Genomic DNA, 71,657 nt, shown 5'->3' with positions numbered 1-71,657 from the left:
TGTCCGGCGCCCTCATCCTGCAAGTGCAGCGCTACGTCTCCTGGTCGTCGGGGATATGGTGCTCCAATGAAGACTTAACGCGGATCGAGTCCAGGGCATGGAGGCGTGGAGCAGCGACGGTGGACGTCGGTAGCCGTGTCTCTGCTTCCTCCGTCGCGTCGCAGTAGCCGTTTGGACCGCAATAGGCGTAGATGTTGCACCCCGGAAATGGCCACTTCCAGAGGATGGACCACTCTGATGTCTTGCTGCTCCAGCTTTGGAGTTGATACTCGCCGAAGTATGTTAGGTGTGCGGGGCGCCGTCGGAGGGGAGCTTTTTTACGGTACCCTATACTGCTCTGGGCGAGGTGGGCCAGTATAACTAAATCTCACCGTTGATTTTGTGTGGGCAATATGGACAATTTTTCAGTACGCGAAAGCCTAAACGTGGATGTTGTTGGGGCAAGATGCCAGCCTATTTCGGAGTAATAGCTGGGACTTGACATAGCTTGCTCGCTCCCATGGCCGCCATGCTCTAGCTGACCTTGCTGCCGCCTGCCGTGTACTGCGACCCGACGCGCTAGTCTACCTTGGGGTCACGTCACTATTTCTCGGTGGGAGCAAGACATGGTGGCCACGGCTCCGTCAGCGCCCTCCTCCGTCCTGCCCGGACAGCATGGCCAGACCACGAACTTCTGTACACGGCATGCTTCTGCATCAACGGACAACGACACAAAGTGGTTTGGTTGCCACCGTTGTGAACCAGGACAAAATGAGCATGGTCTGGGAGGGGCGCAGGCCAACACCTCATGGCCTATTGGAGAAGAAGAGCACGGTCCGAGCCGAGGCCTACGCCAAGTTGTCGAGTGCTGGATCCACGCACGGGGAAAGAACAGGATTCAGGCTTGTCGAGGGAGGGAAGACAGGATGGAGAAGAGGACGATGCACTGCGATGGCCGCCGGAACTCTACCAGCATAGGTGGATGAAAACAACGCGCGGGGTGGGTTGGGGACTTGGGGGGCGGCTGAATTGAAGAAGTCCAAAAATGCCCTCAGAACATATATAATGTTGGTCGAGAAGGACCGGTGCTACCTATACTGCTCGTGATGCTGTTGGTCTGCTCGCAGCGGTACAGATCGGTCATGGGCGTTGGATTTCGCGGATTAACGGTCCATATTCACTACAGGGTACCATAAAAGAGCTCGTCGGAGAAAGTGTAGGTGAAATAGATCTCCTCTTTGTTGTCCACAACGGCCAGGTAGGTGATGACATCTGCGCTGGCATTATTCCCCAGCTGGTATTGAGGTTCGCTTGTCACCTAGTACCCCATCCATGGAGGGGTACGGACTACCGGCCGTGCCCCGTCCCAGATGAATACCTGGAGGAGTGTGCTTGTATCACCTCCAAAGGAGAATCTCCCCGGCGAGGGGTCACTTGGACCCTTCCAGGATACTTGCCGCTGACTGGATCCCGTATTGTATCAGATCCGAACCTTCATGCCCGGGAGCAACGTGTCGGTGAGGTGGTTGAAGCTTTGCCACAACGTGGTGGCATTTGACGACCGGATGATGAGGTTGCATGTGTTTCGAAGCACCGCAGACAGGGGAGACGAGCCAGGGGAAGCCGCCATGTTGGTGGTCATCCAAAGGGCACGGCCGTCACCATCAGACAGAACAAGATTGGAGCTGTTGGTGAGGGAGAGCGTCAGTTTTGAGTGGTTGGTGGCCGGGTTTTCTCGGTTGGCGACCCACACCATGCCGGGGAGAGTGGTACGGCAACTCTGTCTTGGAAATCATGTTGTTAGACAACAGTGAACATTCGAACTATGAGGAAGCGATGGCGGGCCCAGTTTCCAACAAATGGCTAGAAGCCATGAAATCCGAGATAGGATCCATGTATGAAAACAAAGTATGGACTTTGACTGACTTGCCCGATGATCAGCGAGCCATAGAAAATAAATGGATCTTTAAAAGGAAGACAGACGCAGATGGTAATGTGACCATCTACAAGGCTCGACTCGTTGCTAAGGGTTATCGACAAGTTCAAGGGGTTGACTACGATGAGACTTTCTCACCCATAGCGAAGCTCAAGTCCGTCCGAATCATGTTAGCAATTGCCGCATTCTATGATTATGAGATATGGCAAATGGACGTCAAAACGGCATTCCTTAACGGCTTTCTTAAAGAAGAATTGTATATGATGCAGCTGGAAGGTTTTGTCGATCCTAAGAATGCTAACAAGGTGTGCAAGCTCCAACGCTCAATCTATGGGCTGGTGCAAGCATCTCGGAGTTGGAACATTCGATTTGATGAGATGATCAAAGCGTTTGGATTTACACAGACTTATGGAGAAGCCTGTGTTTACAAGAAAGTGAGTGGGAGCTCCGTAGCATTTCTCATATTATATGTGGATGACATACTATTGATGGGAAATGATATAGAATTCTTGGAAAGCATAAAGGCCTACTTGAACAAGTGTTTTTCAATAAAGGACCTTGGAGAAGCTGCTTATATATTAGGCATCAAAATCTATAGAGATAGATCGAGACACCTCATTGGTCTTTCACAGAGTACGTACCTTGACAAGATATTGAAGAAGTTCAATATGGAGCAGTCAAAGAAAGGCTTCTTGCCTATGTTGCAAGGTACGAGATTGAGCACGGCTCAATGCCCGACCACGGCAGAAGATAGAGAAAAGATGAGTGTCGTCCCCTATGCCTCGGCCATACGGTCTATCATGTATGCTATGCTGTGTACCAGACCTGATGTAAACCTTGTCGTAAGTTTGCTAGGAAGCTACCAAAGTAATCCCGGCATGGAACACTAGACAGCGGTCAAAAATATCTTGAAGTACCTGAAGAGGACTAAGGATATGTTTTTCGTTTATGGAGGTGACGAAGAGCTCGTCGTAAAGGGTTACGTCAATGCTAGCTTCGACACAGATCTAGATGACTCTAAGTCACAAACCGGATACGTGTACATTTTAAATAGTGGGGCAGTAAGCTGGTGCAGTTGCAAGCAAAGCGTTGTGGCGGGATCTACATGTGAAGCGGAGTACATGGCAGCCTCGGAGGCAGCACAAGAAGCAATCTGGGTGAAGGAGTTCATTACCGACCTAGGAGTCATTCCCAATGCATCGGACCCGATGACTCTCTTCTGTGACAACACTGGAGCTATTGCCCTTGCCAAGGAGCCCAGGTTTCACAGGAAGACCAGGCATATCAAGCGTCGCTTCAATTCCATTCGTGAAAGTGTTCAAAATTGAGACATAGATATTTGCAAAGTACATATGGACCTGAATATAGCAGATTCGTTGACTAAACCTCTCCCTAGAGCAAAACATGATCAACACCAGAACTCTATGGGTGTTCGATTCATCACAATGTAACTAGATTATTGACTCTAGTGCAAGTGGGAGACTGTTGGAAATATGCCCTAGAGGCAATAATAAAATGGTTATTATTATATTTCCTTGTTCATGATAATTGTCTATTGTTCATGCTATAATTGTGTTATCCGGAAATCGTAATACATGTGTGAATACATAGACCACATCACGTCCCTAGTGAGCCTCTAGTTGACTAGCTTGTTGATCAAAAGATAGTCATGGTTTCCTGACTATGGACATTAGATGTCATTGATAACGGGATCACATCATTAGGAGAATGATGTGATGGACAAGACCCAATCCTAAGCATAGCTCAAAGATCGTGTAGTTCGTTTGCTAGAGCTTTTCCGAATGTCAAGTATCATTTCCGTAGGCCATGAGATTGTGCAACTCCCAGATACCGTAGGAGTGCTTTGGGTGTGCCAAATGTCACAACGTAACTGGGTGACTATAAAGGTGCACTACGGGTATCTCCAAAAGTGTCTGTTGGGTTGGCACGAATCGAGACTGGGATTTGTCACTCCGTATGACGGAGAGGTATCTCTGGGCCCACTCGATAATGCATCATCATAATGAGCTCAATGTGACCAAGTGGTTAATCACGGGATCATGCATTACAGTACGAGTAAAGTGACTTGCTGGTAACAAGATTGAACGAGGTATTGGGATACCGACGATCGAGTCTCGGGCGAGTAACATACCGATTGACAAAGGGAATTGTATACGGGATTGATTGAATCCTCGACATCTTGGTTCATCCGATGAGATCATCGAGGATCATGTGGGAGCCAACATGGGTATCCATATCCCGCTGTTGGTTATTGACCGGAGAGTCGTCTCGGTCATGTCTGCGTGTCTCCCGAACCCGTAGGGTCTACACACTTAAGGTTCGGTGACGCTAGGGTTGTAGAGATATTAGTATGCGGTAACCCAAAACTTGTTCGGAGTCCGGGATGAGATCCCGGACGTCATGAGGAGTTCCGGAATGGTCTGGAGGTGAAGAATTATATATAGGAAGTCAAGTTTCGGCCATCGGGAAAGTTTCGGGGGTCACCTGTATTGTACCGGGACCATCGGAAGGGTCCCGGGGGTCCACCGGGTGGGGCAACCTATCCCAGAGGGCCCCATGGGCTGAAGTGGGGAAGGGATCCAGGCCCTGGTGGGCTGGTGCGCCCACCTTGGGCCTCCCCCTGCACCTAGGGTTGGAAACCCTAGGGGTGGGGGGCGCCCCACTTGGCTTGGGGGCAAACCACCCCCCTTGGCCGCCCCCCCCCCCCTTGAGATTCAATCGATAGGGCCGGCGCCCCCCCTAGGGGCCCTATATATAGTGGGGGAGGGAGGGCAGCCGCACCCTAGCCCCTGGCGCCTCCCTCTCCCTCCTGTGGCACCTCTCCCTCTCGCTGAGCTTGGCGAAGCTCTGCCGTGATCACCGTTGCTTCCACCACCACGCCGTTGTGCTGCTGGATCTCCATCAACCTCTCCTTTCCCTTGCTGGGTTAAGAATGAGGAGACGTCTTCCCAACCGTACATGTGTTGAACGCGAGGTGCCGTCCGTTCGGCGCTAGGTCATCGGTGATTTGGATCACAACGAGTACGACTCCATCAACCTCGTTCTCTTGAATGCTTCCGCTCGCGATCTACAAGGATATGTAGATGCACTCCCCTCTCCCTCGTTGCTAGATGACTCCATAGATTGATCTTGGTGATGCGTAAAAAAATTTAAAATTCTGCTACGTTCCCCAACAGTGGCATCATGAGCTAGGTCTATGCGTAGTTTCTATGCACGAGTAGAACACAAAGCAGTTGTGGGCGTCGATATTGTCAATTTACTTGCCGTTACTAGTCTTATCTTGATTCGGCGGCATCGTGGGATGAAGCGGCCTGGATCGACCTTACACGTACGCTTACGTGAGACTGGTTCCACAGACTGACATGCACTAGTTGCATAAGGTGGCTAGCGGGTGTATGTCTCTCCCACTTTAGTCGGATCAGATTCGATGAAAAAGGGTCTTATGAAGGGTAAATAGATATTGGCATATCACGTTGTGGTTTTTGGCATAGGTAAGAAACGTTCTTGCTAAGAAACCTATAACAGCCACGTAAAAACTTGCAACAACAATTAGAGGACGTCTAACTTGTTTTTGCAGCATATGCCATGTGATGTGATATGGCCAAAAGGATGTGACGAATGATATATGTGATGTATGAGATTGATCATGTTCTTGTAATAGGAATCATGACTTGCATGTCGATGAGTATGACAACCAGTAGGAGCCATAGGAGTTGTCTTAATTTATTTATGACCTGCGTGTCAACATATAACATCATGTAATTACTTTACTTTATTGCTAAACCGTTAGCCATAGTAGTAGAAGTAATAGATGACGAGACAACTTCATGAAGACACGATGATGGAGATCATGGTGTCATGCCGGTGACGATGATGATCATGGCGCCCCGAAAATGGAGATCATAAGGAGCTAAATGATATTGGCCATATCATGTCACTATTTGATTGCATGTGATGTTTATCATGTTTTACATCTTATTTGCTTAGAACGACGGTAGCTTAAATAAGATGATCCCTCGCAATAATTTCAAGAAAGTGTTCCCCCTAACTGTGCACCGTTGCGAAGGTTCGTTGTTTCGAAGCACCACGTGATGATCGGGTGTGATAGATTCTAACGTTCGAATACAACGGGTGTAAGCCAGATTTACACACGCAATACACTTAGGTTGACTTGACGAGCCTAGCATGTACAGACATGGCCTCGGAACACGGAAGACCGAAAGGTCGAGCATGAGTCGTATAGAAGATACGATCAACATAAAGATGTTCACTGATGTTGACTAGTCCGTCTCACGTGATGATCGGACACGGCCTAGTTGACTCGGATCATGGTTCACTTAGATGACTAGAGGGATGTTTATCTGAGTGGGAGTTCATTGAATAATTTGATTAGATGAACTTAATTATCATGAACTTGGTCTAAAATCTTTACATTATGTCTTGTAGATCAAATGGCCTACGCTAATGTTGCCCTCAACTTCAACGTGTTCCTAGAGAAAACCAAGCTGAAAGATGATGGCAGCAACTATACGGACTGTGTCCGGAACCTGAGGATCATCCTCATAGCTGCCAAGAAACACTACAACAGGACAGAGCTTTTGTAACACGGTGTTATGTTACTACATGCCCAAAACAGTGTTACTAGCCCTAGTAGTAACACATTTTGAAATGTGTTCCATTAGACCGTGTTACTAAGAGGTGTCCGTTGTCACATATAGTAGGTGTTACAATAGATTATAAATTGTGTTACATTTATGTTATAGTAACATGCATATTATGTGTTACCAACCGTATCCGTAACACATTTTTGCAACTATAGTAACACTCGTAGTAACATATTTTTTTAAATATAGAACATTGTGGTAACATGTTTTTGTAACTATAGTAACACACTTGTAACACAATATCAAAATATCATAACACTATAATCTATAGTTGTCAATCACCTAGTAACATATCTATAGCTATAGTAACACCATCAGTAACACTACTATATTAGTATGGTGACATAATTAATGTATTTCTTTTTTAGTTATTAACCACAAAATTAGGTAACCATTTATGTAATATACATTTATTTAATATAAAATCAATGCAATTGCTCAAACAGGTAATTATTAGTATTTATTATTATGTTGCTTGGCACCATAAAAAAGATAGAGAAATTGAAGGACAACACATGCACAAATTAAAAATATCAATATATTTATTATATATAAGAGTGTAGGATACATATGCATTACAATAAACAAATACCAATATTATTGGTGCAACAGAATATCATTCATATCAATTTGACTATAGAGAACACAACTATGTAGAATATTACACCATAGCAGATGCATCAATTCGACCAAAGAAAAAGATCTTGGGAATGATATTACATTTTTCAATCTATCAATGTAAACTACATGTATTGCTAAGTAAAATCTTCTTTGCTGCTTGATCCAGCCGAAGAATTTAGCTGCAACTCAATTATCCTTCTTTTGAATCTGTAAAAGAAAATTAAACCTTACAGTTATATGTGATTAAACGTATACAAATATAAATTCGAAATATAAAAGAAAAAATACTTTAACTTACAAAAGCTCAAGGCCATGCAATTAAGTATCCTGAAGCAAAAGCATCACCAATTCTCTGCAATAAGAAACTCCCCTTGCTAACTCCTCATTATCCAGAATAGGTTCATCCATGGCAAAGTTATAAAGAATATAAACATTCTATATGAATTATCAATGAGCGCGTCCATATGACTACATAAACATATACCTGGAAACCAGTAGCCAGCATTACAATGCCTTTAAGCAACATGGAACTGTTATTCATAAACCCTTGAGGCATCGACACTAACCGAGCTCCCCGCAAACATTCTGCAAGAGTAGAATGATAAATAACTCGACATAGAAATAGATGTACAACCACAAGCTACAAACTATAAGCATGCAGTATAAACAAATATTCAACAGATTTGGAATTTAATGTATAACCTATTTTGCACATAATGTAATGACAGGTACTCCCACCGTTCCAAAATAGATGACTCAACTTTGTACTAACTTTAGTATAAAGCCGGGTCATCTATTTTGGAACGGAGGGAGTACTTGGTAAAAGGTCATGGTATCTTACATTTTACCTAAATAACAAAGTAACCAGGATGGGTACTTGGTAAACTGTGATGCTATCACCCATTGGATTATATCAAACTAGCAGATGAGATTGAGATACGAGAAATATAAGAATTAATGTGGAAATGGACAGACAAGCATCTGCTGTATTTTCATAGTGATAATTGGGATATACTACACCAAAATGATCTTACATCTACTGTTGTACGGCCTGCAGAACCCTTACCAGGAAAAGCACTATGTATTACACCTAAATTCCCTGTCAGTAAAGTAGATATGCATATTGTTGTACGGCCTGCAGAACCCTTACCAGAAAAAGCACTATGTATTACACCTAAATTCCCTGTCAGCAAAGTAGATATCCATAGTGCTCTGCACAATCTCTGTTATGTGATCTGGGACACCATCTTCTCCAACATTGCCTCTGCATTAATTCATGGAATGACATGAGCACATAAGTATATTGAGTAGAAGAGTAAACTCATCAAAGGAACTCAAAGTAATGATACAAACTTTCTACAAGATACTTATATTCCTGAAAGGCATGCACCGGGCTAGCCTGAATCTGTGATACTTGCTTACTTGAATAATATGTGCTGGCTACGCTGAATCTGTGATACTTACTTTCCTGAAATATATGTGCTAGGCTAGACCGAATCTGTACCAGATTATTATCACTAGACGATCTAGAAATACACATATATACAACATTGATTGCGCTAAATCAATTGCATGCCCAATTAATTTAATTCTGAAATTGCTAATTGACTGGGAACAACAAGCAGCCAAGCAGCAATTATTCATGGGTATTGGGTAGAAAGCCGCAACAGCGCAAGTATTCAGTCAAATGAGCAGCCGGACACAAGATCTGTGAGCCACCCACAACAGACTCATTGTAAATCTGGGGAGAGCTTGCAAAAACTGAGTACAGTACATCTAGTAAATTTCCACGAGATTACACAAAAGCATGCACCCACTGTTTGATGTTCCAGGAGATGTCACAATATTCAGTCAGCTATCTTCAGGTAATGACAATGTCCACCGCAGGCCTTTCGGGCTTTTGACATTATTCACTCGGGTCCTGCTTAACAGGGATAAGTAGTAGTGTTAGTAACAGAACAATAAGTTGAGAAATGCATAGCTAGGTGAGGTGCACGCCTGCCTGTAATTCTAATTCTAAGTTGTGTCACTGGATAGTCTGGCCAGGTGAGGTGCACGCCTGCCTGTACATACACGGATCATGAATGGCATGCAGAACCTAGAAACAGATTTCCACTAGGCGTCGAGATAGCAACGACAGTGTATCTTACGCCTTACGCCCTAAATTAGCTGCCATCGTAGTTAGCTGCCAATATTCAAATCATGTGTTCCTGGTTAGATAATCAGGCGCCTGTTTACAGAACAGGGCGTCGTATAAGTACAGGGCACCTAAAACCAGATGAACACAATCTAATTCATCAGTATAAGCACTTGTTTACGAAACATGGCGTCTTTAAAATTTATAGAATAATTCCACTTGATCCAGTGCATACAATATTATTGTGATGCGGTCCACTAAGTTCACACCTGACGCACAAGAAACTAGTACTGTACATAGTAGAACACAGACACCCCAGAGTACCACTTAATCTCCAAATCACAAAACAATAACATACAGCTCTTGACCAGTTCCACTGCACAAGCCGATGGCTCCCTCACAAGCATTCAATCAAACGAGTAGCCGAGGGCAGCAGCCGGCAACTCGATGGATGAACTCCAATTCACAGAGATGAAGACATGAGAGGATGGTGGGTTTGAGGTTACCTGCCGTCTGGAGGAGAGGATGCTGGAGACTGAGGTCGCCAGTCCAGTCCAGGAGGCGGAGGTGGTGTCGAGTCCAGCGGCAGTGACGGCATTGAGCCCAGGCGGCGGCGGCGGCGGAGATCTCGGAAGAGGCAGCGCGTTCGCTGCTGCTGGAAGCACCTCCGTTTGTGGAGAGCGTACGTGCGACCCCCTCGGATAGGTTTTCTATATGGGCCGAGGCTGTTTATGGGCTGAGCCGTATCCCTAGCCTATCACGCACGTATGCCAGCCGTGTCCTCGTTTCACCTAAAAAAATGCATTTCTCCAAAAAAAATCCTAAAAAACATGCATTTCTCCAAAAAAAATAAACAAACATGCCGTGTCCTTGTGTTTTTATGTTTTTTTAATTCAAAAAACATGGGATACTATAGGACACGCCTATGACGACGTATCATGGTGTGTCGTTGTATCCCACCTATCAGGACGGCGAGATGGCAGTTTTTGCCATATCAATGCTTTCGTGGCACGCAACATCAAAAACTGCAGCGGACAACAAAAAAAGGGTGCATTTCCTACAAAAAGAAATATATAAGTGCAGCGTAATGGTGTGGCCTACCGCAATGGAGGAGGAGGACGTGGAGTTGCCGGCGGTGGTTTTGTGTACCAGTCTGAGAGGGTGGCGGGGTGGCCGTCGTCGGGGTAGTAGTAGAAGAACTTGCCATTGATGTTCTCCTTCATGCGCAAGACACGGTCGAGGACGAGGTCATTAGAGGCGACGTTGGGTGAATGGAAGGTGGAGGAAGAGGAGGTGCGGCAAGGAAGCCCTCTCCCATATATAGGTACTCTCCGGCATTGTGGCCATGACCAAGAGAGTCAGTGGTTGATGGAGGCTAGCCTACTATCAATGACGATGATCACGACACCATGGTGGCACCACAACGCATGATCATGGTGCGGATCCTAGCAGGAACCCAATGGACCGAAACTACGGCTCCGCGTGCACGCCGACATCAGCAAGGTTCTCCTCTCCGACGACACAAGGCGATGCCGTGAAGGAGAATGCGAAGTGGGGATAGGCCAATTGGATTATGGATTGGACTTTATTTCATTTTTATTTAGTTTATATTGCTAAAAATATATTTAGTTAGAACTTATGCTGTTGGAAATGCCCTCAAGATTATCTTAAATAAAAATGTCACTAAGATCGAGGTTGTTTGTATGGTCAATAGGAATCTTTTGTATCATTTCAATCAAATTTAGTATGCAAATTATACAATACAATTACAAAATTAGTGGCATGTACTCATGAATAGCTTTGAATTACTTGTAAATACTAAGAACGTGTATGTACTCATGAATAGTGTACAACATGCAAGTGTGAGCACCCCTCCCATCGTGTGATCTAATCAAGCTAGCCATGACCAAAAACTATACCTTATTAGTCCATACTAATTGTTTACATGTCTATGAGTAAGGGACCTATCTATGCGAGAGATTCATCAATTATGAAAGATAGGTTTTCCATAATTGAAGAATCATCTGATCGTATCACATCCCCCATAAATAGCTATGAAACTACCAAGCATTGCATCTATATAAAAGAACGCGCGAAAGCTCCATCAAAGCGGGGACATTCTAGAGAATCTATGCCCGTACTCTAGCTCAAAGTAGATCGACGCAACATTATTTACAACCCTCGTCAAATGGTAGGACCAGGGGCTACTGACGGTGTCACGGGAAACCGGGTGCCCCGAGCACACTATAATTCTGTACCCTACCTAGCATGCAAGGGATCAAACCATAAATTTACTTGTGATGTGGTATGGTAATGTGGATTTACTATAAGCGTGAGATTATGATCTACTAGTTGATATAAAAAAACATTAAGGTTGAAGACGACTAGCTAGAACCATATGCATCCTTGGTCTGCTATCCCGGCAGCCAAATGGAGCATGCTTCTCTGCCCCGAGACAGTTAGCGGCACCCAGAACATCGGTGAAGGTTGTACTAACAACAGATGATTGTGAACATTGGTAGCGATGGTCGGAGTAGACCCTGACGAAGCTATCATAGATGGTCTCGTCATTGTTGTGTCGACATAGCTCTCACCGGGATGAACACATATCAGTAAGTTCCCATGAAACCAACTTCCAACAAGAGGAGCCAATTTTGTTGTGCGCGAAGAACTGCTTGGTGGCATAGGATTGAATAATGAACATCTAAAGAAACCTTCAAAACCCTTGGAACGACAGATGCGAAAGGTTTGCACATCGGTCCAGTCTCCACCTTTGCTTGCACCTCCATGACGATAGAGAATAAGGGAGACGAGGCCAGGTACACCCATAGTTTAAGAAATCGACCATACCAGTAGTCGGATCTAAAATAGAATGCGGGACTAACGTCTCTCCATGACGGGACTGTCAGTTAGGCCCTTTCACGAGACGTGTGATGCGTATGATAGACAAAGACAAGATGACCAATTTCGTGAACATAAACCTTTGTACATTGGGACATGATCCAACGTCCCAAGAGGTAGACGATTGACCTTGCATCGATCGACCACCCCTAGCAACGGCCTTGATTAAATGCTCTAAACCATCAATGCTACTAAACCAGGAGAAACTAGTGACGTAGAAAAAAACAAGGAAAAACTAGTTGACCGGACTATTTTTATTTTTATCTGATGAAACTGGCGAACCAAGCGATTTGCACTACTTCAAAGTTCAAATACATATGTTCAAAAAAAAAGTTCTAATACATTTTTTTGAGACAAAAAGTTCTAATACATGATACAATTATGCTAAAAATATATATGAAAACCCCTATTTGGTAGGGTTCACGGCCCAATTGGAGTCCCTTTTCCCCCACGAAGCAGCCCTATCGGGCGCTGCCGCCCCTTCCGCCGCCGCCCCTGCCTCGCCGCCAGGACCGCCCCTCCCTCGCCGACTCGCCGCCCGCGCAGCCGCACAACCGCACCTCCCCGTGTTGCCACTCCCGCATCCAGCTGTCCCGCGCAACCTCTGCTGGCGCCTGGGGGGAGGGTACGCCGCCGCCTGGTTCAAATCTGACCACCCTGCTCTAGTACAGCGCCTGCCAGACCTCCCTCCGCTTGGCCAGTCCAGGTGCAGCCAACCAGGACGACCAGGACACCCGACGGCACCTCTAGACCTCCCTCCGCTCCAGATCAGGACGCTCGGCCGACGCTGGCAAGATCTCTCTCTGCTCTTCTGTGCCTCCCCATTCTTCTATCAATGATCAATCTATCCTAGCATAAAGCATCCATATGTGATTTTTTTGAAGTACAGAATCAAACTGTGTTGTTTTTGCTGTCCTGATGAAAATTGTTGATAAATAATGAGAGGTATTGGAGAAAAGAATTAGATATTGGTATTGGTATTTGGTAATTACCATTTGTTTGATTCTTATCATATTTGCTATCCAGTACATGAAAACACGGTCATGAGAAATCATACACATAATTTACTATATCCAGTACATGAACAGTTGACCAGTGACATGATAACGATTTGTGTGATTGTTTGCCATTCTAACAAGTTACTCTAACAGTGCCACTCTACCAAAGTAACAAGGCCACATAGTCTTCTTTGAACTTCTAAAGGTATTAATTATGTACAGTTCTCTTATGCAAAATTGATAATTTTAGTATGCATGTAAGACCATATTGATCTATTTGTATGTGCTATTGTTAAATTAATCAGAACGTTGGCATGTCATATATGTTGCCACTTTTTTTGGTGGACTGCCCTGTTTTGAAATCCACCACTGCATTCTTGTCAGATATGTTATTTTTGCCCCCTGTCACTCAACGCAGTTACTATATTTATTTTTGTTACACAGTGTATCAATGGATTTAGAATCTATAAAGGAGCTATTGCTTTCTCCTAGACCAAGTGAGGAATGCTTGGCTGGTGTAGCTGGTTTTCTTGACTTTGCGTACATAGAGGGCAAGTCAAAGAATAATTTTAAGGCACGACTTGACCTGCAGGACATGAAAATCAGGCCAGAGCTACATCCTAAAAATAAACCTACCGACGAGTATTTTCTTCTAGCTGCTTCTTATACCATGTCAAAGAAAGAGAAGCATCAGTTTTTCAAAGTACTTCATGATATAAAAGTTCCAGATAGTTACTTGGGGAACTCAAAAAAACAGAAGGAACAGTTTTGCAAAGTACTTCGTGATATAAAAGTTCCAGACGGGTATTTGGAGGAATGAGGTCAGCCATTAAACATATAAACCCAACCTTTGCTTTTCTTTATTGCTTTAGAAGTTTCTCGTTTATATTTTCCATTGATGCTGCCACTGTGGATTAGATAACTTTGAGTACTTCATCCTTACAGTCCTGACAGTTACTTGGTTGAGGATATTATGCAAAATTTCATCCACGACTAAAATAATTCATTGTTAAGATATGTAGCAGTAGCTCTGTGCTTGGCCTCGTGCCTTTTACTTGCTTTCTAAAGCTCTGCAAGATGTTATGTTCTACTTGTTTTCTGAAGCTATATGAGATGGGATTCCCCTCTTAATAAAGATACATTTTTTCCTTGAGCTTCCGTTTCCTAGATATAAATGTTGTTTTGCTGGTATATTTCACTCTGTCATGATGCACAATACTATTTTTGCTGGCCCTCTTGTGTTTCTGTCTAGTTTGTACGGTTAAGCATGTATGTGCCGGATCATACATGTTATCTGTACCTACAAATATGAACTTAGCGTTAACTAGGAAATCTCATGTTCTACCATAAAGCACTGAGTTAACAGTATATTATAATTACAGACCATATATGTATTGAATTTATCTTGACTCTTCTGACTTGTAATGAACTTCTGCTCAAGCACTTCATTGAATCTTATTTTTTAGGAAATTTTGCCAGCGGAGATTAGAAGGATTGTTCTAAAAGGGTGCATGAAGCTATGCGCTCTTTTAGGACATTTTTATGTCTGCATAGTTTTTGCTCTTCAAACATGAAGCTTGAAAAAAATACGAAACTTTGTACTGAGTTAAGCTTTATGTAAGACGGATTGTCATTGGAAATAGATAGACACATTTTTGTCAAAGAACTATTATGTCAAATTTACCATCTTTCAAACTAAGCTTATGTCTGTTTGAAATTGATGTTTTGGTTTATGTGGGATGTTTGTTTGGTGTCAGACCCTCGACGTCTGATTCAATGTTTTCTTCTTTGCTGTTGTGAACCATCCTTTGCGTGTGTGACTTCTGTGGCTTGCACTCGTATTTTTTTTGGTACGGACGATTCTTGTGCTGTACTAGCTGGAGTGTGTGGGTGTTCTGAAAAATATATGTTTACTAGCACACGAACAACTTTCTTTTCTAGGTTTCATTCTAGTGCTACACTGGTCTACTAGATTGCTGATTAGTACTAAATTGTTTTCTTCTTATACAAACCACGTTCAGTCAAGGTATGGAGTCGTGCCTTATTAGTTAAGGATGTGATTAGCATATTTTTAAGAGAAAAATGACTATATTCCAAGATTTTTTTTGAAAAATGGGCGTGATTAGCAAGTCATCCGACGCCTGTACAATAAAAATGATTACTTAGTATAGTTGTTTGCCTCAAGAAATATAAATATACTTTTTTACTTCACTTTATTTGGTGAGCGTTCAGTTTTTCGTCATATACCGTAACAACGAAAACTGAAAAAGGTATAGAAGTTCATACCATACCGAAACCAGAGACTATAAAAATCGTAAAATTTGTTTGGTTTGGTTTGTTTTTATTGATTTGGTTTTTAAATGCGCGGAATGATTCAATAGTGACAATAAAAGAATGTTTAAGTTACTTTTCTAAAAACATGAGCTCTTGCCAAATGAACCACTCATTATTGGTTCTAATTCATTCTGAAATCACAAATTGCACCTAGCCTTGTTGGTATTGGGCCGTTGGGCTTGCCTTGGCTCAAGGACAATGGTTCAATTCCTAGTTTACACATGATTTTCTTGATACTCACTGGTTTTTCGCTAAAAGACCGACTTACCTGAAAAATTGGACGAGGCCTCGGTTTCGGTTTTCCCCCTCTGACCGTTGGTTCAGCCATGTTTTGGAAACTATGTTCAAAAGTTAAGCTCGCATCTGTTGTTGGTCTTCCACTCCTTCGCGAGTATTGTCGTCAAATACTTAATTTTATAAGGTCATTTTAAAGTGTGCATTTGGCATTTATGATCTTTGAGTCATCATAAAATTCATGTAAAATACGGCTAATAGGATAGTCATTGCAACCATACTCAATAGTTCAGTATTTACAACCAAACTGTATTGTTTCTTCATATGACATTGACCAAAGAATGAAAACTATATTGCCAAAACAAAAACTTATTTATAGAAAAATCACGTTGACACGTGGGAACTATGTGTCAAGGTATTCATGATCTACGTATGCGGTTGATTTTAATTTTTCTATTTCCCCAATGTTAGAGCTTGTAACACAATATCAACACATGATTATATGTTACTACACTACATTTGTAACATATACGCACCAACACATACTTATGTGTTACTCTGTGAATACTAAGTAACACATTCTTACCAACACGAACTTATATGTTACTATGTCATTATCTCAGTAACACGTTTGGGGGTCTGGTACACTATGTGTTACTGCTTGTCGTGCAACACACAATGATGTGTTACTGTTATTTTCCTTGTCACACATTTTTCTATCTGTTACAAGATTGTGTTACTTAAAGTCTGTTTTGTTGTAGTGAAAGATTATGTCCTAGAAACACCGCTAGGTGACGCACCCATCCTAGAGAACCAAGACGTTATGAACGCTTGGCAGTCACATGTTGATGATTACTCCCTCGTTCAGTGCGACATGCTTTACAGCTTAGAACCGGGGCTCCAAAAGCGTTTTGAGCAACACGGAGCATATGAGATGTTCGAAGAGCTGAAAATGGTTTTCCAAACTCATGCCCGGGTCGAGAGATATGAAGTTTCCGACAAGTTCTTCAGTTGTAAGATGGAGGAAAATAGTTCTGTCAGTGAGCACATACTCAAAATGTTTGGGTTGCACAACCGCTTGACTCAGCTGGGAGTTAATCTCCCGGATGACGCAGTCATTGACAGAATTCTTCAGTCGCTTCCACCGAGCTACAAGAGCTTTGTGATGAACTTCACTATGCAGGGGATGAAAAGACCATTCCTGAGGTATATTCAATGCTGAAATCAGCGGAGGTGGAGATCAAAAAGGAACATCAAGTGTTGATGGTGAATAAAACCACTAAGTTTAAGAAAGGCAATGGTAAGAAGAACTTCAAGAAGGACGGCAAGGGGGTTGCCACGCCCGGTAAGCAAGCTGCCAGGGAGAAGCCAAAGAATGGACCCAAGTCCGAGACTGAGTGTTTTTATTGCAAGGGAAGTGGTCACTGAAAGCGGAACTGCCCCAAATACTTAGCGGACAAGAAGACCGGCAACACTAAAGGTATATATGATATACATGTAATTGATGTGTACCTTACCAGTGTTGGAAATATGCCCTAGAGGCAATAATAAATTGATTATTATTATATTTCCTTGTTCATGATAATCGTTTATTATCCATGCTAGAATTGTATTGATAGGAAACTCAGATACATGTGTGGATACATAGACAACACCATGTCCCTAGTAAGCCTCTAGTTGACTAGCTCGTTAATCAATAGATGGTTACGGTTTCCTGACCATGGACATTGGATGTCGTTGATAACGGGATCACATCATTAGGAGAATGATGTGATGGACAAGACCCAATCCTAAGCCTAGCACAAGATCATGTAGTTCGTATGCTAAAGCTTTTCTAATGTCAAGTATCATTTCCTTAGACCATGAGATTGTGCAACTCCCGGATACCGTAGGAGTGCTTTGGGTGTGCCAAACGTCAGAACATAACTGGGTGGCTATAAAGGTACACTACGGGTATCTCTGAAAGTGTCTGTTGGGTTGGCACGAATCGAGATTGGGATTTTGTCACTCCGTGTAAACGGAGAGGTATCTCTGGGCCCACTCGGTAGGACATCATCATAATGAGCACAATGTGACCAAGGGGTTGATCACGGGATGATGTGTTACGGAACGAGTAAAGAGACTTGCCGGTAACGAGATTGAACAAGGTATCGGTATACCGACGATGGAATCTCGGGCAAGTACCATACCGCTAGACAAAGGGAATTGTATACGGGATTGATTGAGTCCTTGACATCGTGGTTCATCCGATGAGATCATCGTGGAACATGTGGGAGCCAACATGGGTATCCAGATCCCGCTGTTGGTTATTGACCGGAGAACATCTTGGTCATGACTACATGTCTCCCGAACCCGTAGGGTCTACACACTTAAGGTTCGATGACGCTAGGGTTATAAAGGAAGTTTGTATGTGGTTACCGAATGTTGTTCGGAGTCCCGGATGAGATCCTGGACGTCACGAGGAGTTCCGGAATGGTTCGGAGGTAAAGATTTATATATAGGAACTCCTGTTTCGGCCATCGGGACAAGTTCCAGGTCATCGGTATTGTACCGGGACCACCGGAAGGGTCCCGGGGGCCCACCGGGTGGGGCCACCTGCCCCGGGGGGCCACATGGGCTGTAGGGGGTGCGCCTTGGCCTACATGGGCCAAGGGCACCAGCCCCAAGAGGCCCATGCGCCAAGATATAGGAAAAAGGGGAGAGTCCTAAAAGGGGAAGGCACCTCCGAGGTGCCTTGGGGAGGATGGACTCCTCCCCCCCTCTTAGCCGCACCCCTTCCTTGGAGGAAGGGGCAAGGCTGCGCCTCCCCCCTCTCCCCTGCCCCTATATATAGTGGAGGGGAGGGAGGGCATCCATACCTGAGCCCTTGGCACCTCCCTCCCTCCCGTGACACCTCCTCCTCTCCCGTAGGTGCTTGGCGAAGCCCTGCAGGATTTCCACGCTCCTCCATCACCACCACGCTGTTGTGCTGCTGCTGGATGGAGTCTTCCTCAACCTCTCCCTCTCTCCTTGCTGGATCAAGGCGTGGGAGACATCGTCGAGCTGTACGTGTGTTGAACGCGGAGGTGCCGTCCGTTCGGCACTGGGATCATCGGTGATCTGAATCACGACGAGTACGACTCCATCAACCCCGTTCACTTGAACGCTTCCGCTTAGCGATCTACAAGGCTATGTAGATGCACTCTCTTTCTACTCGTTGCTGGTTTCTCCATAGATAGATCTTGGTGACACGTAGGAAAATTTTGAATTTCTGCTACGTTCCCCAACAGTGGCATCATGAGCTAGGTCTATTGCGTAGATTCTATGCACGAGTAGAACACAAAGTAGTTGTGGGCGTCGATATTGTTCAATATGCTTGCCGTTACTAGTCTTATCTTGATTCGGCGGCATCGTGGGATGAAGCGGCCCGGACCAACCTTACACGTACGCTTACGTGAGACCGGTTCCACTGACAAACATGCACTAGTTGCATAAGGTGGCTGGCGGGTGTCTGTCTCTCCCACTTTAGTCAGATCGGATTCGATGAAAAGGGTCCTTATGAAGGGTAAATAGCAATTGGCATATCACGTTGTGGTCTTTGCGTAGGTAAGAAACGTTCTTGCTAGAAACCCATAGCAGCCACGTAAAACATGCAAAATAACAATTAGAGGACGTCTAACTTGTTTTTGCAGGGTATGCTATGTGATGTGATATGGCCAAAGGATGTGATGAATGATATATGTGATGTATGAGATTGATCATGTTCTTGTAATAGGAATCACGACTTGCATGTCGATGAGTATGACAACCGGCAGGAGCCATAGGAGTTGTCTTAATTTATTTGTGACCTGCGTGTCAACTTAAACGTCATGTAATTACTTTACTTTATTGCTAACCGTTAGCCATAGTAGTAGAAGTAATAGTTGGCGAGGCATCTTCATGAAGACACGATGATGGAGATCATGATGATGGAGATCATGGTGTCATGCCGGTGACGATGATGATCATGGAGCCCCGAAGATGGAGATCAAAAGGAGCAAAGTGATGATGGCCATATCATGTCACTATTTGATTGCATGTGATGTTTATCATGTTTATACATCTTATTTGCTTAGAACGACGGTAGTAAATAAGATGATCCCTTACAACAATTTCAAGAAGTGTTCTCCCCTAACTGTGCACCGTTGCGACAGTTCGTGTTTCGAAGCACCACGTGATGATCGGGTGTTAGATTCTAACGTTCACATACAACGGGTGTAAGACAGATTTACACACGCGAAACACTTAGGGTTAACTTGACGAGCCTAGCATGTACAGACATGGCCTCGGAACACGGAGACCTAAAGGTCGAACATGAGTCGTATAGAAGATACGATCAACATGAAGATGTTCACCGATGATGACTAGTCCGTCTCACGTGATGATCGGACACGGCCTAGTTTGACTCGGATCATGTAATCACTTAGATGACTAGAGGGATGTCTATCTGAGTGGGAGTTCATAAGATGAACTTAATTATCCTGAACATAGTCAAAAGGTTTTTGCAAATTATGTCGTAGCTCACGCTATAGTTCTACTGTTTAGATATGTTCCTAGAGAAAAAATTAGTTGAAAGTTGATAGTAGCAATTATGCGGACTAGGTCCGTAAACTGAGGATTGTCCTCATTGCTTCATAGAAGACTTATGTCCTTAATGCACCGCTCAGTGTGCTGAACCTCGAACGTTGTCTGTGGTTGTTGCGAACATCTGACATACACGTTTTGATAACTACGTGATAGTTCAGTTAAACGGTTTAGAGTTGAGGCACCAAAGACGTTTTTGAAACATCGCGAAACATATGAGATGTTTTGAGGGCTGAAATTGGGATTTCAGGCTCGTGCCCATGTCAAGAGGTATAAGACCTCCGATGACTTTCTTAACCTGCAAACTAAGGAGAAAAGCTCAATTGTTGAGCTTGTGCTCAGATTGTCTGAGTACAACAATCATTTGAATCGAGTGGGAGTTGATCTTCCAGATAAGACAGTGATGGTTCTCCAAAGTCATTGCCACCAAGCTGTTAGAGCTTCGTGATGAACTATAACATATCAGGGATAGATATGATGATCCTTGAGGTATTCGCGATGTTTGACACCGCGAAAGTAGAAATCAAGAAGGAGCATCAATTGTTGATGGTTGGTGAAACCACTAGTTTCAAGAAGGGCAAGGGCAAGAAGGGATACTTCATGAAACGACAAATCAGCTGCTGCTCTAGTGAAGAAACCCAAGGTAAAACCCAAACCCGAGACTAAGTGCTTCTGTAATAAGGGGAACAGCCACTAGAGCAGAATTACCCTAGATACTTGGTAGATAAGAAGGCTGGCAAGGTCGATAGAAGTATATTGGATATACATTGTGTTAATATGTACTTTGCTAATACTCCTAGTAGCACCAGGGTATTAGATACCGGTTCGGTTGCTAAGTGTTAGTAACTCGAAACAAAAGGCTACGGAATAAACGAAGACTAGCTAAAGGTGAGCTGACGATATGTGTTGGAAGTTTTTCCAAGCTTGATATGATCAAGCATCGCACGCTCCCTCTACCAAAGAGATTGGTGTTGAACCTAAATAATTGTTATTTGGTGTTTGCGTTGAGCATAGACATGATTGGATTACGTCTATCGCAATACGGTTATTCATTTAAGGAGAATAATGATTACTCTGTTTATTTGAATAATACCTTCAATGGTCTTACACCTAAAATGAATGGTTTATTAAATCTTGATCGTAGTGATACACATTTTCATGCCAAAAGATAGTAATGATAGTACCACTTACTGGTGGCACTGCCATGTAAGTCATATTGGTTTAAAACGCATGAAGAAGCTCCATGTTGATGGATCTTTGGACTCACTCATTTTTGAAAAGTTTGAGACATGCGAACCATGTCTATTGGTGTATATAGAAACTCCATGCAAATGGACCGTTTTGACTCACTTGATTTTGAATCACTTGGGACATGCAAATCATACCACATGGGCAAGATGACTGAAAAGCCTCGTTTTCAGTAAGATGGAACAAGATAGCAACTTGTTGGAAGTAACACATTTTGATGTGTGCAGTCCAATGAGTGCTGAGGCATGCAGTAAATATCGTTATGTTCTTACTTCACAGATGATTCGAGTAGATGTTGAGTATATTTACTTGATGAATCACGAGTCTGAATTATTGAAAGGTTCAAGTAATTTCAGTGTGAAGTTGAAAGATCGTCGTGACAAGAGGATAAAAGATCTATGATATGATCATAGAGATGAATATCTGAATCACGAGTTTGGCACAGAATTAAGACATTGTGGAAATTGTTTCACAACTGATACAGCCTGGAACACCATAGTGTGATGGTGTGTCCGAACATCATAACTGCACCCTATTGGATATGGTGCATACCATGATGTCTCTTATCGAGTTACCACTATCGTTCATGGGTTAGGCATTAGAGACAACCACATTCACTTTAAATAGGGCACCACAAAATTCCGATGAGATGACACCGTATGAATTATGGTTTAGAGAAACCTAAGTTGTCGTTTCTTAAAGGTTTGGGGCTACGACGCTTATGTGAAAAAGTTTCAGGATTAAGCTCGAACCCAAAGCGGATAAAGTACATCTTCATAGGACACCCAAAACAGTTGGGTATACCTCCTAATTCAGATCCAAAAGCAATATGAATTGTTTCTAGAATTGGGTCCTTTCTCGAGGAAAGGTTTCTCTCGAAAGAATTGAGTGGGAGGATGGTGGAGACTTGATGAGGTTATTGAACCATCACTTCAACCAGTGTGTAGCAGGGCACAGGAAGTTGTTCATGTGGCACCTACACCAATTGAAGTAGAAGCTTATGATAGTGATCATGAAGTTTCGGATCAAGTCACTGTCGTACCTCGTAGGGTGACAAGGATACGTACTACTTCAGAGTGGTACAGTAATCCTGTCTTGGAAGTCATGTTGCTAGACAACAATGAACCTACGAGCTATGGAGAAGCGATGGTGGGCCCGGATTCCGATAAATTGCTCAAGGCCATAAAACCCGAGAGAGGATCCATGTATGAGAACAAAGTGTAGACTTTGGAAGAACTACTTGATGGTCGTAAGGCTGTTAGGTACATATGGATTTTGAAAGGAAGACAGACAATGATGGTAAGTGTCACCATTGAGAAAGCTCGACTTGTCGTTAAGATGTTTTTCGACAAGTTCAAGGAGTTGACTACGATGAGACTTTCTCACTCGTAGCGATGCTAAGAGTCTGTTGGAATTATATTAGCAATTACTGCATTATTTATGAAATCTTGCAGATAGGATGTCAAAACATTGTTTCCTCGACGATTTTTGAGGAAAGGTTGTATGTGATACAACCGGAAGGTTTTGTCCATCCTAAAATATGCTAATAAGTATGCAAAGCTCCAGCAATCCTTCTGAGGACTGGAGTGAGCATCTCGGAGTTGGAATGTATGCTTTGATGATGATCAAAGATTTTGGGTGTATACAAAGTTTATGAGAAACTTGTATTTCCAAAGAAGTGAGTGGGAGCACTATAGAATTTCTGATGAGTATATGTTGTTGACATATTAATGATCAGAAATGACGTAGAATTTCTGGAAAGCATATAGGGTTATTTGGAAAGTGTTTTCAATGGAAAACCTGGATTAAGCTACTTGAACATTGAGCATCAAGATCTATGAGGATAGATCAAAACGCTTAATAGTACTTTCAAATGAGCACATGCCTTGACGTGATCTTGAAGGTGTTCAAGATGGATCAGTCAAATAAGGAGTTCTTGCCTGAGTTGTAAGGTATGAAGTTAAGACTTAAAGCTCGACCATGGCAGAATAGAAAGAAAGGAACGAAGGTCGTCCCCTATGCTTAAGACATAGGCTCTACAGTATGCTATGCTGTGTACCGCACCTGAAGTGTGCTTTACCATGAGTCAGTCAAGGGGTACAAGAGTGATCCAAGAATGGATCATAGGACAACGGTCAAAGTTATCCTTAGTAACTAGTGGACTAAGGAATTTTCTCAATTATGGAGGTGGTAAAAGAGTTTGTCGTAAAGGGTTATGTCGATGCAAGCTTAACACCTATCCGGATAGCTCTGAGTAGAGATACTGGATACGTATAATGGAGCAACAATTTAGAATAGCTCCAAGTAGAACAGTTATTTGGAATAGCTCCAAATAGAACGTGGTAGCTGCATCTAGGAGATGACATAGAGATTTGTAAAGCACACACGGATCTGAAAGGTTCAGACCCGTTGACTATAACCTCTCTCACAAGCATAACATGATCAAACCCAGAACTCATCGAGTGTTAATCACATGGTAAATGTGAACTAGATTATTGACTCTAGTAAACTCTTTGGGTGTTAGTCACATGGGGATGTGACCTTGAGTGTTAATCACATATCGATGTGAACTAGATTATTGACTCTAGTGCAAGTGGGAGACTGTTGGAAATATGCCCTAGAGGCAATAATAAATTGATTATTATTATATTTCCTTGTTCATGATAATCGTTTATTATCCATGCTAGAATTGTATTGATAGGAAACTCAGATACATGTGTGGATACATAGACAACACCATGTCCCTAGTAAGCCTCTAGTTGACTAGCTCGTTAATCAATAGATGATTACGGTTTCCTGACCATGGACATTGGATGTCGTTGATAACGGGATCACATCATTAGGAGAATGATGTGATGGACAAGACCCAATCCTAAGCCTAGCACAAGATCATGTAGTTCGTATGCTAAAGCTTTTCTAATGTCAAGTATCATTTCCTTAGACCATGAGATTGTGCAACTCCCGGATACCGTAGGAGTGCTTTGGGTGTGCCAAACGTCACAACATAACTGGGTGGCTATAAAGGTACACTACGGGTATCTCTGAAAGTGTCTGTTGGGTTGGCACGAATCGAGATTGGGATTTTGTCACTCCGTGTAAACGGAGAGGTATCTCTGGGCCCACTCGGTAGGACATCATCATAATGTGCACAATGTGACCAAGGGGTTGATCACGGGATGATGTGTTATGGAACAAGTAAAGAGACTTGCCGGTAACGAGATTGAACAAGGTATCGGTATACCGACGATGGAATCTCGGGCAAGTACCATACCGCTAGACAAAGGGAATTGTATACGGGATTGATTGAGTCCTTGACATCGTGGTTCATCCGATGAGATCATCGTGGAACATGTGGGAGCCAACATGGGTATCCAGATCCCGCTGTTGGTTATTGACCGGAGAACATCTTGGTCATGACTACATGTCTCCCGAACCCGTAGGGTCTACACACTTAAGGTTCGATGACGCTAGGGTTATAAAGGAAGTTTGTATGTGGTTACCGAATGTTGTTCGGAGTCCCGGATGAGATCGCGGACGTCACGAGGAGTTCCGGAATGGTCCGGAGGTAAAGATTTATATATAGGAAGTCCTGTTTCGGCCATGGGGACAAGTTTCGGGGTCATCGGTATTGTACTGGGACCACCGAAAGGGTCCCGGGGGCCCACTGGGTGGGGCCACCTGCCCCGGGGGGGCACATGGGCTGTAGGGGGTGCGCCTTGGCCTACATGGGCCAAGGGCACCAGCCCCAAGAGGCCCATGCGCCAAGATATAGGAAAAAGGGGAGAGTCCTAAAAGGGGAAGGCACCTCCGAGGTGCCTTGGGGAGGATGGACTCCTCCCCCCCTCTTAGCCGCACCCCTTCCTTGGAGGAAGGGGCAAGGCTGCGCCTCCCCCCTCTCCCCTGCCCCTATATATAGTGGAGGGGAGGGAGGGCATCCATACCTGAGCCCTTGGCGCCTCCCTCCCTCCCGTGACACCTCCTCCTCTCCCGTAGGTGCTTGGCGAAGCCCTGCAGGATTGCCACGCTCCTCCATCACCACCACGCCGTTGTGCTGCTGCTGGATGGAGTCTTCCTCAACCTCTCCCTCTCTCCTTGCTGGATCAAGGCGTGGGAGACATCGTCGAGCTGTACGTGTGTTGAACGCGGAGGTGCCGTCCGTTCGGCACTGGGATCATCGGTGATCTGAATCACGACGAGTACGACTCCATCAACCCCGTTCACTTGAACGCTTCCGCTTAGCGATCTACAAGGGTATGTAGATGCACTCTCTTTCTACTCGTTGCTAGTTTCTCCATAGATAGATCTTGGTGACACGTAGGAAAATTTTGAATTTCTGCTACGTTCCCCAACAACCAGTACTCGTAGTAGCTCCTGGGTATTTTATACCGGTGCGGTTGCTCACATTTGTAACTCAAAGCAGGAGCTGCGGAATAAGCGGAGACTGGCGTAGGACAATGCACGTCGGGAATGGTTCCAAGGTCGATGTGATCGCCGTCGGCACGCTACCTCTACATTTACCTACGAGATTAGTTTTAAACCTCAATAATTGTTATTTAGTGCCAGCTTTGAGCATGAACATTGTATTAGGATCTCGTTTAATTCGAGATGGCTACTCATTTAAATCCGAGAATAATGGTTGTTCTATTTATATGAGAGATATGTTTTATGGTCATGCCCCGCTAGTGAATGGTTTATTCTTAATGAATCTCGAGCGTAATGTTACACATATTCATAGTGTGAATACCAAAAGATGTAAGGTTGATAATGATAGTCCCACATACTTGTGGCACTGCCGCCTTGGTCACATAGGTGTCAAATGCATGAAGAAGCTCCATTCAGATGGACTTTTGGAGTCTCTTGTTTATGAATCATTTGACACGTGCGAACCATGCCTCATGGGTAAAATGACCAAGACTCCGTTCTCAGGAACAATGGAGCGAGCAACCAACTTATTGGAAATCATGCATACTAATGTGTGCGGTCCAATGAGCGGTGAGGCTCGCGGTGGCTATCGTTATGTTCTCACCCTTATTGATGACTTGAGTAGATATGAGTATGTCTACTTAATGAAGCACAAGTCTGAGACCTTTAAAAAGTTCAAGGAATTTCAGAGTGAGGTTGAGAATCAACGTGAAAGGAAAATCAAGTTCTTGCGATCAGATCATGGGGAGAATACTTGAGTCACGAATTTGGCACGCACTTAAGGAAATATGGAATAGTTTCACAACTCACGTCGCCTGAAACACCTCAGCATAATGGTGTGTCCGAACGTTGTAATCGCACTCTATTTGATATGGTGCGATCTATGATGTCTCTTACCGATCTACCGCTGTCATTTTGGGGCTATACTTTAGAGACTGCCGCATTCACTTTAAATAGGGCTCCGTCGAAATCCGTTGAGACGACACAGTATGAATTATGGTTTGGTAAGAAACCTAAGCTGTCGTTTCAAAAAGTTTGGGGATGCGATGCTTATGTCAAGAAACTTCAACCTAAAAAGCTCAAATCCTTGTCGAAAAAATGCGTCTTCATAGGACACCCTAAAAAAACTATTTGGTATACCTTCTACCTCAGATCCGAAGGCAAGATCTTTGTTGCCAAGAATGGATCGTTTCTAGAGAAAGAGTTTTTCTCAAAAGAAGTAAGTGGGAGGAAAGTAGAACTTGATGAAGTATTGCCTCTTGAACCGGAGAGTGGCGCAGCTCAAGAAAATGTTCCTGAGATGCCTGCACCGACTAGAGAGGAAGTTAATGATGATGATCATGAAACTTCATATCAAGTTTCTACTGAACTTCGTAGGTCCCCAAGGACACGTTCCGCACCAGAGTGGTACGGCAACCCTGTCTTGGAAATCATGTTGTTAGACAACGGTGAACCTTCGAACTATGAGGAAGCGCTGGCGGGCCTAGATTCCGACAAATAGCTAGAAGCCATGAAATCCGAGATAGGATCCATGTATGAAAACGAAGTATGGACTTTGACTGACTTGCCCGATGATCGGCGAGCCATAGAAAATAAATGAATCTTTAAAAGGAAGACAGACGCAGATGGTAATATGACCATCTACAAGGCTCGACTTGTCGTTAAGGGTTATCGACAAGTTCAAGGGGTTGACTACGATGAGACTTTCTCACCCGTAACGAAGCTGAAGTCTGTCCGAATCATGTTAGCAATTGCCGCATTCTATGATTATGAGATATGGCAAATGGACGTCAAAACGGCATTCCTTAACGGCTTTCTTAAGGAAGAATTGTATATGATGCAGCCAGAAGGTTTTGTCGATCCTAAGAATGCTAAGAAGGTGTGCAAGCTCCAACGCTCAATCTATGGGCTGGTGCAAGCATCTCGGAGTTGGAACATTCGATTTGATGAGATGATCAAAGCGTTTGGGTTTACACAGACTTATGGAGAAGCCTGTGTTTACAAGAAAGTGAGTGGGAGCTCAGTAGCATTTCTCATATTATATGTGGATGGCATACTGTTGATGGGAAATGATATAGAATTCTTGGAAAGCATAAATGCCTACTTGAACAAGTGTTTTTCAATGAAGGGCCTTGGAGAAGTTGCTTATATATTAGGCATCAAAATCTATAGAGATAGATCAAGACGCCTCATTGGTCATTCACAGAGTACGTACCTTGACAAGATATTGAAGAAGTTCAATATGGATCAGTCAAAGAAGGGGTTCTTGCCTGTGTTGCAAGGTACGAGATTGAGCACGGCTCAATGCCCGACCACGGTAGAAGATAGAGAAAAGATGAGTGTCGTCCCCTATGCCTCGACCATAGGATCTATCATGAATGCTATGCTGTGTACCAGACCTGATGTAAACCTTGTCGTAAGTTTGGTAGGAAGGTACCAAAATAATCCCGGCATGGAATACTGGACAGCGGTCAAGAATATCTTGAAGTACCTTAAGAGAACTAAGGATACGTTTCTCGTTTATGGAGGTGACGAAGAGCTCGTCGTAAAGGGTTACGTCGATGCTAGCTTCAACACAGATCTAGATGACTCTAAGTCACAAACCGGATACGTGTACATTTTGAATGGTGGGGCAGTAAGCTGGTGCAGTTGCAAGCAAAGCGTTGTGACGGGATCTAGATGTGAAGCGGAGTGCATGGCAGCCTCGGAGGCAGCACAAGAAGCAATCTGGGTGAAGGAGTTCGTTACCGACCTAGGAGTCATTCCCAATGCGTCGGGCCCGATGACTCTATTCTGTGACAATACTGGAGCTCTTGCCCTTGCCAAGGAGCCCAGGTTTCACAGGAAGACCAGGCATATCAAGCGTCCCTTCAATTCCATTCGTGAAAGTGTTCAAAATGGAGACATAGATATTTGTAAAGTACATACGGACCTGAATGTAGCAGATCCGTTGACTAAACATCTCCCTACAGCGAAACATGATCAACACCATAACTCTATGGGTGTTCGATTCATCACAATGTAACTAGATTATTGACTCTAGTGCAAGTGGGAGACTGTTGGAAATATGCCCTAGAGGCAATAATAAAATGGTTATTATTATATTTCCTTGTTCATGATAATTGTCTATTGTTCATGCTATAATTGTGTTATCCGGAAATCGTAATACATGTGTGAATACATAGAGCACAACACGTCCCTAGTGAGCCTCTAGTTGACTAGCTCGTTGATCAAAAGATAGTCATGGTTTCCTGACTATGGACATTATATGTCATTAATAACAGGATCACATCATTAGGACAATGATGTGATGGACAAGACCCAATCCTAAGCATAGCTCAAAGATCGTGTAGTTCATTTGCTAGAGCTTTTCCGAATGTCAAGTGTCATTTCCTTAGACCATGAGATTGTGCAACTCCCGGATACCGTAGGAGTGCTTTGGATGTGCCAAACGTCACAATGTAACTGGGTGACTATAAAGGTGCACTACGGGTATCTCCGAAAGTGTCTTGTTGGGTTGGCACGAATCGAGACTGGGATTTGTCACTCCGTATGACGAAGAGGTATCTCTGGGCCCACTCGGTAATGCATCATCATAATGAGCTCAATGTGACCAAGTGCTTGATCACGGGATCATGCATTACAGTACGAGTAAAGTGACTTGCCGGTAACAAGATTGAACGAGGTATTGGGATACCGACGATCGAGTCTCGGGCGAGTAACGTACCGATTGACAAAGGGAATTGTATACGGGATTGATTGAATCCTCGACATCGTGGTTCATCGGATGAGATCATCGAGGAGCATGTGGGAGCCAACATGGGTATCCAGATCCCGCTGTTGGTTATTGACCGGAGAGTCGTCTCGGTCATGTCTGTGTGTCTCCCGAACCCGTAGGGTCTACACACTTAAGGTTCGGAGACGATAGGGTTGTAGATATATTAGTATGCGGTAACCTGAAATTTGTTCGGAGTCCCAGATGAAATTCCGGACGTCACGAGGAGTTCCGGAATGGTCCGAAGGTGAAGAATTATATATAGGAAGTCCAGTTTCGGCCATCGAGAAAGTTTCCGGGGTCACCGGTATTGTACCGGGACCACCGGAAGGGTCTCGGGGGTCCACCAGGTGGGGCCACCTATCCCAGAGGGGCCCATGGGCTGAAGTGGGGAAGGGAACCTGCCCCGGGTGGGCTGGTGCGCCCACCTTGGGCCTCCCCCTGTGCCTAGGGTTGGAAGCCCTAGGGGTGGGGGGTGCCCCACTTGGCTTGGGGGGCAAGCCACCCCCCTTGGCCGCCGCCTCCCCCTTGAGATTCAATCTCTAGGGCCGGCGCCCCCCTAGGGGCCCTATATATAGTGGGGGGAGGGAGGGCAGCCGCACCCTAGCCCCTGGCGCCTCCCTCTCCCTCCCGTGACACCTCTCCCTCTCGCTGAGCTTGGCGAAGCCCTGCCGAGATCACCGTTGCTTCCACCACCATGACGTCGTGCTGCTGGATCTCCATCAACCTCTCCTTCCCCTTGCTGGATCAAGAAGGAGGAGACGTATTCCCAACCATACGTGTGTTGAACGCGGAGGTGTCGTCCGTTCGGCGCTAAGTCATCGGTGATTTGGATCACGACGAGTACGACTGCATCAACCCTGTTCTCTTGAATGCTTCCGCTTGCGATCTACAAGGATATGTAGATGCACTCCCCTCTCCCTCGTTGCTAGATGACTCCATAGATTGATCTTGGTGATGTGTAGAAAATTTTAAAATTTTGCTACGTTCCCCAACAGGAAGCACTACACTTCCTGCCCCCAAATAGCCCGGCCTATTTTGCGCGACAAGCTGCCCAGATGGAGCAAATAAAAATTGATATTCAAACTTCCATGAATGGTGTTACTATTACCGAGATGGAGGGGAGATGATTTTATTTTCATTTTTAGATAATATATCAAAATGCTCTTGGAAACTGTATGTATAACACATCATTTCTTATTTTGCAACAAAATGTATCACAAATAGTATAAAAAAAAAGAAACAATGCCGGGCTCACCATAATTTCCAGGCATCTTGTGTTGTTTAGAAGTTGTTATCTTTGAATGTGTTCTCTATTCTGTTTCTGACATCGGCAACATAATCTGTAGCAGAAACAAGATACCCCTCTGTAAAGTAGTGATCTAAAAGATCTTATATTTAGTTTACAGAGGGAGTACATATTAAAATACTTTAAGACAATTAGGGATGAGAATAAAAAGCAGGCTCCAAACTGCATCCAGGATATAGCAGCCGGGCTGGTATAACTTATATTTCAGTCGCTAGTCTGACTAGTAAGCAAGTGACGATGGCATCCCAACTCGGACGTGAACAGCTCAGATGTCAACTCCATCCAACGCACATTCAACTACCCCAAGCCAATCTACCAAAATTCCACAAGCTTTGCATTATTCAATCCTCAGCCGAGATGTCTGTTATGACAAGTCGTTCTCTCGTTATTTTTTTGTTTTTTGCTTGTGACTTTGTGAGCAAGGCTCGATGCAAGCCAACCATCTTAGCACCACCAATAGAATGGCCTACTAGCTACCGATGAATTGGCCGGCTCCCCCATGCTGCACCAGCACTACAGTTCTGATCCTTCTCATCCTCTTGCCGTTGAGTGCTTCCGACGACCGGCTTGTCCCCGGTAAGCCGCTCTCCCCAAACTCCACCATCGTCTCCGACGGCGGTGCTTTCGCCTTAGGTTTCTTCTCGCCTTCCAACTCCAGCACTCCAGCCCGACTGTACCTCGGCATATGGTACAATGATGTTCCTGAGCTCACCACCGTGTGGGTCGCCAACCGAGAAACTCCGGCCACCAACACGACTACACTGATGCTCTTCCTCACCAACACCTCCAATCTTGTTCTATCCGACGGTGATGGCAGTGGCCGTGCCGTTTGGATGACGACTAACGTGACTACTCCCATGGGATCGTCTCCCCCTGTGGCAGTGCTTCTGAACAACGGCAACCTCGTCATCCGGTCATCGAACGGCACCACGTTATGGCAGAGCTTTGACCATCCAACCGACACGTTCCTCCCTGGCATGAAGCTCCGGATCCGGTACAACAAGCCTGGCACTAGTGACCGTCTGGTTTCTTGGAAGGGCCCTGGCGACCCTTCGTCGGGGCGCTTCTCCTACGGCGGCGATCCAATCACGTTCCTCCAAGTAATTCTTTGGGATGGGGATCGCCCGATTTCACGCAGCGGGCCATGGACAGGGTACCTGGTGAAGAGCGAGCGTCGATGCCAGCAGGCGAACACCAGCGCGGACATCATCATCTACCTAGCCGTCGTGGACAGCGACGAGGAGATCTACATCACCTACAGCCTCTCCGACGGCGCCCCACACACCAGGTACGTGTTGACCTACTCCGGAGAGTACCTAGTCCAGAGTTGGAATAGCAAAACATTGACGTGGTTAGTCCTCGGGAAGTGGCCATCCCCCGAATGCAACCGGTATGGTTATTGTGGCACATATGGCTACTGCGATGAGACAGCAGCGCCAATCCCGACGTGCAAGTGCTTTGATGGCTTCGAGCCGGCAAACATGATGGACTGGACCAATGGTAGTTTTTCAGCAGGGTGCCGGCGAAAAGAGCCACTGCAAGGGTGCACCGACGGCTTCTTGGCCCTGTCAAGGATGAAGTCGCCTGACAGATTTTCAATTGTCGGCGGGGGCACGAGTACGTTCGAGGAGTGTGCGGCTGAGTGCAAGCGCAACTGCTCGTGTGTGGCGTACGCGTATGCCAACCTTGGCAGCGGCAGGTCCAGGGGAGACGTGACGAGGTGCTTGGTGTGGTCTGGGGAATTGGTTGACACTGGGAAAATAGGCGAAGAGCACGGTAGCGACACACTCTATCTCCGACCTGCAGGCTTGGACGCAACATCATCTGGTGCCAAATCCCTCCCTCTCTACTAGCTATGATTGTTATTTTTTATGCTATGTATGAATTTATGTATTTTGCAGGTAAAGGAACAAAGAGGAATGTTCTGAAGATTGTGCTGCCAGTTTTAGGAAGCAGTTTTCTGCTATTTGTATGCACTTCATTGGCATGGTTAAAACTCAAAGGTAAACTTACTATTCCGCTATGTGATAATCCATATTTACTTACCACAGTTTGGTGTCTACTTCTATATTGTGTCCTTCGACTAAAAATCATTGAACCCACACAAAGTAGAGCGAAAAAACACTTAGGTGAGTTAATGATTGGTTTAACCGACATCCATTGCAAACGATGTGACGGCAATGGACAATATTCAAGCTATTTCCTCCATTCCAGATTAAATGAAGTTCAACTTTTGTGCTCAGTCAAGTCTTTAAATGTGATCAAGTCTGTATGAAAATATGCTAACATCTGCAACATTAAATATGCATAGTATAAAAATAAATTTTATTATGAACTTCAAATTTGGACTAAGGACAAAAATATAACTTCAATAAATATGGAATAGAGGAAGTAGCAACTAGGGGCATGTTATGAGCTAAGTTTTCTAAGCAAATGGTGACTAAGTTTCCTGGTTGCCTCTAAAGGTTTGGCTCCTTCCACCTTGTACAGAATAATATAAAGTGGCCATTGATTTCTTTCCGTCTGCAATTTCCTCAGTTTCTCTGGACTGCTACGACTTCTCATAACTGACATATTGGCCCGTTAGATTATTTTACTCAGCATGGGACTTGAGTCTTCAACTTGAACTGGTTCTAGGATAAAAGCTATAAGACTCCTACCTTCCAACTTGAACGGTTCATAGAAGGGAGGGAGAGAGAGATGGGTGGGGGTTGTGGTAGAGCTAGGAGCCGCCAGAGCTGTGAGGTGAGAGGAGGGGAGGGGAGGGCCGGCGGTGAACTGCGGGAGGAGGGAGGCGGCGAGTTGGGGGCGATGTGTTGGAGACGATGCGGGATTGGGAGGAGGCTGCGGCGGAGGGAGGGGGCGAGGAGGGTGTTAGGGTTAGGTTTTTATACGGGGAACAATTAGCCGGGCTTTAGTGGGCTTCGGCGGGCTTGCGGGGCTGTACCAACTCATTCATGACAGAATCTGAAAATGTCATCAGGAATCCGTCATGAATTAACAGGTTTCTTGTAGTGTTAGGCTCACCTCCACCATAAAAAAGGCTGCCCTTGGAGCATATCCAGGCCTCAAATATCTATATACAACTGTTACTCCCTAAAAACAAATATCTTTAGAGGGTTACACTATCTAAAACTTCCTATAAAATGTGTAACTCCTTCAAATATGACGAGATAAGTTTAGGGAGGAGCAAATTCTGCCTATATTTGAGAAAAAGTTGCTCCCTCCCAATCCTAGCCCTATCCCACCCAAAAGTGAGTTATATTCAGGGAAGGGCTGTGCACAAAAATTGAACCCGTCAACTTTTGAGGAGTTAAGTTTGGAGGTATGGTATATGGAGTTAACTTTTAGGGTAAGGGGTAGTGATATTCTAAGAATCAATTCTTTTACTGTATTAAACAAGAACATGCCATAAGATGGGAGTCCACATGCCAGAAATCATACTCAACATGGACATGGTTCAGAAAACAAGAGGAATGATTGGTCACTATATTATGGATTAAAAAATTAATGCATTTTATTGTGTGCGTACACAAGCATATCGGGCAAAAATGGGGGTAAGGGCAACAACCAGAGAGAAATTGTGTTTCTTCTAGCATGCGTACTTTATCTAAAATGTCAAGTCATGGTCATATTAAGTCTATAGTTTTCCACATTGATAGAAGTGCCCCATGGGTTGTTTGATCTAGTTTTGTGAGTCTGTAAAGTCAATAGTAGACAAACATCAGCAATTTGAGGGGTCAAAACAACTATTTATGAGTACTAGTAAGTATGCACGTGCCACGCACGTCTCGATTAAATATGTTCTACAATGAAACTTATAATAATTATGTCAACATAAATCTACTTTTTGAACAGCTGAAATCTCACGCAAAAAGCATATAATTCCTAACTTGTACAAATGACTGAAAACATTGTGCTTTATAAATGAACATGCCCATGTCCATTGCTTAGCTAATACCATTGATCATTAACTAACCGACAGAAAATTAGTCCATTATGAAAATTTAATTATGGCCTATGGCCATGCATGCACCCCTAGTTAGTGCATCTCGACAACCAACGTCATCACAAACATCTCGCCAGAATCCACAACGTTATGACCAACATCTCACACATCTCGCCAGCATACACAGTGCCATACAGATATTCATGTGTAACGGACAAAATTGTTTCTCATATATCACATCCTTGACCTCTTAAACTGTATAACTAACATAATTCATCAGTTTTTTCAATCTTAATAGTCATTGTTGTATCCAAACTGAATTAAATTTGGGGTGTAATATTTCCAACCAAGAAAAATACATCTTCAATCTTATTTTCTTCTAGGTCATGCCTATGAATGGGCCATTGCCAATAAGCACCAGGAAAAAGGGTATGCAAGTGTGTGTACAGAGGCAATGAAAATTAGTAGTTTCCACATAAGCTGATCAAATGAAACAATTCATCAAGGTTCTGAGATACAAGTTTGTCCGTCTAAGAAACAAAACATTGCTAGTTAGCAAACCAAGCTGCATCAATATAACATCCTCGCCCCTGTGGCTGTTCCAAGCAAAATCAGGTACGTAGAACCAGCCCGAGACAAAACAGATGCCCAAAGCACTGAACGTAGAACCACGCTTATTAATAATCTAGAGGCATTTGTGGTCATTTAGTGTCCATCCATCCATGGCAAGGTCCAAAGCAACGATGGTATTTGCAACCTGATATTTTGAAGCTCGCCATGTATCTGACGCTTTTTTGCGAAAGCAAAGGAATCAATCTCAAGGAGAGTATTAACACATATCAATGATGACGAACATACTCTGCAAAGAAAAAGGAAAAATTGAGAAGGAGATTAACAAATGTAGCTGTACATATGCTACATAAATTTGCATCTAATCTTCTCACCTTGTTCCCAGTCTGCAGTATGTTGTCTTGCTCGTCCAACCTGAACCGATAGAGAAAGTTCCCTGTAGCACTTTATTTGTGAGGATATAACATGAGTCAACAACAAAATTATCACTGTTATTCATGGCAAGATAACAGATCATTCTTAAATATATATTTTGTTGGTTGTTGCAAGATAACAGATAAATTCTTAACAGATCACTGTTATTCATGGAAAGTAATACCAATATGGGCTTACAAGTTTGGGCATGTTTCTTTGCAACAACGACGGAGACACCACAGACTGCTTGGCCTCCTGGTCCCCACGATGCTTTAACTATCTTGGATATGTAAGAAAAATAATGCCAATGAGGGCGTCACTTGCTACAAATTCATGACTTCAAAGAAACGCAATAACACATTAGATGGTTCAGTACAAATCATTTCTTCACTTGCAGTACCATGTAAAACACTGAATAGGTATGCATCACTCATCATTTCAAAAAGACTCTGAACAAAAACATTCAAAACTTCTGACTCCACAAAGACTTAAGAAATTAGGGTGCCTAAATCTTTATGCAGAACCAGGGACATCTTACTTATTAGTTAGAAAATCACTATAATCAAGTGGCCCAATTACATGAATACAATCAGTATCAATTATAAGTATGAAACGTGAAACTTTCTGAAATGATCAGTACTTATTAGGTCTCAGACTATACATATAGTAACTTGAGACTGCAAACATGGACGATTGACTTTGAAACTCCACTCAAACCATCCCATTATGTAAGCATGCTCAGTTAGCAACAGTAAAACAAATTACAGAATCAGAATCCTCACACATTATTTAGAGAGTACCTTATTTTCTGTTCTTGTTACACTGGAAGCAATGTACACTCTGAATGAAAAAGAAACAACACGTGATTGATATGGTCGTCATATATGAAATATGGCAGTATGTGACAAAGTATATAAAGCCGTAGATTTTGATGTAATAGTGATATTCTGTCATCCAAACTCATATAACAGTTGCTCACCTGCAAATCCTTCAGTAGTTGTGCTAACATATACCGTAGGACATCTACAGGCTATGTTTAAAAAGAAAGAGAATCAAAAACACATACAAAGGCTACGCAGAGCTCAATACATCGCCTTGCAGACCTAGCTCAATATCAGTATTTCTTCAGGCCCATTCCTCTTTGCTGATCTCAAATTAGTCATATTAAATGCTACTGAGCAAAGATAGCAAGATAATTTGAGAATTACATAATATTGCCAAGGGGACAACAATGTATGGCAACTTCTCTATCCACATGTGAAATAAAAAGAGATACATGTTGTTGACATGATATGTACTGTATAAAATTTCAGCATTCAAGTAGTTGCTCATAGAAAGCAAACCATCACAATTTGCACAATTCCAACCAGCCATATAAGTACACATACAGATTTCCAGAAAGACTCGTTCAAAGCAAAACATACAAATTGAACACGGTTTCCTTGAGAAGACCATTCAAAGCAAAACCATCAAACTGGCATCGGCGTACAAAATTCAGTGCAGATTGCAAGAGAAATCCCATAAAAAAATTGCTGCGCTGGAATTGATTGTTGAAGCAAATTTACTTTGCCATACCTAATACTACACGTTACTGCTAGTATATATAAGCATCAGAGATTGCTCACAAGGGCAGAACTGCACACCATTCTATTTTCATATTCCAGCGATTATAAAATAATGTCATATGGAGAATACAGAGAAAAACCAATTTTCACATAGCCCAATATGACCAGAAACCACATACGGGGAGCAAATCATCATTTGTCGACATAGAAATTAGTCTGCTACTTCTCTTTGTCGGCTCAACATTACCAATGTTATTATGTGCTATCAGCAGAAAACAAGAACCGAGAGAGATGAAATTCAGTTTGCATCCAAAGCTCACTTCATTCCACACGGCCAAAGGTCTCCCCGTCCCAAAACATGCCTCCACCAGCAGAGCACCCGTGCTCCCCGTTCCTCACTGTCGAAGCTCCCCATTCCCCGCCAGTCCACGGTCACGGGCTCACGGCGACCCCGGCGGGGAAGAGAGAGGGAGGCGGGGAGAGTGGGAAGAGATGTACCTCGATAGCACAGGTGCCCTTGCTTAGCCGTCGCCGCCCAGATCCAAATCGTGCCTCCTCCCCGATCCAGGACAGTAGGACGACCTTCCAAGGCCAGAGTCGCGGTGGCAACCAGGCGCGCCGAAGTGGTGCTCAATGGTGGTGGCCTCTTGTCCAGGAGGCGGCGGAGGTGGTGGCGGCACGGGAGATCGGTGGCGCTGGGATCGCTTGGAGGTGATATGGTGGACGGGACTATGGGGACGACGCAATTTGGGGAATTTGGGAAGATGGAAAGGACTGGGGCAGAGAAAATAGCGGGATAAACATGTCATTAACGCGATTCAGGTGGATTTTATCCGCGTTATGGGCGGGGCCGTGCGGATCGAGAGTGCGGAGCGCTATGAGGATAGGCAGACCACGGGCGTCTGCTGGCAGAACATTTCATCTGAGTCGTCGATCTGGCTAACAAATTACCGGCGTAATATTGACGGTAAGATATGTTTAAGTTGATTTGATCCGAGGGTTCTGGTTACCTTGTGTACAGTTTGCTGTGTGGTTTTAGGAGAACTTAAGTTTGCTCTTTTAATAGTAGTATAGAAGTATAGATTATTTTTGCATCTAAGATACTTATTAGGGGTTATAACATTGTGGAAGCAGGCAAGAGAGAAAAATGGAGAAAACGGAGGAATGTATCATTGGATGGTATGAGTACCTCTTACGAACTTAGTGAAGGAAACCTTTCTCATGACCGTGATTTCCCATTTGTAAGATTTGAGGAAATTGCCTTCGCAACACACAATTTCTCTGAAGCATGTGTGATTGGACAAGGAGGCTTTGGAAAAGTTTACAAGGTAAATCGTTAGTAGTTTTTCTAATATTCTTATAAATCAACAAAATTGAGTGGTTCACATAACAAACATAAATCATGATCTTAACTTAAAATTTTCCAGGGGTTGTTAGGTGGGAAAGAAGTTGCTGTCAAGAGGCTAAGTAGGGATTCTCAACAAGGAACAAAGGAGTTCAAGAATGAAGCAATTCTAATTGCCAAACTACAACACAGAAACTTGGTTCAACTTCTCGGGTGTTGTGCAGAAGGAGATGAAAAGTTGTTGATTTATGAGTACCTCCCTAACAAAAGCTTAGTGGCCAGTTCTTTTGGCGGCTTAAAAATAAGCCGCCTCCTCCCTAGCTTTTGTCATAAGCCCCCTCCCTTATTTATTGGGGCTTCTGAACTAGTTATGGGATTACTAATCTAGAAGTCTGCATGAATTTTGGGAGCGGCTTATTTTTTAATCTGGGGAGAGGCAGCTTATTTTTTAAGCCGCCCAAAAGAACTGGCCCTAGATGCTACACTTTTTGGTACAAATTCTAACAACACACTATTTCATAAAACAACTCAAAAACAAGTTTGCTCACATTTTTATAGCTATGTTTACAGATGGTTCAAGAAAAATGTTGCTAGATTGGGTGACACGATTTAATATAATCAAAGGGGTCGCAAGGGGGCTTCTTTACCTACATGAAGATTCAAGACTGACCATAATTCATAGGGATCTTAAAGCTGGAAATGTTTTGCTAGATGCAGAGATGAAACCCAAGATAGTGGATTTTGGTATGGCAAGGATCTTCGGAGATAACCAACAAAATGCGAATACCCAACGTGTTGTCGGAACCTAGTAAGTATGCATTGTGAAACACTCATACTAAGTTTTCAATCAATTCAACACCCACTCGGTAACTGCTGCAATTGAAATGACAAGCAGTGGTTACATGGCTCCTGAGTACGCAATGGAGGGTGTCTTCTCTACGAAGTCCGACGTCTATAGCTTTGGAGTGTTAGTATTGGAGGTCGTAACCGGTATAAGGAGAAATTCCAGTAATCAAACCATGGGATTCCCTAGCCTCATAGTCTATGTAAGTACATATAAGACTTCCCTCGAGTTCCATTTAGTAGGTGCATGAGTTTCTGAAACAATTTTTAGTTTGACATACAAAATGAAAAATAATATGATGTTCTTGGTTGTTTCAGTCATGGAATATGTGGAAGGAAGGGAAGACAGAGAAACTGCCAGACTCATCTATCATGGATACTTGTTCACTAGATGAAGTTTTGCTTTGTATCCACATAGCACTGTTATGTGTCCAAGAGAACCCAGATGACAGACCCCTCATGTCATTAGTCGTGTTTATCCTAGAGAATGGAAGCACCACACTTCCAGCCCCCAGTCGCCCTGCCTACTTTGCGCGGCGAAGAATTGAAACGCTGCAAATTGGAGATGATATTCAGAACTCTGTGAATAGTTTTACTCTGACTGAGATAGAGGGGCGATGAAATGATGGTTCTTCTGTCCTATATGTATTGAATATATTATCAAAAGATGTCAGGCTAAACAAAATGGCTATATAACACATCTGTTGTTTAGTAGTCATTACTTTCCACTTTTAGCCTTGATAAATCGCAGCCTCAGTTTGGAAGACCAAAAAACATGTTATCAAGGTGCATACAAAATTTCAGCAAAAGCATATTGATGAAAGTGATTTCACACTGATACAAGTGATAGATTCATTGACTATTTGGTTGAACGTGCTGTCATTTCTCTTGTCCCTTTGGTTGCTTTGCTTTGGCTTTTATTCGTACAATTTGATTTTGTTTTCAGCGAGAGAGCATCCTCTTGCTAATTTGTGTCTTTAACACTTCCTGCTCCTAATTTCATCTCTCAAGGAAACTACAACCAAGACAGGTCCACGAAATAAACAACAGGAGTATAGGACCGTAGGCTTCTAGCTAGTAACCACCATCAGTTCCCAAAACAGCTCTAAGCATAAGCTACACGAGTCTCACCAGTTGATACAAATGGGGTTCTTTCTGCATAGTATCCAGGACACATGTTCTATCCTGGTGTCCGTACTCTGTTTTTTCTTTAAAAAAGGAGGATCACCCCCGACTTCTACATTAGAGTGACGCATGCAGCCCTTTATTAAGCAAAGTATCCGAAAGGTCTGCGGTCCAGTACAAGCTCGCTCAGAGCTGAAAAAGTAATCAAAAAGGTTCCGGCAAAAATAGGACTAGATGACTAAACATCTACGATAATCCACTTCTGAGCCCACTCATCTGCCCACTCTGAGATAAAAAATCAAAACAAATAGTACAAAAATTAAAAAAATTATCCTTTTCCATGATAGATAATTTGATGCATGAGTTTGCTCCAATTTTCAAATTATTTGGATACCTGAGAAGCTCTCAGCAAAATAGACGAATTTGGGAAATGTAAAAAGCTTACTGTTCATGCACTGTTCTGATCCGATTTATCTTTTTTGCTGAGAGCTATTAAGATGTCCAAATGATCTAAAAATTGAAGCGGAACTCACGCAAGAAATTTTCTATCATGCAATAAAATGGAATTTTTTGAATTTTCTAGTATTTTTTTGACTTTTTTCTGACAGGTTGTAGATGAGTCTGAGCATCGAAACGCTACTCTCAAACAACTAGCCTATTGGACCATCATCCAAACCGGTTATAGATATCCCGTGCTATCATCTCTCATCGGGTAGACCCAGTAACCAAAGGCTCCCTGACTTCCGCAGGATTGACTAATGATCACATATGGATCCGAACAGTGGCCCTGTAGATAACCTGCAAAAAATTTATACGAGTTTGTCTGTTAAAAATCATATCATTTCTGCAGTTCCATACAACGTAAAGTAATGTGCATACTCCTATCCGAATATGTCTCGCGGTATTTAGCTCTAATCCATTTAGCCACGTCCCAAATAACGTGTGAATACTATTTCGAGGGGTGATATTAAAGGCTATATGAATTGAACGCCATAATAGTTTTGCCAGCGGACAATCGAAAAAAAGTTGTTTAATAGTTTCATCTTGATCACAAAAGCAACATCGTTGACTCCCCTCCCAATTACGCTTTGCCAAGCTATCCTTAGTCAGAATCACCTCTTTGTGAACAAACAACATTGAGACTTTGATTCTTAACGGCACTTTGATCTTTCAAATATGTATCAATTTCGAAATCTGACATGTATGTACTCTGTTATTTGGTTAATGTAATGTGTGTGGTTGCCCTCAACGAAAATAGACAGCTCACAGCAAAAGCGTTAGTAATAAACAAACAAACGATGAACTCAAAGAGGGCGCTGCCGCCATCATTGTACAGTTTGATCCTTTTCTCGGTATCTCACCGGAATCAATACAAATTAATAGTCGATACTAGTGCTACAGCATTCCATGAACAAAAAAGTTAAAAGAAAAACCTGACTAGGCACAAGGCGTACAACACCACACAGGGACCAAGACATGCCTTCAGCATCAGGTCGATTCAATATTGGAAACGTGGTGGAATTCCCGCCAATTATCAGGAACAGGTCTTCAAGGTGATTTACTATGGTTCACCCGCGAACGATCTCAGAAATAAAAATAACAAATGATAAATTTCAAGATTTACTATGGCATAATAATCATGCTTTATAATTTAACCATATAGTTTTATTTTCTAACAAGGTGGCGGTATTGCTTACTATTTCAGTCACTAGCCTGACTAGTCAGCAGTGACAGTGGCATCCCAACTCCGACGTGGACAGCTGAGATGTCAACTCCATCCAACACACTCTCAACTGCTCCTGTCCAAAAGACTTTGAATTATTGAAGCATCTGCTTCCGGAATCGAACATGTATATAGATAGATAATAGATGCTGGAACTTGTCGTTCTCCTTCTTCGAACCATTTTCTTGCTTGTGATCAAACCTCAATGCAAGACACCCACTTAGCAGTATCAATTCTGGCCTCAACTACCGATGGATTGGCCGGCTTTCCCATGCTTCACTAGGATAGGAGTGTTGATACTTCTGATCTTCCTGCCATTGAGAGCGTCCGAAGACCGGCTTGTACCCGGCAAAACACTGTCCCCTGACGCCACCATCGTCTCCGACGGAGGTCCTTTGCATTAGGCTTTTTCTCCCTGTCCAAATCCAACACCCCGACACAGATGTACCTCGGCATCTGGTACAACAACACCCCTGAGCTCACCGTGGTGTGGGTTGCCAACCGAGAAAACCCGGCCAGCAACACGACTTCACCGATGCTCTCCCTCACCAACTCCTCCAATCTTGTTCTATCAGATGGTGATGGCGGTGGCCGTGTCATTTGGACAACGACCAACATGGGTGCTGCCATGGGCTCGTCTACCCCTGTGGCAGTGCTTCTAAACACCGGCGACCTCGTCATCCGCTCGCTAAACGGCACCACGTTGTGGCAGAGCTTCGAGCACCACACCGACACATTCCTTCCTGGCATGAAGCTCCGGTTCAAGTACATGCAAAATGGAACCAGCGACCGCCTGGTATCCTGGAAGGGTCCTAGTGACCCTTCGCCGGGGCGCTTCTCCTATGGTGGCGACACAAGCGCATTCCCTCAAATATTCTTATGGGACGGGGAGCGTCCGGTGTCCCGTAGCGCTCCATGGACGGGGTACCTGGTGAAGAGCGAGCTTCGATACCAGCAGGCAAATGGCAGTGCAGATGTTATCATCTACTTGGCGGTAGTCGATGGCGACGATGAGATCTATACTACCTACAACGTCTCTGATGGTGCCCCACACACTAGGTACGTGCTGACCTACTTTGGCGAGTTCCAAATCCAGAGCTGGAGTAGTAATACATCGGCATGGGTAGTTCTTGGGAAATGGTTGTCCCTCGAATGCAACCACTACGGCTATTGCGGCATGTACGGGTACTGCGATGAGACATCAGTGCCCGTCGCGACATGCAAGTGCCTCCAAAAATTTCTGTTTATGAACCGCTAGTCCGAGGATTTTACCTCAGAGCGTCACTGGACGACAAGGCTCGCACCTGGTTTGACTTTCATTATGAAAAGATACCACACTTCTGTTTTGAGTATGGAAGATTGGTGCACATAGGGGGAAGATGTGACCCGCTGATTGACTCATCGCTCCAATGGGGCGAGTGGCTCAGAGCTTCATCGGGTAGAAACAGCAATGTAAAGGAAAGCTCACTTGGAGCGGGGGGGGGGGGGGGGAGCAGCAGCAGTGGAAATATCGATCCCAAGGGTAAAGGACATGTAGACGCCGGGCGATCAGGCTATAAGAAAACAGAAGCTCCTGTCAAGCGGAGCTTATACGGAGACTTCAATGGAACAGCGGACCAGCGCACTGGCGAGGATCGCGACCGAGAAAAAGGTGAAACGGAAGTAACAAGTCCTCATAAGGGCAACACCAAGTTTGCCCCGCCAGGGGAAGATGATCTGCGCCATGGCTTAGAGCAAAGGAGAGAGAGGGAGTTGAGGAACAAGCTGTTTGAACAGCAGCATGGGTATGATACATATGAATGGGATAGGCAGAGGAAGGGTAAGGAGGATGTGAGGTTTGGAGATAACCATAACGAGACAGACAGCAGGGCTGACGGGGTTTGGGGCACTGGCTCCAGGGCTCGGGACCCAAGGGACAAGAGAAGGGGTACGTATGTGAGGAAGCCACGCCCTGAATATGATTATGGCCGCCACCATAGGGGAAACCCAAGGGTGGATCAGGAGAGCAGGAAGAGAGGCCCGAGGCAAATTTGGGTGGCAAAGGATGATCCAGACAGACTGACATCAAATGATGCGTTCATTCGCGAGATGCGACGCAAGACGTCGACAGTGTTTGATCGTATTTCTGAGAACAACCATGAGGCGGACCCTGCGAGGCGGGGCCGCCGGACGCCATGAATCTTTTGGCCTGAAACTGTCGAGGGTTGGGGTTGACCTCGACAGTTGGCGAACTCCGGGACCTCGTTAGGTCATACAACCCAGTGGTGGTATTTCTATGTGAAACAAAAAAGAAAGCAAGGGCGATGGAGAAATTGAAGTGGAGTCTTGGTTTTAAGAACGGTGTAGCAGTGGACTGTGTGGGTCGAAGTGGAGGATTAGCATTGTGGTGGAGAGATGATGTAAGTGCAACGGTGAGGCCTTGGTGCCAATACTTCATTGATGCAGAATTATCTTGGGAGGGCAAAGCATGTAGATTCACTGGATTCTACGGTGAGCCCAGAACCGAGCTACGCAAGAAGTCGTGGGACGCCATCAGATATCTCGCAAGTCAAGACAACTTGCCGTAGTTATGTGCGGGGGACTACAATGAGGCTCTCTTCCAGTCGGATCACATTGGAGGAAACCAAAGAAGTTTCAGTCAGATGGAGGACTTTCGCGATTGTCTGACGGAGTGCGGGATGGCAAATTTGGGCTTCTCGGGATACCCATACACCTGGGATAACAAAAGAGACGGAGGGGAGAACATTCAGGTAAGGCTGGACAGAGCCACATGCAATGATACTTTCCTTGAGCTTTTCCCGGAGACATTGGTGGAGCACATTATCACAGAGGAGTCCGATCATCAAGCTATCCTCGTGAGGGCACTGGAGACAGCTCCACGGCACCTTGAAAGAGTGGACAGACCGTTTAGATTTGAGGAGGCATGGACAAGACATGAGAAGTATGATGAGATGGTGAAGGAAGCGTGGGAGGCATCGAGTACGGGGGAGCACGACCTGGCTGCTGTTTGGCAGCGGCTTGGCACTCTATCTAGGAGCATGCAAAGGTGGGCGCGCGAGGTGTTTGGCTCGATAAGACGGAAAATTTCTAAACTGAAAGGCCAGCTGGCTGAGGCAAAAACTAGGGCTGCAACAACCGGGGTCTCACTGGAGATCCGGGAAATCGAAGAACAACTGCGTGAAACATACGAATGGGAGGAGATCATGTACCGTCAGCGGTCTCGGGTTGGTTGGCTGTCAGCGGGCGACCAGAACACGAAGTACTTCCAAAACTGAGCTACCCACAGAAAGCGTAAAAATACGGTGAAAGCGCTACGAAAGGACGATGGCACTCGCTGTACAGTGGACGAGGAGATGCATGAACTAGCAGCTAGCTTCTATGAGAAGTTATTCTCAACGGAGGGATCAAACGGAGCTGAAGCACTCCTTCAAAACATACAAGAGGTGGTCACGGGCGACATGAATGACAAGCTGATTGCGCAAATCTCGGATGAGGAGATAGAAGCAGCTTTATTCCAGATGGGACCAACAAAAGCCCCGGGACCGGACGGGCTACCTGCCCTCTTTTATCAACGACACTGGTTGTTGGTCCGAGAGGATGTGTGTAGAGCTGTTCGCGAGTGTCTGAGTGGGGCTACAGCTCCGACCACTTTTAATGCAACTGTGATTGTGATGATTCCCAAGGTCAACTCACCGGAGCTGTTGTCCCAGTTCCGTCCCATAAGCCTATGCAATGTTTTGTACAAGATTGCCACGAAGGTTCTAGCTAACAGGCTTAAAGGCATTCTCCCGATTCTTATTTCTGAAGAGCAGAGCGCCTTCGTCCCGGGACGACTCATTATGGACAACGTTTTGGTTGCATACGAGTGTGTTCATGCGATCCGGAAGAGAAAGAGGAAGAAACCTTTATGTGCAGTGAAACTTGATATGATGAAGGCGTATGACAGAGTGGAGTGGGCCTTCTTGGAGCGGATGATGTTGCGTTTTGGGTTTGCCCCTGAGTGGGTATCTATGATAATGAGGTGTGTGAGATCAGCGGTGTTTTCAGTCAAGCTGAATGGGGGATGTTCAAGGGGTTTTTCTCCTTCACGAGGACTACGTCAGGGGGACCCTCTATCACCCTACCTGTTCCTTTTCTGTGTGGAAGGTTTCTCGGCGCTTCTAAAAAAAGCTCAAGGCGAAAACAGAATAAAAGGGGTGGCGTTTGGAGGCACTGGCCCCCATGTAATACACCTACTGTTTGCGGATGATAGTATTGTTTTCTTAGAAGGAACACATGATAATATTCACACCTTGAAGGAGATCTTGCATGAGTATGAAATGGCCTCTGGCCAAAAAGTGAATCTAGAAAAATCATCGATTTTCTTTGGCAAAGGGGGTTCTGATGAGGACAAGGCTGAGCTAAAGGAGCTATTGGGCGTCTCTTTGGAGGCACTGAGTGAGAGGTATTTGGGTTTGCCAACACTGGTTGGCAAATCCAAAGAAGGCGCCTTCAAGTATGTCATGGAGAGCTCTAAGGGCAAAGTTAATGGGATAAAAGGTCAAGGGCTCTCCAAAGCTGCAAGAGAAGTGCTAGTTAAGTCTGGACTTCAAGCTGTACCAACATTCACCATGAGTTGCTTTCAACTCACAAAGAAAACATGCGGGAATCTGAATTCTATCTCTTCAAAATTCTGATGGGGAGCAATGAATGGTGAAAGGAAAGTACATTGGATTGCTTGGGAAAAGATGTGTTTAGGGAAAAGCTATGGAGGACTGGGATTTCGTGACCCCGAGGCCTTCAACCAAGCCCTTTTGGCAAAGCAAGCATGGCGCATTTTGCACGTACCAACTTCTTTGTGTGCAAGGGTTCTCAAAGCGAGGTACTTCCCAAATCAGTCTATCATGACGGCCACTAGCCCGTCGGCCGGTTCTTTCACTTTCAAAAGTATCCTGCATGGCAGAAACTTGCTCCAAGAAGGCCTGGTTTGGAGGATTGGGGATGGCTCTAGGGTCAACATACACCATGACAAGTGGATTCCACGAGCGGGATGTATGCACCCTCTTGGACAAACATATATGCAGGGTATAACCAGGGTGGCGGACTTACTGTCACCAGATGGAACGACCTGGGATGCTCTTAAGGTCCAGGAGATGTTTACCCCGACGGATGCACGTGATATCTTACAGGTTGCTCTGGGCGGGCCGGGGATTGATGATTTCTTGGCTTGGAATTACACCAAGAATGGTGTGTTCACCGTTAGGTCCGCGTATCATCTCAGGATGTCAATGCAAAGAGCGATGACCGGACAGCCGGGTCACTCTAGCTCTGTCAAAGGCCATAAAGGGTACATGGGACTATGGAGCACAAATGCACCGGGCAAAGCAAAGATTCACATGTGGAGAGTTATCAGGAATGGTGTGGCTGTAGGCACGGAACTTCACCGTCGTCGGATAAAACCTGGCATTTTTTGTGTTGCATGTGGTAGAGAGGAGACGATCCATCACAGATTCTGGACATGTCAACATTCATCACAATTCTGGCAGTTGATGCAGTTGGAAAAGGGAGTTTCGGTGGCGATCCCACCGAGTCCGATGAACTCTCATAGTGCATCAGCGAGCTGGCTGTTGGGATGGTTCGCGGGGGCAGCCGACGAGGAGAAGGAGGCGATGATACAGTCAGTTTATGGCCTATGGCTAGCGCGTAATGAGGCTAGAGATGGGAAAAAGATCGCTTCCCCACATGAAATAATGATGTCCATGTATGATCATATGCAGGAATGGAGGCGGATTCATGCAGCAAAGATTCGCGAGCCGGTCCCCAAGATTGTTGAGAAGTGGAAACCTCCTGATGATGGTTGGCTGAAGATTAACTCGGATGGTGCGGTTTCGAGACATGGGGACAAGGGGGGAGGTGGTGCGGTCCTACGGGATCAAGATGGAGCGTTCCGGGCTGGCTTCTGTCATTTTTTTCCAAACATGTCAGATCCGGAAGCAGTGGAAACCCTCGCGTGTAGGCATGCTCTCCAACTCGCTACTGATTTGCATGCGGAGAGGGTCCATGTCGAGCTGGACTGCCAAGGGCTGGTGAGGACGATTCTTCAGGAGGAGAAGGCTTTATCGGCAGTTGGTCCCTGGATTCAAGAAATCAAGGACATGCTCAACTCGTTTTTAGAGTTCAAAGTTTCTTGGGTAAGAAGGTCAGCTAATGTCGCTGCGCATAAACTCGCTAGAGTAGCTGTAGGAGAGGGGAGATCTGAGACATGGCTTCAGTCTCCCCCTGATTTTATTTTACATGTTATTTCGGATGATATCCCAAACTTTAATTAGTTAATAAAGCAGCGGCAAGTTTACCCCTCAAAAAAAGTGCCTCCACGGCTTCGAGCCAGCAAACACGGTGGAGTGGACAGGTGGAAAATTTTCAGCAGGGTGCCAACGAATGGAGCCACTACGAGGGTGCAATGATGGCTTCTTGGCCTTGCCAGGGATGAAGTCGCCCGACAAGTATTCGCTTGTCGGTGGCGGTAGGAGTACATTTGAGGAGTGTGCAACAGAATGCAACCACAACTGCTCCTGTGTTGCATACTCACATGCCAACTTAAGCAGCAGCGGGTCCAAGAGAAACATGACGAGGTGCTTGGTCTGGTCCGGGGAGTTGCTTGACACAGGGAAAATAGGTGAAGAGTTGGGGAGTGACACGCTCTATCTCCGACTTGCAGGACTGAATGCAACATCTGGTGCCAAACCCCTCCACCTCTGGAAATTTATTTCTCCTACGCTAGAAAACTGTCACTATTGTTTTTATATGGTATGTATCGGCTCATGTCTTGCACAGGTAAAAGAAGAAAGAGTAATGCAATTAAGATTGTGCTACCAGTTTTAGGAAGCAGTGTTATAGTGCTCATATGCATTTCGTTGGCATGGTTCAAATTCAGAGGTACGCTTAGTGTTTTTCCACTACAAAGGTAGTTCACATTTGCTTCCCTAAGTTTCGCGCTTACTATTGTAATGTACGTTTGGCATACAAATATTGACATCCACGCATAAAACTAGAGCGAATAACGTCCTCCTCTAAGCCTAGCGCTGTTTTTAACCTTGGACTCAAGTGTAAGATTGAAAAATTACAAGTGTATGCTAGAGAAACCTACTCAACATGGAGATGGTTCAAGAAACAAGTGTGATGTGTGACCACAATATTATGGACTCGAAAATTGACGTGTTTAATCCAGGGAGAATTTATGTTTCTTCTAACATGTGTAATTTATCTTATATGTCAAGCGATGACCACATTGTCATCTCGATGGTTTCCACAAGGAGAGAAGTAGACCATATATTATTTTCTCTAAATTTTCTTAGTTCATAACAGAAATAATAGACTGACACAAGTGAATTTAGGGGTAAAGCAACTTGTTTTTTCTATGTCTATCATAAACATTTTCGAGGTGAAATTGTTATACATTGTGAATGCAGGCAAGAAAGAAAATGGGAGAAACCACAAGAATGTATTGTTGGATCCAATGAGTACCTCACATGAACTTGGTGAAGTACACCCTGAACACAATCATGAATTCCCATTTGTAACATTTGAGGAAATTGCACTAGCAACACACAATTTCTCTGAAACATGTGTGATAGGACAAGGAGGCTTTGGCAAAGTAAGGTAACACACTTGGTAATAATCGATCATTCGTTCTATAATCAAGAGATTTGGAAGCTAATGTAATGGACAGCTAGGTTTTACCTTTAAATTCTACAGGGATTGTTAGGTGGTCAAGAAGTTGTCGTCAAGAGGCTGAGTAGGGATTCTAAACAAGGAACAAAGGAGTTCAAGAATGAAGTAATTCTAATTGCCAAATTGCAGCATATAAACTTGGTTCAACTGCTCGGGTGTTGTGCGGAGGGAAATGAAAAACTTCTAATTTATGAGTATTTACCAAACAAGAGCTTAGATGCCACCCTTTTCGGTACATATTATAAAAACACACCATGATTCCCTAAAAACTACTCAAAAAATCATGCTCACCTTTCCTTCTGTATACAGATGATTCAAGAAAAATGTTGCTAGATTGGGAAACACGGTTTAGTATAATCAAAGGAGTTGCAAGGGGACTTCTTTACCTGCACCTAGATTCAAGATTAACCATAATTCATAGAGATCTTAAAGTTGGAATGTTTTGCTAGATGCAGAGATGAAACCAAAGATAGCAGATTTTGGAATGGCAAGGATCTTTGGAGATAACCAACAAAATGCAAATACCCAACATGTTGTGGGAACATAGAGAGTATCCTTTGAAACATCATTTAAATTTTGAATCAATTGTGCTCTAATACATTAACTTTTGCAATCAAAATAATCAAGCAGTGGTTACATGGCTCCTGAGTACGCAATGGAAGGTGTCTTCTCTACCAAGAATGTTGTCTATAGCTTCGGTGTGGTGCTATTGGAGGTTGTAACCGGCATTAGGAGGAACTCCAACAGTCAAACGATGGGCTTCCCCAGCCTCATACTCTATGTGAGTATCTACACAAGAGTTCTCTCAAGTTCTATTTTCATCAACAAACGAAACAAAAATAATACGATGTCCTTGGTTATTTCAAGTCTTGGAATATGTGGAAGGAAGGGGACACAGAGAAACTGCCAGACTCGTTGATCATGGACACTTGTTCACTAGACGAAGTTTTGCTTTGCATCCATGTAGCGTTATTGTGTGTCCAAGACAACCCGCATGATAGGTCCCTCATGTCATCAGTTGTCTTCGTCCTAGAGAACGGAAGCACCACACTTCCAGCCCCAGATCGCCCTGCATACTTTGTGCGACGGAGCGTTGAAGCGGTGCAAATTGGAGATGATATTCAGACTCCGTGAACAGTGTTACTCTTACCGAGATAGAGGGGAGATGATATTCCGACTTCATGTTTTTTTTTGCGGGAAGACTTCATGTGTTGTTTGGAAGTCGCTATCTCTGGTTGTCTTTTGTTTTATGTTCCTTCTTTTTTCTTCATCACAGCCTCGGTTTGGAGAAGAAAGGAAGATATCAAGGTGCACACAAAAATTTCTTGAAAAAACAAGTCGATGAAAGTGAAATCACAATAGACACAAGTCATGGAGCAGGTGGTGGTGTCCTTGTCACCCGTTGTTGCAATGGGTTTTCTGCGACAACGATCCACCCCGTGTACGTAAGATAAGTATGTTGACTGTCGTGGAGTGCATGCATTCATATGAAGCTCTGAAGTCTAAACCGCAAGTCATCGGCATCGGCATTGGCATCGCCATTTGATGAATTTCCATCCAAGCATTGTGGGCGACTCTCTGTGACTACAAGGTGATTTAATCTGGTCAGATCTATGAATGGTTTCTGAAAGAGAACGTAAAAAAATGATGAATCACCAGATTTACGCCGGTATATACAAGCTATATATGTATAGCCTATACTTTGTTGTGTGCATCCACTCATGCAAAGGCCGGGAGTATACGCACCCTCCTTTTGCGAAGAAGATACTCCCTGCAGTCCATATTAATTGAGGCAAACTTTAATTTGAATCAAAGGGAGTGCATACTAAAGTATCAATGTTGTTTCTCATGTGTAGCTCAAGCTACGTGGTACCCCTTATCTTAGCCATTCATTTTTGCATCATGATCCGTGCAGGCATATTTGTCATTTTTGTTTCTCTCAAACGAAACAACGTATAAACTTCAAACTTTGCAAGACAACAAAACATTCTAATTACTATGTGGGAAAAAACTTTCAGATTTTTTCATGCATTTTAAATGCTAAATTTTATTTTTTAATCAAAAAAATCCTTATGTTGTATATTTATGTTGGTCCAAAAAAATTGAAAGTTTTTTCAGACATTGAAGTTGTAAATTTTGTTTGATCTGCAAAGTTTGAAGTAAACAAAAAATAGAAATCTTCTTGCTGTAAGTTAGTTGAAGAGTACAGATCTCAAAGTAATACTGGAGGGATGAAGACAAGAGATTCCATGTAGTCTGAGCTACAGAGAAACTTTACCCAAGAGAATATATATATTCAGCGTGGTTCCGAGCGGGGGCTTTTCAATCACCTGCCACCCTCGTGTGTCGCAAGCTCGTGCCAAAAGCCAGAAATCAACTGCAGTTGTTCACTTGCGCGTCACCGGACATGTGCGCCCGCACTACGCCAGCACCCCAAAAAATGTCGGACCGTGGATGTGCTGAAACTAGCCAATAGGGCACTCGTGTGGCGCTCGACAAGGACTTGAGAAGAAATGTCAGGGTGTTGGCTAGCTAGCTAGCTCAACTCCTATCGCCGTTTCGCTTGTCAGCTGTCGCTCAAGAAACGCGTGCATACGTGCGCGACCTTGATGGACGGACATGTCGCGCTTGTTAGGAATAAGACACGGTGGTGGTGGTGACCAGTGTGTGCGTGCATGTTGGTCGTACCGGACGCCATGGCGAGTGTGCGTGTGTGCGTGCGTTTGGGTCGTAGTCAGTTAGCAGCAGTCGCGGCTGGACGCGTCAGAACGCGTAGTAGGGGACGGCGTAGGCGAGCGAGTCCCTGGGCGCTCGTACGTGCGTACGTAGGAAAGGAAGCTTGGGCGCTGCGTCCCGTGTGATACAAAGCCGGCGGTGATTTGGTTTGTTAGTCCAGGTTGTTATGCGTAAATGGTTAGGATTTGAGATACGATCTGGTTTGTCCAGCTATATATATGACAGAGAAAAGAGGGTGTTCGGCGCCGTGGTTCGTTGCCAGAAATACATCTCCGTCGTATTCTTTCTTTGTCTACGATCTGTTCCTCAAAACTAGTTCGTGCTAGCTAGGGTTAGACCCAACAATTAGTATCAGAGCCTCGTTTGTTCCTGTACTCGTGGCCATGGCGATCGTCCCGCACGGCGCAGGGGGTAGCACGGTGTCGATGCCGATGCCGATGCTCACACCGGACAACTACACGGTGTGGACGATCAAGGCTGAAGCCATCCTCGACGCCCAGAACCTCTGGGAAGCGGTGCCGCCGGCCGGCAACGCGACGGTCGACGCGGGGAAAAACAAGACGGCGAGGGCGGTGCTGTTCGGTGCGCTCTCCGAAGACCTGTTGATGCAGGTATCGACGAAGAACACGGCGGCTAAGGTGTGGGCCTGCTTGAAGATGAGGTTCGTCGGTGCCGATCGGGTCCAAGCGGCGCGGCTCTCCACTCTCCGTGGCGAGTTTGACAACCTGCGCATGGAGGAGGGGGAGGCGCTGGACGCGTACGCCGGCAAGATCGGCGGCATGGCAGAAAGGTATGCTGGCCTCGGCTCGACGCTCGGCGACGCCACCATGGTGAAAAAACTGCTCGACACGGTGCCCGATCGGTTGTATGCCGCGGTGGCCGGGATCGAACAGTTCTGCGACATGGAGACGATTGCGTTCGAGGAGGCGTTGAGTAGGCTCAAGGCGTTCAACGAACGCTTACGTCGGCGCATGCAGGACAACGGCGGATGAGGCGGCGATCAGCTGATGTTCATGGAGGCCCAGTCGGAGGCACGACAGCGTCATCGCGGCGGCATCCTCGACCACGACGACGGTGCGAGCAGCGTGGCTTCGGGCACGAGACGGCGGCGCGGGAAGTGCTACAACTGTGGCGTTCGTGGCCACTTTTCCCGTGACTGCCGGCAGCCGAAGAAGGAAAAGGCGCTCCTCACCGACATCGACGACGAGCCGACCTTACTATAGGTCGTGTCTTAGGGGGAGGTTGTTAGGAGTAAGACACGGTGGTGGTGGTGACCAGTGTGTGCGTGCATGTTGGTCGTACCGGACGCCATGGCGAGTGTGCGTGTGTTGGGTGCGTGTCGAGTCTGTGCTCATGTTTAGGTCGTAGTCAGTTAGCAGCAGTCGCGGCTGGACGCGTCAGAACGCGTAGTAGAGGACGGCGTAGGCGAGCGAGTCCCTGGGCGCTCGTACGTGCGTGCGTAGGAAAGGAAGCTTGGGAGGTGCGTCCCGTGTGATACAAAGCCGGCGGTGATTTGGTTTGTTAGTCCAGGTTGTTATGCGTAGATGGTTAGGATTCAAGATACGATCTGGTTTGTCCAGCTATATATATAACAGAGAAAAGAGGGCGTTCGGTGTTGTGGTTCGTTGTCAGAAATACATCTCCATCGTATCCTTTTTTTGTCTATGATCTGTTCCTCAAAACTAGTTCGTGCTAGTTAGGGTTAGACCCAACAGCGCTCTGCCGTGTGCGCCGTCGCCGTCATGGTAGTCCTCGTCGCCGTTTGCGCGTGAGTGACCGGACCAGTTCGCCAGTGGCCAGGGGCAGGGGTGCGCTGCAGGCTGCACTCCCTGGTTGCGTATGTGCTGTCGCCGACGCTTCTGCTTGATGATCTTCTCCTAGTCACCAAGCGCATGCCCCGTGCTTTTGTGAGGCTATTCCTGCTTTGCTCCTGGCACGTAACTAAACATTACTTCCTTCGTTCGGAAATAATTGTCTTAGAAATAATTGTATCTAGAATAGATACAATCATTTCTAAGACAAGTATTTCCAAACGGAGGGAGTAGTATGGGATGAAAAACTTAATGGGAAATTGCATATTCTCCCTGCCTCGCCAAAACTACGCTGTTTAAGTTTTTTTTTATTAAGTTTTATTTGCCTTCTGCTCCCTTTGCATTGACATTTGGCAGTTTCTTTAACGAAAATCGACTGGTTGTTTCAGAAAGAAAAGAAAAAGCACTGGTAGAAAAAGAGGCTTCCGTCCAGCCCCATTAGTCGCGAAACTGTAGGAACCGCGACTAATGAAGTCTTTAGTCGCGGTTCGGCAGATGAACCGCGACCAAATGCCTGGGCCCAGGGCGCTCGCGGGCTTTAGTCGCGGTTGGCCAGGCCAACCGCGACTAAAGGTGCCCAAAGGCCTTTAGTCGCGGTTGGCCAGGCCAACCGCGACTAAAGCTCCTCCCTTTTAGTCGCGGTTGTGGCACGAACCGGAACTAATGGGGTTGAAACCTTTAGTCCCGGTTCGTGCCACGAACCGGTACTAAAGGTCCCATTTTCAAACTCTACCCCCCCCCCTGGATCGCCTTTTCAGTTTTAAAAAAAATAAAAGAAAATAATGGAAATGTCAAAAAAAATAAAAGAAAATAAGTTTCTCATGTGATATGTGGTCTAGTTGTTGGGAAAATTTGCAAATGTGAATTTTGACTTTATTTGCAAAATCTCTCTGAAATTTGTAAAAATGGGCATAACTTTTGCATACTAACTCGGATGAAAAAGTTTTTTATATGAAAAATCATCTACTCGAAAAGTTACATCCAAATTTAACCGGGGGAACCCCGTTAAACATTTTCAAAATCCTCAAAAACCTAATAGAAAAAAAGTTACGGGGCTTGTAAGATCTAGAGTGGAAAAAATTGAAAAATATTCAAACAGTGGGCAAACTATGGTCAAACAATGGTCAAACTAATTATTCTAGAATATTAGTGTTACTAAATAATTATTTTAATTATTTCAATTTTGGTCAAATCTGGTCAAACTGTGGTCAACTGTGGTCAAACTGTGGTCAAACAATGGTCAAACTAATTATTCAAGAAATATTAGTGTTACTAAATAATTATTGTTTTTTAAAACAATAGTTTCAAACTCAAACAGTGAAATGTGTCACTTCATGCTCAAGCAAAATTCCTGAAGGTTAATAGGATTGACATCTTATTATTGTCAGGAAAACAACAAGTGCAGACTTGGAGCGTGGGAGAATAGAACCCGGAAGTTAAGCGTGCTTGGGCTGGAGTAGTGAGAGGGATGGGTGACCGGTTGGGAAGTTAGATGATTTGAAATGATGAGGGGTGATAAAAGAATAAATTGAGAAGTGATGAGGGGTGGTGATTAGAGACTAGAGGTTAAAATAATTCAGAAATTTGAAAAAAAAAATTCAATTTTTTTTTCAAAAACCTGTGGCGGCCTTTAGTCGCGGTTAGCCACAAGAACCGCGACTAAAGGGCCTTTAGTCGCGGTTCTTAAGCAACCGCGACTAAAGGGGGGGCCTTTAGTCGCGCCCGTCCAGTCGCGGTTGCGCAACCACGACTAATGGCAGTTGCGAACCGCGACCAAAGGCCCTTTTTCCACCAGTGAAGGTCGCGTCACTGTGGCCACGTCGCCTTGCAGGCCAAGAACAAGAAGGATCACGTACGTACTGCCCAGACGTACGAAATGCCAGGGAGGTCACCAGGTTACCTCGATCGTCCACCTGCCGCCAGCACTCACGCACGCATCGCATGCAGGCTATAAAATGTCAATCAATCCGTCGTTCTCCGCGACCCTGGAGTCTGGATGCATGCTGAAGCTGGTCAATATGATTTCAGAAACTCATACCTGTGGCTAGACCGGCCGCCTTGGAGACCAAGAAGGATCACACGGCCGGCCCAGACGAAATGTCAAGGAGTGGTTTGCTGGCTGTTCTTTTCAAACAAAGGCGTAAGCAGCTACCGGTTTAAATAGTAAAGCCACAAGATCATGCCATGACAAAAAAAAAAACATAGTATGGTTGGCCTAACAAAACATAGTATATAGTTACATGTTGGACTCAACAGGGAGCAGCCTAATAAAATGACTACAACATGAAAGCAACCAAACCCAGGCCGGCCCTGCGATTAGGAGGTTCGTGTGTTGATTGCATGGATCTCCTTTACCTTACTATAAGCACCACTCTGGCTTCCTAGCAGTTCTTCTCTTTCCCAGAGGGCTTCATTGTTCAAAAAAGATATGTTGTCTAAAAATGTAGTCAACGTGAAGCCTTGATGGCTAAGTTGTCACGACACGTCCAAAGCACCCAAGCTAAGGCCGCGGAGGACCTCCACACAAGCCTATGTTATTGGCCTGAATGCCCAAAAAAAGTGAGAACATGTCTGGAAAAGAAGAAGGGTCCCAAGAGCACCCAAAACTTTGGCAGACACAACACCAAATTTCGCCAGCAAGCAAAGAAAAACAATGTGGTTGGGGTCTTCAAGAACGGCGCAAAGAGCACGAAGAGCATTCCCTGGCACGTGTTGTCTTTGGGGGTTGATAGCCGAGGGGAATATATCTCTGGCCACTTGCTAGAAAGATTTTGATTGTTAGTTGAACCAAAGAGGACAAAAGGGCCTTGGAATACCTGATTGGAGGCCCATGGAGCAGTTTCGCGTACATAAGAGTTAACTGTGAAGCTACCTGGCGCTTCAAGGTCCCAGTCCATGACATCTCTCTCACAGAGAGACTGATCGGGGCAAGGTCGATTAAGAGAGCTTCTTAGGAGGCATTCTCTACCCCGGGAAGGTTCCTGAGGAAAGAAATGATTGATGAGGTTGTCTTGGCTTGGAAGACATCTTTGACAAAAAATCATATTCAAAAGCAATCACGAACAAGTCTGCGTACTTGGCATAGGGTGGAGTTTGATTAAGCCATTTGACTAGCCATAATTTCGTATCTTCTTCGTTGCCCACGGAGAACCTCACCCCAATGTTACAATTCTCTTTGCACTCTAGGATCCCATTCAAAATCTGAGATCCCTTCTTTTTACTCATATAAAAGATGCTAGAGTACCGGCCTTTTAGGGATCGTCGAGGGTGAAGAGGGGCTCCTGGTGATCTGTTGTCAGTTGGCTTGCGGTGGGAGCCTCTTAGGATGGCTCCGAGATGTCCGATCTGCCTGGATGGCTCGGGCCCATGTGACCTGCTTGGAAGGTCCATGACGGGCAAGCCGTAGGACTCGCCCAGTGGCCACCATCATTGGGCGGCGTCAGGTAGGCCTGTGGGGCGCCTTGCTCGCACTGGCCCGCATGTGACAGTCCAATTGGGCTCAACTATTGGCGTCTTCGCCCGGACTGCTCGGACCTGGACGACCCGGCTGGAAGGTCTATGACGGATGGACCGTGTGCCAGCCTAGGGCCACCATCATTGGGCGGTGTCCGTCACGCCCACACGCGCGCACACTGTGCTTTTCCTAAATGTATGCTACCAAGCAAGAGTACAATCCTCGGGACAATTTTGTGAATTGACTTGAGTCTCAGGGTCTATTGGGATTAGCTGTTTTATTTTATACTTCAAGAGCATCCTGGGTTTTAGGCCGGCACACGCCTCTTGGGCTACTGGCTACATATCTGGGCAAAGAATAAATTGTACGAATCGAAAAAAAATCTGCAAAAAATTGGCTTGCGGATACCGGCTTGGCGGAAAAAAATCCAGGGAAGCCAGACATTTATTTACGTAGACAACTCAAGACCGAGTGCACACCACTTCGGAAGCGGACCAACATGGAGTTCGGCTGCACGCAACTGGTTACGTAGGAAACTTTTCCGACATGCAACTCGGCTAATCTCCTTCAACTTTTCAAGATTGAGGTGGTCTACATTACTTCGGATGTTGGCCGGCATCGAAACTCGGCTGCAAGAAGACACTGATTGGGGAAAGTTTATGTTGAACCAGTTTCAAGACAGGTTGCCGAAGATGACGAGTAGCTCAGAAAAGACGAGGTGTGGCCAGACTTGAAGACCGATTCAGAAGCCACTGAGAGTGTCTCGGATATGGAACCTCTCACCATGTCAATTCCCTCCCATGCGAGCCGGGCTGAGGAGCTCCTTGTCGGTTCCGTCCTAGGTCACCTGGGGCGGCCCATGGCAATCTACTAGAAGAATCAAGAAGTCTTACCGTTCAAGTCAAGGACTCCAATTCATGGACAACTCCTCCACGCTGACGTAATCAACTAGGCTTCTTGTAATCGTAGGTCGGGCTAGTTGATAGATATGACAACTTAGATCATCAAATCTAGACAGATCAATGATCTCGTGGCAAATAAACCACTACTTTGTACTTCATCCAAAGCAATCCACAACAAGCATGACATGGTTTTATCTCCTCAGAGAGCTTGAACCTGGGTAAAATCTCTCGTCTATGTTACCATCACGTCTAAACTACTAGCTCGGAACCCCCTACGCGAGATCTGCCAGAATAGACTTCGTCATCCATCGCTGATGACTCTAAATGGGAATGGTGAAACCCTAGCACCCCAGACTGCCTCACGGCTGCCACCAAATTTGACGAGCATGTCGGTTCCGCCGATGAACCGAATGCGGGAAAGGTCCCCACCCGGCTACAGCAGATCCGGATCGGGAACGTGAACGACATGAGGAGCCCTGCGTGGCCGGCAGAAATTCCAGGAATGTTTTTTTATTAGATTCTTTTGGAATCGGATATTCCAGGAATGTCAGAATTTTAGAGATGGCAAATCGGATGTTTTTTTATATATAATTGTATTCGTTGAGGATGGCAAATTTAGTTAGCCAACATAGCATATTTGTCTCTGTCCATTTTTTTAATCAAAAAAACTATCACGTCAATATAAATTTTCATGAAAAACGTTTGATTTACCATGTCTAAAAATCTAACATCAGATTTTTAGTCTTCCTGATTTTTTGCCTTTTGCGCTCTTTTTTTTTGACGGGTTGCCTTTTGCTCTCTTTATTGTAAGACCTTTGGCGATTTCCTTAAGGTTATGTTTGGTTAATCCCCTTGCCACAGGGATTGAAGGGGCCCTTCAATCCCTTTCAAACCTCTTTAAACCCTGCCAAACTGAACAAGGCCTAATGAAAATCGACTCATGGTTTCACAAGGAAGTCGCGTCACTGCGTGAGCACATCACCTTGCAGACCAAGAACAAGAAGGGTCACTCACGTACGTACTGCCCAGACGAAATGTGAAACAGGTCACCAACTCACCATGCTAGCTCGATCGTCCACCTGGCGCCATGCACTACACCACGTCAGCACTCACGCACGCATCGATCGCATGCAGGCCAAACAAATGTCGATCGATCCGTCCTTCTCCGCGACTCTGGAGTCTGGATGCATGCTGAAGCCGGTCAATATGGCTTCAAAAAGTACGTGTGGCTTGCTAGCTCTTCTTTTAAAACGGCCGGCCCAGACGAAATGTCAAGGAGTGGTTTGCTAGCTGTTCTTTTAAAACGGAGGCGCTAGTAGCGCCCGGTTTATAAATTGTAAAAAATAAAGCCAAAAGATCAAGGTCACACCACGACAGGAACAACAACAAAACATAGTATATGGTTCACCTAAACAAACATAGTATATGGTTACATGTTGGACTCAACATGGAGCAGCCAAATAAAAGGACTATAACATGAAATCAACTAAACTAGCTAGGCCCTCCGATTAGGAGGTTTGTCTATTGATGGTGTGGATCGCTTTGATCTTACTATAAGCACCACTCTGGCCTCCTCGCAGTTGTTCCTCTTTCCCAGAGGGCTTCACTATTGAAAAAAGATATGTTGTTTAAAAATGTAGTCAACGTGACGGTTAGGGATGGTAGCCTAGATGGCTAGGTTGTCACGACACGTCCAAAGCACCCAAGCTAAGGCGGCGGAGGCCTTCCACGCAAGCCTATGTTATTGGCTGTGAATGACCGAAAGAAGTGAGAACATGTCTGGAAAAGAAGAAGGGTCCCAAGACCACCAAAAACTTTGTCAGATACAACACCAAAGAAATTTCGCCAGCAAGCAAAGAAAAACAATGTGGTTCGGGTCTTCAGGATCGGCGCAAAGGACACAGAGACCATTCCCTGCTCGTGTTGTTTTTGGAGGTTGGTAGCCAAGGGGAATCTATCTCTGGCCGCTTGCTAGAAAGATTTTGATTCTTAGTTGGACCAAAGAGGGGCAAAGGGCCTTGGAATACCTGATTGGAGGCCCATGGACCAGTTTCACGTACACAGACTTCACTGTGAAGATACCTTCAACTCAAAAAAAAAAAACTGTGAAGCTACCTGGCGCTTCAAGGTCCTAGCCGATGACATCTCGCTCCACAAAGAGAACGGATCGGGGTGAGGTCAATTAGGAGAGCTTCGTATGAGGCATTCTCTACCCTAGAGAGGTTCCCGAGGAAGGCAACAATTGATGAGGTTTCCTTGGAAGACATATTTAGCAAAATTTCATATTCAGAAGCAATCAAGTGTAGGTCTGGGTACTTGGCATAGGGTGGAGTTTTATTAAGCTATTTCACTAGCCAGTATTCCTTGTCTTCTTCGTTCCTCACGGAGAACCTCACCGCAATGTTGAAAATCTCTTTGCACTTCAATCTCCCTTCTAATTACTCCTATAAAGGATGTAGGAGTACCCGCCTTTCTGGGCTCGTCGAGGGCGAAGAGAGGCTCCTGGCTATTGTTCTTGGTTGGCTTGCGGTGAGAGCCTCTCAGGACGGCTTCGAGCCGTCCGATCTGCCTGGACGGCTCAGACCAGGGTGACCTGGGTGGAAGGTCCATGACGGGTGGACCGTGGGGTTAGCTCGGGGCGACTGTCATTGCGCGGTGTCAGGTGCGCCCGCACTCATCTTGCTCACGCTGGCCCGCGCATGATAGTCCAGTCACTGCCACCTATCGATGTGTTCGTCCCACGAGGATGAGGATGATCTTCCCAGACGGCTCTGAACTGTACGACCCGGCTGGAAAGTCTATGACGGATCGAATGTGTGCCAGTCAGGGGCCATCGTCATTGGGCGGCTTCCGTCATGGCCGCATGCGCGCACAACAGTTTTTCTAAAAGTATGCTACCAAGCAAGAATAAGATCCTGGCGGCGATTTAGTGAATTGACCTCAGTCCCGGGGTCTATTGGGATTAGTGGTTTTATTTTATACATCGGTTGCATCATGGGCTTTAGGCCGGCACACATCTTTTGGGCTACTCCTACATATCTCAGAAGTGAATAAATTACACTAATCGAAAAAAAATCTGCATAAAATCGGCTGGCGGATACCGGCTTGGCGGAAAACTTTTTTCTACGGAGGCTGGCCATCTACATAGACAACTCAAGACGGAGGTGGTACACACCACTTCGGAAGCAGTCCGACATGGATGTCGGCTGCGAGCAGCTGGCTGCGCAGGAAACTTTTTCGGAGTGCAACTCGTCTAAACTTTAACTTTTCAAGACCGAGGTGGTCTACTACACATCGGATGATGTCCGGCATTGAAACTCGTCTGCAAGAAGACATTGATCGGGGAAAAATTTCGTTGAACCAGTTTTAAGGTAGGCGGCCGAAGACGACGAGCAGCTCAAGGTGTGGCCAAACTTGAAGACCAGTTCAGGGGCTTTTAACGGTTTCTAAGATATGGAACCTCTCACCATGTCAACTCTCAGTCAGGCGAGCCAGACTGAGGACTTTCTTCTCGGTTCCGTCGCAGGCCACTTTGGGCGGAATCTACTAGAAGAATCAAGAAGGCTTCCCGTTCAAGACAAGGAGTCCTATTCGTGGAGGACTCCTGTGCACTGACGTAATCGACTAGGACTCTTGTAATCCTAGGTCGGGCTAGTCGGTAGATATGACAACTTAAATCATCAGATCTAGACAGATCAACGATCTCGTGGCAAATCAACCTATACTTTGTACTCCATCCGAAATCAATTCAAAGCATGACATATCACATATGATTTTATCTCCTCGGAGAACCTGAACCTGGGCAAAATCTCTTACTCTGTTACCATCGCATCTAAACTATGAGCTCTGAACCCCCTACGTGAGATCTGCTGCAATCGACTCCAGGGGCGGCGCCAGTGTGGGGTCATGTAGGGGCGGCCGCCCCGGGTAAAAATTTTACACCTAGTGTACCCTGCTGCTTTGGGCAGGCCAGTGACCACCATGGGAGGCGAGAGAAGCTCTGCCTGTGTGTTCCGTTGATGGCGAGGTCGAGAGGAAGATAAGAAGAGGAATTGTGGAAAGAAAACGATTCGCTAAGGTCCTAAGGAGATGGGCAATAAGTAAGGCCCAATAGAAAACAAGAAGAGCCCATTTATTTTCTGTACGCAGCCTTCTTCGTTCCCCATCACGCTATTGATCGGGAGCCCTCTCCCATGCTCCCATGTTCCCCCATTTAAGGGCAAATCAACTCAAAAAAAATTCTAGAGTCAGAACTACGAATAACCCTTCAAGAGTTAGATAATATTCCTGAATTATTAAGTTAATAAACTGATACGTACAATTTGCGAGCTAATGTTCCTTGAATATTTAATCAAGCATACATTGAACATTGAACCTACCCCGGGCCTTCAAAAATAAATTCAAGAGTATGCTAAAATATTTATCTTAATATTAATACTTCTTTTACATGTTTTAGTTACCAATTGCATGATTAGAGATTTTTGGATAAAGTAGAAGTCAGAGTTAGAATTTATATAAATTTTGTGGTGAGTCATATATTTTTCTCCTAGTTCTTAGAATGAAACTAATTTGAACAGTTAATTATGTGGATCGTCCTGCTTGAATCATACTACTAGGCCAATTAATTTTCTTTATTTTCTTCTTTGATTGCATCGTGTTTGATTTTTCGTTTTCTTTATAAGTCCGTCCCGAGTAAGTTCAAATGCTGGATCCGCCACTGATCGACTCCGTCATCCATCCCTGATGACGCTAAATGGGAAGGTTGAAACCCTAGCACCCTAGACAGCCTTGCGGCTGCCACATAATCCGGCACGCCCGTCGGTTCCGCCGATGAACCGAATGTGGGAAAGGTCCCCACCCGGCTACAACAGATCTGGACCAGGAACGGGAACGACACGAGGAGCCCATCGTGGTCGGTGAAACCCTGCCACCCTCAACGAGCCTTCCCTCCTTGGGCATGCCGGCGGTGAGAACAGCGAGATCCGGCCCCTGGCGAGAACCTCGAGATTCGCCCACATTGTCAACAATCCACTGTGTCAACCTGATCGGTCGCGCCCTCGTGCCAAAACACCACAGAATCAACTGTCGTTGTTGGACATGGTAGGTCGCATTATGCACTTGCGCGTCACGCGCACACACAGGAGACCAGACCACTTCACCTGCGCCCATGTGCACTGCACTTCCCTGGACCCTGGTGCATGCTCAAACTAGTCAATATGAACTCACAAGCTCGCGTCACCGTGTGGCTAGCTAGGCTACATCGCGGGCCTTGCAGGCCAAGAACAAGAAGGATCATGTACTGCATGCCCAGACGAAATGTCAAGGCGGTAGCTAGCTTGAACTTGATCGATGGACCTGTCACGTTCTGTCGTCCTCGTCCTCGCCGTCGCCGTCTGCCTCCTGTGCGCGTCGGCTGAGGATCAGCTGGCCGTCGGCGAGAGGCTCCTTGTGGAGCAAACCCTCGTGTCGGACGGCGGCGCCTTCGCTCTCGGCTTCTTCTCTCCGGACGACGCCGCCGGTCCGGCGAGACGGTATCTTGGCATATGGTACAACGGCATCCCTGCCCCCCGCACCGTTGTCTGGGTGGCCAACCGGGAGGCCCCGGCCGCCGGCTCCCCGACGCTCGCGCTGGCCAACGACTCCAGCCTCGTCGTGTCCGACGCCGACGGCCGCGTGCTCTGGAGTACTCCCGGCGCGGGCAGCACGTCCTCCTCGTCTTCCTCGCCGCCGGCCCTGCTGACGAACGAGGGCAACCTGGTCGTCCGGTCGCCGAACGGCACGGTGGTGTGGCAGAGCTTCGACCACCCGACGGACACGTTCGTCCCGGGGATGAAGGTGCGGCTGAGCCACCTAACGGGAGAGGGCAACCGGATCGTGTCCTGGAAATCCCCCGGCGACCCGGCGGCGGGGAGCTTCTCCTACGGCCTGGACCCCGGCACGTCGCTGCAGCTGCTCATGTGGAACGGCACGCGGCCCTACTGGCGCACGCCCGTCTGGAAGGGGTACGCCGTCGCCAGCATGTACCTCAGCGCCGGCACGGTGCTCTACACGGCGATCGTCGACACCGAGGAGGAGATCTCCATCGCCTTCACCCTCTCCGGCGGCGCGGCGCCCACGCGGTACGTGGTGACCAGCTCCGGCAGGTTTCAGCTCCTCAGCTGGAACGGCACCGTGTCGGCGTGGGCCACGATCCAGTCCTGGCCGTCGAGCGGGTGCAGCACATACAAGCGTTGCGGCGCGTACGGGTACTGCGACGTCACGGCGGCGCCGGCCACGTGCAGGTGCCTCGACGGGTTCGAGCCGGCGAGCGCGTCGGAGTGGAGCGCGGGCGTGTTCGAGCAGGGGTGCCGGCGGAAGGAGGCTCTGCCGCCGTGCGGCGGCGGCGGCATGAGGGTGGGTTTCGTGCCGATGCCGACCATGAAGGTGCCGGACAAGTTCTCGCTCGACGCCGGCAACCGGAGCGCGGAGGAGTGCGCGGCCAGGTGCGCCGCCAACTGCTCGTGCGAGGCGTACGCGTACGCCAACCTGCAGAGCAGCAGCGCCAAGGGCGAACTGAGCCGGTGCATCGTGTGGGCAGGGGAGCTTGTCGACGCGCAGATGATCGGCCCGCGCTGGGGCGGCGAGACGCTCTACCTCCGCGTCCCCGTCGCTGCTGCTTCCACTTCCCCAGGTATAGAAACAAGTTAACCAAACTTTTCAGAGCTTTTTCAAAAAAAACTTTTCCAGAGTTCCGCTGGATTTTACTGAATTCAAACAAAAAGTTTACTGTTGTTTCATCAAACTTTTGCCGTGTATTTGCATGTGCAGGTGGAAAGGCCAACAGAAATGCCGTGAAAATAGCAGTGCCGGTGTCAGCAGCTGTCCTGCTGCTGACATGCATTTTCTTTGTATGGTTCTGCAGATTCAGAGGTACAGTTACATTTCCTTACCTCTAAACATGCCAGGCCCAACCATTTCATTCTTAGAAAAGATGCTCATCGCAACAATTTTACAGAAAAGAAAAGAAAAACCGAGAGCCAGAAGACGCTAATGCCCGGGATCAGAACCGGGTCCACAAACACATCGAGCGAAATCGGGGAAGGAGATCACACCGGAGACCTCGAGTTCCCGTCCATACGGTTCGCCGACATTGTCGCCGCCACGGGCAACTTCTCCAAGACCCTCATGATCGGGCGGGGAGGCTTCGGCAAGGTTTACAAGGTATACTACCTTTCACCTGTCTTTCAGTCACACGAACTTCGATGTTCTGTCAGTTTAGCACAAAATTCAGCGGAAATGATAAATGCCGAATATTCAGACTTTAAGCATGGCAATTCGAACGTTTTTCATGGCAACTTTAGTTTACGCGAGGTTGGCAAACATGGCAGTTTTCTAAGAAAAAACAAACTGGGACACAGTTGTTATGTCTTAATAACTAAAGTTGCCACCTCGCGTCAACTAAAGTTGTCATGAAAAAACGTTTGGGATGAAATGCTTAAATTCCGAACGTTCGGGAATTTATCGGGGTCCATTCAGTGGCCAAGTAAATAAATAAAATCATGGTCTCACTCCACTGCTTGTTTCTGTTTACCATTGGGAAGGCAAAACTAGACGGCGGTCAGGTGGTCGCTGTGAAGAGGCTAGGCAAGGATTCAGAGCAGGGAGCAGAGGAGTTCAAGAACGAGGCGATTCTTATCGCCAAGCTGCAGCACCGGAACCTGGTCCGTCTCCTTGGCTGCTGCACCGAGGGGGCAGAGAAGCTGCTCATCTACGAGTATTTGCCCAACAAGGGCCTCGACGCCATCCTCTTCGGTACATACAATGTTCAGAGAACTCAAGTATATAACTGAAGGTTTCTTGCCATGGTTGCTGAAGTTTAGATGTTGCAGACAGCGAGAGAAAACTGGTGCTGGACTGGCCGACACGGCTGGGGATCATCAAGGGCGTGGCGAGGGGGTTGCTCTACCTTCACCAGGACTCCAGGCTGACGGTGATACACAGGGACCTCAAGGCCAGCAACGTGCTGCTGGATGCAGAGATGAGACCCAAGATCGCCGACTTTGGCATGGCAAAGATCTTTGGTGACAACCAGGTGAAAGCCAACACCCGGAAAATCGTGGGAACATAGTGAGTTATCTCAACACTTGACTGAATTTACAGAAAATGATAAGAAAAATACAGTGGGCATTAACAGAAAAATGTGGCACCTCTTCTGACGAAACAAATACTATGTGTGGACAGTGGCTACATTGCTCCAGAGTACTCGACGGAGGGCGTCTTCTCGGTCAAGTCCGACGTGTACAGCTTCGGTGTGCTGCTGCTGGAGATCGTGAGCGGCATCAGGGTAAGCGCAACCGAGGGCATCATGGAGTTCCCCAGCCTCATAGTCTATGTAAGTACCTGAACTAAAACTGCTAATGCCTTTTTCATTTCAGTCCATGTCATGTCTAAATGCATATTCATCTTTAAAACACACATACAATTTTTTTCGATAAAGGACATTTCATTGAATAGATATATCGAGGTGATATAATCACGTCGAAAGAAAGTCCGGCCTCTGCATAGCTAGATGCACACAGCCAAAAAAAGTCGAGAGTACCCTAAAAGCAAAAAATAATTTGATACAATGCCAATAAAAAAACATGTCTAGCCTAAGGAGTGGCAGATCCTATCCGTAGGTCACACCGCCATCCATGGGGATAGAAAACCTCCCTGGCCGTACGCTCCAGCCGTGTAGACGCCATTATAAAAAGGTCTCTGTCCTCCGGCCTCTGCAGGATAGACCAAGTACGGAGTCATCGTGTACACACATGAATAACCAGCATAGGAGATGAGACACATTTGTTATTAAAAATCACATCATTCCTGGTAAGCCATGGTGCCCAGCATAAGGCCGCCGCTTCCACAAGAATATGTGTAGAAAAATGTTTATCAATACCCCGCAACCAGTTGCCGAACATGTTCCGTGCACTACGTGGTTTGTATAGATTCGAAGCTACTTGAACTATGGCCCAAACTGCCCGAGCGAACTTGCACTCAAAAAATAAGTGTTTAATAGACTCATCATGTTGGCGAAAGACACATGTCTTTGAACCATGTCAGTTTCGTCGTGCCAGCTTATGTCTAGTTAGGATGACTCCTCTATTAAGAAACCAGAGGAAAATCTTCACTCTTAGAGAGATTTTGAGCTTCCACAATTTCCTGTTATCAACTGAAACATCACAATGAACCATTGCATTATACATGGATTTGACTGAAAATTTACCATTCTAATGCAAGTTTGATCGAAAAATGTCCGGCTCACCTGACAGTTTAATGTCCTCCAGGCGAGTGAGTAATTCATTCCATGCTGCCAGGCGAGGGCCAAAAAGATCCATACGGAAAGAAATATCAGGATTTTCTTGTCATTGACTTGTTTGATTGTGACGAATTTATGTCTAACAATCCTATACAAGCTCGGATATTGCACCATTAGTGGGTTATTCCCTAGCCAGATATCTTCCCTGAATCGAACCTGAGAACCATCCCTAACTGAGAAGGTCTCAAATTGGAAAAAGAATTCCTTGGCCTTCATCACACCACTTCAGAAATGCGAATCCCCAGGTTTCCAATGAACTTAAGAAATGGCATTGGATCCTGCATATTTGTTGCGAATGATTTTCTTCCATACTCTATTCTCAGTGAGTAGTTTGTAAACCCACTCGCTGAGAAGAGCAATGTTTTTAATCTCAAGGTCTTGGATTCCCAACCCCGCTTGACTTTTAGGTCTGCATAATACGCTCCACCTAGTCAGTCGATATTTCTTGGATTCGTTATCGCATTGCCAAAGAAATCTGGATCTAAAGTAGTCTAGTCGCTGGAGAACCCCTTTCGGTAAGTGGAAGAATGACAACATATATAAAACCATGTTGCTTAGAACTGAATTGATCAAGATCAATCGTCCCCCGTAAGACAAGAGCTTGGCCTTCCAACTAGCTAAGTGTTTCTCAAGTCTCTCTTCCACATGCTTCCACTCAGCTACAGTTAAGCACCGATGGTGTATGGGAATACCTAGATATCGAATCGGAAACTGCCCGAGCCGGCATCCAAAAATGTCAGCATACTCAGGTGCTGATTCTGCAGTATCGCCAAAGCAAAAAAGTTCGCTCTTATGAAAATTAATTTTGAGACCAGAAAGTTTCTCAAAAGCACATAAGAGCAACTTGAGATTTCTTGCCTTATCTAGATCATGATCCATGAATAGAATAGTGTCATCCGCATATTGTAGAATAGATAGACCATCTTCTACCAAGTGTGGAATGACACCACTAATTTGACCGTACAGCTTAGTCTGCTCAACAAGGGTAGCTAGCATGTCGGCCACAATGTTAAACAAAATAGGAGAAGCGGGGTCCCCTTGGTGAAGCCCCTTCCTTGTCTGAAAATAGTTGCCAACGTCATCATTAACTTTTATGGCCACACTGCCTCCAGAGACAAAGCTCTCTACCCAACGACATCATTTTTGTGAAAACCCCTTCATGCGCATAGTTTGCAACAGAAAGGGCCACTTAACCTTATCGTAGGCCATTTCAAAATCTATTTTAAGAATGACACCATTTAATTTTTTTGGGTGAAGCTCATGTACAGTTTCGTGCAAGACGACCACTCCATCTAATATGTTGCGACCTTGAATAAATGCTGTCTGAGTGGGTTTTACGACATGGCCAGCCACCCCGTTCAACCGATTAGACCTTCGTAAAGATTTTAAAACTTACATTTAGAAGGCAAATCGGTCGATACTAGCCTCCTTAATCTTAGGCAATAGGATAATTTCCCCAAAGTTTAAACGAGAAATGTCAAGGTCTTCAGCATGCAGTTGGTTAAACAACTGAACCAAGACTGCCTTAATGACGTCCCAAAAATATTGATAGAACTCTGCGGGAAAGCCATCCGGACCCAAAGCCTTGTTGTGTTCCATTTGAAACACCGCGGTTCGAATTTCCTCCTCAGAGAACGGGGAGGTTAGGAATTCATTTTCCGCTTCCGTAACTTGAGGAATGTCATGAGTAATGGATTCATCCAGCTGAAAATTTGATTAAGCCGAAGGTCCAAAAAGCTCTTTATAATACTTAGTACTAAAAGTTCTAAGTGGTACGTCCTCCTCAATTCGGCCTTCCTCCTAGTCAAGGGTGAATATGCGTTTCTTTTCTATGTCTGCCATTGGCAAGCATTTGAAAGTATTTCGTATTATCATCATCTTGCACAAGCGAATCCGCCTTGCAACGTTGGTACCATTTCATCTATTCCTCGCGTAGTAGGCGGGCTATCTGCTCTTTTAGATTGCTTTTTTGCTCAATCTCAACTGCGGACAGAGGCCTCACCTCCGCTATTTTATCAAGGGAATCAATTAAGGTAGATAGTCGCAGTTTTTCTTTTTTGTAGATGCCAGCAGTATGCTTGGCTCATCCACGAAGCAATCGACGCAATGCGCGAATTCGATTATTCCATCGTTGAATGGGTGTGTTACCGCGAGGCAGACGCGCCCACACTTTCTTAACCAGGTCATGAAATCCCTCTCTAGTGAGCCATCCCAATTCAAATTTAAATTGGTGACGGTTAGAACTTGGGATTGGTTGTCCAAAATCGATGAGCAATGGAGGGTGATCCGATAAGGCCTCAATTCTTTCTAATGCCCGAACCGAGGCTAGGGGATATTTATATTCCCAGTCGGTGGTAACTAGCACCCGGTCAAGTTTTTCAAAGATTGGCATGGATCGATTATTGGTCTAGGTATACTGACGACCAGACATCGTGATCTCCCTCAGATCCAGACTGTCGATAACATCATTAAAGAGGAAAGGCCACCTTGTATCAAACCGGACATTGTTTTTTCCCTACTGATATTGAAGGATATTAAAATCCCCCGATTAACATGGGGTGGGGATTGTCTCGACAGGTATTAATAAATTCTTTTATTATTATTTTTATGTAGGCATGGAGCCTGTGGAGAGAAGGGAAGGCAGGTAAGCTGGTGGATCCATCCATGGCAGGGAGCTGTTCACAGGATGAGGCATTGCTCTGCATCCACGTGGGGCTCCTGTGCGTCGAGGACGACCCAAGCCGGAGGCCGCTCATGTCGTCCGTCGTGTCCATTTTGGAAAATGGAAGCGCGTCGTCGCTGTCCCTCCCGACGCCGGTGCAGCCTGCTTTTATCGAAATGATGGGAGACAAGAGCCAGAGAAGCGATCTCGAGAACACCAGGAACACCATGGCCATGACAGTTCTGCAAGGCCGGTAGCACAGTAGTAACTGCAACTTTCTTCAGAAGGAAGCTGCACTAGTACTAGTATTTTTATTGGTGGAAACTCCAG

The 71,657-nt window shown here is 45.4% G+C and overlaps 2 protein-coding genes, 3 long non-coding RNA genes and 1 pseudogene across 9 annotated transcripts; 4 read left to right on the top strand and 2 right to left on the bottom strand.

Moving 5' to 3' along the window:
• Positions 1-7,135: 7,135 nt before the first annotated feature.
• On the bottom strand, positions 7,136-10,038 carry LOC123107657 (uncharacterized). 2 transcript variants are annotated; one of them, XR_006451718.1, is made up of 6 exons: positions 9,865-10,038; positions 9,039-9,142; positions 8,372-8,485; positions 7,706-7,806; positions 7,520-7,573; positions 7,136-7,428 (listed from the first exon to the last, which is right to left on the bottom strand). It is a non-coding gene; the product is annotated as an uncharacterized lncRNA (long non-coding RNA). The 2 variants fall into 2 exon arrangements; XR_006451717.1 differs by having other exon boundaries at positions 7,520-7,806.
• A 3,021-nt stretch (positions 10,039-13,059) lies between these two features.
• Positions 13,060-14,990, top strand: LOC123107656 (uncharacterized). Its single transcript, XR_006451716.1, has 3 exons — positions 13,060-13,462; positions 13,702-14,078; positions 14,724-14,990. It is a non-coding gene; the product is annotated as an uncharacterized lncRNA (long non-coding RNA).
• Positions 14,991-31,660: 16,670 nt separating this feature from the next.
• On the top strand, positions 31,661-40,612 carry LOC123104731 (G-type lectin S-receptor-like serine/threonine-protein kinase At1g11300). Of its 2 annotated transcripts, XM_044526604.1 has the most exons (7): positions 31,661-33,008; positions 33,083-33,184; positions 38,814-39,007; positions 39,107-39,305; positions 39,583-39,832; positions 39,920-40,070; positions 40,186-40,612. In XM_044526604.1, the coding sequence occupies exons 1-7, from the start codon at positions 31,661-31,663 to the stop codon at positions 40,486-40,488; spliced, it is 2,547 nt and encodes an 848-aa protein (XP_044382539.1). In that variant the 3' UTR covers positions 40,489-40,612. The 2 variants fall into 2 exon arrangements, 1 of the variants encoding a protein (XP_044382539.1); XR_006450496.1 differs by lacking the exons at positions 39,920-40,070; positions 40,186-40,612 and having other exon boundaries at positions 39,107-39,515; positions 39,595-39,825.
• On the bottom strand, positions 35,575-38,504 carry LOC123104732 (uncharacterized). 3 transcript variants are annotated; one of them, XR_006450498.1, is made up of 5 exons: positions 38,178-38,504; positions 36,915-37,288; positions 36,313-36,394; positions 36,075-36,136; positions 35,575-35,989 (listed from the first exon to the last, which is right to left on the bottom strand). It is a non-coding gene; the product is annotated as an uncharacterized lncRNA (long non-coding RNA). The 3 variants fall into 3 exon arrangements; XR_006450499.1 differs by having other exon boundaries at positions 36,915-37,258; positions 38,178-38,502; XR_006450497.1 differs by having other exon boundaries at positions 36,915-36,954; positions 38,178-38,490.
• A 2,354-nt stretch (positions 40,613-42,966) lies between the features above and the next one.
• LOC123104729 (G-type lectin S-receptor-like serine/threonine-protein kinase At1g11300) lies at positions 42,967-51,594 on the top strand (annotated as a pseudogene).
• A 13,342-nt stretch (positions 51,595-64,936) lies between these two features.
• LOC123107655 (G-type lectin S-receptor-like serine/threonine-protein kinase B120) lies at positions 64,937-71,592 on the top strand. Its single transcript, XM_044529611.1, has 7 exons — positions 64,937-65,998; positions 66,136-66,237; positions 66,323-66,528; positions 66,909-67,119; positions 67,197-67,434; positions 67,549-67,699; positions 71,279-71,592. The coding sequence occupies exons 1-7, from the start codon at positions 65,158-65,160 to the stop codon at positions 71,582-71,584; spliced, it is 2,055 nt and encodes a 684-aa protein (XP_044385546.1). The 5' UTR covers positions 64,937-65,157; the 3' UTR covers positions 71,585-71,592.
• The last annotated feature ends 65 nt before the right edge of the window (positions 71,593-71,657 follow it).

This window comes from Triticum aestivum, chromosome 5A (assembly GCF_018294505.1).
Source record: "Triticum aestivum cultivar Chinese Spring chromosome 5A, IWGSC CS RefSeq v2.1, whole genome shotgun sequence".
Taxonomy (NCBI): domain Eukaryota; kingdom Viridiplantae; phylum Streptophyta; class Magnoliopsida; order Poales; family Poaceae; genus Triticum; species Triticum aestivum.
This window is presented reverse-complemented; position numbering and strand designations above follow the sequence as displayed.

Bases quoted from the DNA above. Each gene is read 5' to 3' on its own strand.
- LOC123107655 (XM_044529611.1), top strand. From the start codon at position 65,158: ATGAAGGTGCGGCTGAGCCACCTAACGGGAGAGGGCAACCGGATCGTG. The intron at 67,120-67,196 runs GTACATACAATG...TAGATGTTGCAG, and splicing joins CCTCGACGCCATCCTCTTCG to ACAGCGAGAGAAAACTGGTG. The intron at 67,700-71,278 runs GTAAGTACCTGA...ATTTTTATGTAG, and splicing joins TCCCCAGCCTCATAGTCTAT to GCATGGAGCCTGTGGAGAGA.
- LOC123104731 (XM_044526604.1), top strand. From the start codon at position 31,661: ATGAATTGGCCGGCTCCCCCATGCTGCACCAGCACTACAGTTCTGATC. The intron at 39,833-39,919 runs GTAAGTATGCAT...AATGACAAGCAG, and splicing joins CAACGTGTTGTCGGAACCTA to TGGTTACATGGCTCCTGAGT. The intron at 40,071-40,185 runs GTAAGTACATAT...TGGTTGTTTCAG, and splicing joins TCCCTAGCCTCATAGTCTAT to TCATGGAATATGTGGAAGGA.